We start from the raw sequence: 65,912 nt of genomic DNA on the forward strand, positions 1-65,912 counted from the left end.
CTAGTTTTTCATGTAAAAATCTGTCAGTTTTTGAGTCAAAAAAGTTTTTTCAGGCCAAACTACTTTGTAAGGACAGACAGTTCCAACCAGAAATGAGGATAAGTAGTACAATTTTAACATTATATGCGAAAACACCTAATTTGCATACGTGAGGTCAAAATTTGGTCAAATTTCAGTTTTTTTAGGTCAAAAAAGGTCAAAATTTAGATTTTTTAGGTCAAAATCTTCCGATTTTTAGGTCAAAAAAAAATTGCCCTAGTTATCACGTATCAATCATTCAGTTCAGTTCATTGTTCTATTTTTACTTTTCAAGACGCCAAAATATTTCGATACAATGAAACGATGGGAAGGTTGTGAGTCACAAAATATTTCATGGGACCGAAAACATTAATTTATGAATCGTTCTCTGCGTTCGTGATACGGTAGCTATGTTATCCAGTGAATACATCAATTTTCATAAAATATGCGCAGATATATCCGTCAATTCATTTCTATAGCGATAAAAGGTGAACTAAATTGCAAGTAAGTTACAGCCCTCTCAAACTATTGAAGCAAAAGTTATTGTGAACCTGAAACAGAACCATATCATATTTATAATCAATGTGCTACCATTGAAATCATCCCCCCTGTGAGTTTGTAGACATATACATGTATTTAAATTAATTGCATCATGCGCATGATTTGCGATGCTGGAGTTTATTCATAACCGTGTTGAGTTTATTGTTGATGATTTCATCCTTACAGAAACATCACAAGATTGCGATACCATGACAATATACCAAACTCGAGGTAACTAGGCTAATGGACCTTGTAAGCTCTTCCAAATGTAGACAAAGTCAAACAATATCTAATGACTAATCATATTTAGTACTATAGTGATGCCCCACTAAACAAAACGCATTTATATGTGTGACTGCACCTTATTAGGAGTGTGGACATTCCGGTTACGATGGTTTAACAACTCGACACCGGCCTATTATGAAACATCTTCACGAATTATAAATAGGAAACCTTTGCAACTGTACAAGTATGCATCTATGCATGTTTCAGATTTGTCACGCTCTCCTTTGGTGGGTCGTCTTGGATCTTCCAAAATTTGACAGACTTGACGTAGTCATCCCATTCCCAGCTTTTATCCACCAGGATCCCGACCTTCTCCAGGGAATCGTCGACCTTGTGGCGAATGAGTTGGTAGAGCCATACTATGGGGATCGGAACGCTTGGCAGGAGGATGAGGAGGTAAATCACGGCGAGCGCATAACCGGGATACTCCACGCCGGACACGGAAGTTCCCTGAAATATGCCGTGTTCAATATCGGTGCAACTGCACTACGTACTAGGGTTGGGACTATGCTCAAGACTTGATTCGAGTCAGACTCAAGCCACGTTTTCTGGATCCCTTGAATCGAGTCACCGCCCTGTTAAACGACATGACTTGATTTGACTCGGACTCGACGTAAGAAAAATATGGAATAGAGAGTATTTGTGTCAATTTCAAGTCATCACATAGTCTACTTCACAAAGCCGATCAATACCAGTAATGTATCTACTTGATTCCATTTATATTTAAGTTCCGTCAACAGCTATACACTTGGCCGCAATCATACTGGCCTGGCTGAGATTAGATAATAATAATTATTATTACAACCACCCGTTCATAGGCGCCGAGTAACGGGGTGGCGGGGTGGCGCAGCCACCCCATGACACATTTATGGGATGGCGGCCACCCCATACAAAATGCTTAAACGCCCGCCGTATGTCAATTACCGAGTCCGCGATGTCGCGTAAATGACAACTATTTACCATTTACCGATACGCGCGCGAATAATTGGATACGCAGCTTCGTCGGCGACGACGAACTAGTGCTTACAACGCCCCAATAAATTGTAATCCGTGATTAGTAATCAATTAATCATACAATCGAAGCGACCTCGTTTACGAATTCACGTTCTACTTGTTAAATTGTATTTGCACGCATATTCGTTGACAAAATAATTCAAGAGTTAGTTTCGTGATACTCTCTTTAATTGAAGCGCGAAATAGGACAGAGTGTTTGTGTATGCCTGCGAATTGAAAGTCATTCCTGCGCAAAGTGCGCATATTCATTACTCTAACAAGGCTTTGCTAACTTTTATCGGAAATGCAGCAATGCATCTCAAACGTCGTTGTAATGAGCAAACAATTGTCGCGATGTCGGACTCGGAACTCCATTGTGATGTACGCAAGTCGAGGAATCGCTGATTAGATGCAACCTTTCTCGTTTGATGTCATCTGTAGGCTACTAATTCTTGTCTGCTTTATACACTCGTGTACCCTCGATGTCACTTGTCAGTGTTTGATTTGTTATTAATACTGCGCATTGTGCAGTGCACGGCGTTAAATTACATTGTCAAATATTGATGCAACACGAGATTCTCGGTGGCGCAAATTCTGAATTTATTCAATTAGTTTGAGCAAGAACCTTCTATGTTCCAATAAACGTCATTGCTCGACAGACTCTGTGGGGCGCAACCATATCGCGGATCGAATTTCAAACCATCAGGATTTGTATTTTTAATGGGAAGGTCGCTGTATGCGCCCATATTGCTCTTGCTGCAATAACACCTGGATAATTAAAATCGCATCATTTCACGATCAAATTTGACTGGCTGATCGGGACCTACGTAGGCCCCGGGTTGATATTAACCAGCGCGTTTTCGGTATTATAACCGTATGTGCGTAGCCAGGGAGTTTCTCATGCAAAACTAGAAATCCCGTCCTTTTGAAATGCCAATTCGCTAATCCGTGTTATCGATGATGTGCTCTGCAAATTAGCGAGAATCATGTGTATGCGAAATGGGCCATTGACATCTGATGTGCGCTATCGTCGCTGGTTTGATTTAGCGCGTCCGCATGCAGGCCTGTGCGCTATAATCGGCGGCATGAACTATCACGTGCACCAGGCTAGGCCTGATATCGCTACCAGCCTGAACTATCGAGTCTACAGCAGGACAGCCGCAATCCGCACATGATAACTTCGTTGACCTAAATCAGGAGTTCTCAACTTTCCTCGCATAACAGGCCGCATCTTAACAGCAAAAACCGCTGCGGGCCGCACAACATTATTACGGTATATTTGTATACTACTATCACATTTAGGCTAATATAGCCTATTTACCAGTCGTATATGGGCATTTAGTACATTTGTCTGCATTCTACAGCATTAATGGACAGCGTTCGTAAGCTTTCAGTTGCTGTTTCTAGTGAGATTATGTCATCTTCCGACGGAACAAGTAAATCCCTTAATGAAGCGTGCATTGCATTTGTTCCCAAGTCGGTATGTGCAGTGTGCACCTTCAAACCCTTGCACCAGAGAACTGAACTCTCTGTTTCAATGCGTGAGCGAACAAGTATAAAATTAGGTTAACTTTTTCGTTAAAGAGGCCATTTGAGCCACTTTGAGCTCTCGGTGATATGAGAAGAAGTCTCATGTTCGGGGTAATTTCTGAGCAAACCAATCAACCCTGCACCAATAGTTACAGAAGTCAGCTTTGTCAAATTGATGTTGTTTGCTAGTCCCCTCTGTCCACGTTTGCCTGACCAGCGTTACGTCTACAAATATATCCACTCCGATAGAATACTCCAATACAATTAGCGTTGCAATGTCCGTGGATTTTGTCCAATGCTAGGTTAAAGTAGTCTACGCGGCAACGTGTTTAAAAACATGCGACAAAAGATTAACTGACATTGCCGTTACTCTTCTTGTCACGGTTGAATCAGACAACTGCAGCTTCGAAATTTGTTAGGTGAAGTTGTCATTGCTGCTAAATTCCGGAAACAGCGGAGATTCGCACAGTTTAGTAACGTTTTGTTGAAAACACACCTTTTCTAGCAGATTTCATGGGTTTAGCGATATACCAAGCAATTTTGAACCATGCGTCTTTAACGTCGTCGGCAATCTCAACAATGCCTCAAAATATGGATTGCTTGGCCTGAGACCTAGCTAGCAACGCTTTTTTCTAAGATCAGGTGATATGTATAACTCCAGATGGAACTGTCCGAAGACCTATTCAAAACAATAAGAATCTAAACTGGACCATATATCAAGAAACCAGAACACATTGAAGAATGAGAATAAATCAAACGAAACAGAGACGGTGCGATAAGAGAGCTAAAGTAGCTAAGTTATTATGTAACAATACTGTGCCGGTAGTAATTGCAATCATATTGAAAGATCTCGCGGGCTGCACAATAAGCGTCTGCAGGCCGCGGGTTGAGAACCCCTGGCCTAAATTATAGCGTCTGCTGCTACAGGCCTCGCATGATTTGCCTGTTATCTCTACTTGTGCTATTGTTATGTCATACTGGGAGTGACAGCGTGACATTGAATAACTTTGAATCTGCGCAATTGGCCACGAACAGATTCGAACAGACGTAATTGCTTACCGCTAATACTAAAACATCATAAGATGCGTGTTAAGGCCGAGTAATGAAAAGATACCACAGGCTTGAATCACGTGAAATCGGTGCCATTACATAACAGAATCCACAGCAGACATCTATCGTATTAATTTGTGAAATAGTTCATCGTCACCGACGTTGCGTACTCGATTGTTCGCGCCCGTGTTGGTGAATAGCTGATATTGAAGCGAGACTGCGGAATCGCTAACTGAGAATATTTGCTGTCTTGAAATTGACTCGAAATCGGAAATTTGGGGATGATTTGACCTGACTCGAGTCACTTTGAAAATTTGTCTTGACTCGTGACTTAACTGGAATTATGAAATGACTTGACTAGCCCTGTGTCAAAATTCGTCCTGAAATAAATTGTGCTTTGACTGCCGTGGTCGGATTCAGCCGGCTCACATCTTTTCTATTCAAACGTGACACGATATTGTATGAGATCAGCGAACCGTTTAGCATCACTAGTTACTATCAATGAATTTAGTAACAGTAACGGCTGACAGAAATTGAATCTGACCACCGCTCGAAGGTATTGACTGCACTGCTACAAACTACTTAATTAAGAGGTGACTACTTCATTACACACAATATATTCGTCAAGTTAGCAATATATATGCTTACATTCGTCAAGGTAAAAGTAAATTTAGATCAGAATAGTTTTTCATAGCTATGATTACTATTGCCAATGGGGGAGCTCCACTTCATTTTGGACACGCGGTGGCGATAAAGATAACTCGACCCAAATCTGTTTTGTTGCTGTATGCTTTACTATGGGACTGGATTAAACATGGACCTAATTTCGTCTCTTGACGTACAACGAGGATGGTGAAAGTATCCATATCAATATAAATAACCCATATGGATATCAAATAACTGTTGGCCGACGAAAATGATGCTATTTCTTGGCGTCTTGTCCTCGTGACGGAAGTGCTGAAATTATGATTCTATCCTTATCGCCCACTGCAATGGTTCTATCATTATTATTTTCTCCATTTAGCAGCCAATACTACACCAGGTTGGACTAAATTCAACAGAAACCCTTTCTAGATATATTCATGTCATTTCAATACCCGAGTCCTGTCCTTTAATCTAATCACTATCTGTTGCTGTTGGTATATTTAAATAATAAAATACTAATAATACCAACTAAATCTCATCCTCTCTGATGATTCACAATTAAACGATGCACCAGTAGTATTGTTGCAGTTATAATACTAATAATACCAAATCTCATCCTCTCTGATCATTGACAATTAAACGATGTACCAGTTGTATTGTTGCAGTTATCTTGTTGAATAAAATGGAACAGAAAAAATGTAGTCGCAAAGCGTATAATATAGTCTATAAAGCAGAGGTTCTCGAGTATTTTTGCCCGACCCTGAAAATGAATTGTATCGTAAGCACATAAACTTTATAATATAAAATTATAAGAAACGTATTACACATGCTCACTTATTACACTATTACATGATTCTGAGGAAGAAGGAATGTCAACCTGCTATTTGAGAAACCCATGTATGGGATTGCATTCAGACACGAAGCAAAATATTACGGTGTAAACCCAATTCATACAAATAGCATCACCATATCCAAGAACATTCAACGAGAATACTAATGCAAAATTGTAGATGGTAAAACACAAAAATGAGCTTGTGAGCCTTGGTCATTCTTGATCATCAAGTTTGAACTTGAAAATCTTGAAGCTTTTAGCAAAGTTCATTGCGCTGTCAACATAATATGTATCAGATAGGCTACATATAATAAGAGTCCAGATAGCAAGCAACCGACAATAGTCCTGTTTTGTTGAAGTCATTATGAGATCGTTTGCTTCACTGTCTTACAACTAAACCTATAATTTCCAAGTCTTTCTGTTGGAAGTACAAAAAATACGCCATCCTTTCAATATCCGACAGTGTTCATGGATATCTTGAACGCAACAGAGAGCTCATAATCCAGACCGGAAACAGTGGTTGTTTAGGTCAATAAGTTGCGCATGACAGAAGGTGTACTTGCATAGAATAATTAAGAATGAAGCAAAGTTGTGTGTAAACTTGCCACCAATTCCACTCACGCTCATAATCATCACTGGATTTACTCATCTTCACTGAAACTCCTCTGGGTTCAATGTCCAACTGCTGTAATTCAATCCATACGGTAGGCAAGGCACCAGAATGTCAAAGAAAAAGTTGAAGTGACTGTACTTGAAAAAAGTACCGATACCATATTTAATGGATTTATCACCGGAATGATGGTGGTTGCTTTTCACTATCAACTATCAAGTAGGCTATGCTTCTTTCGATAACGGATGAATCACTATAGATTCAGCTATCCCCTTTTCCAAATTGTTGAATTGTCAGAATAAGATGCCGTGACTGATGACTCTACAGTTTATTCTTTTGCAACAGCTTTTGACACTGACGTCTCTTCTGCAACCTCTTTCATTGAAAACAGATGAGGCTGCCTCAATTGAAGTTTCATCAGCTTCATGGTAATTCAAACGCATGATTTTTATATGTTGTAGGACCTCACAGCCTCATTTCATAATTTTCCATACCACACAACACTCATGGGTGAACTGATTTACTGCAGGGGAAGCAGGAAAAATTATGTTGGTGAACTGATATTCTGCAGACAACTTTTCCAGGACCAGGCATCCTCCATACCTCTTCTTCGTAAACGGAACCATCCTTTCGATAACTTTCTGTTTCTAATTGATGCATCTTTTGATATCAGATGACTATCATCCTTAGGCAATGAGGAATATAACAACAGCCATATCATACGACTCTAGAAAATTAACAGCAATGTAAGCTACCTGGATGTCAATGTCCATCACGAGGACAACACGCCAAGAAATAGCATCATTATCGTCGACTAACAGCTATTTGATATCCATATGGATAATTTATATAGATATGGATAGTTTCACTATCCTCGTCGCACCTCAATAGACGAAATTGGGTCCATGTTTAGCCCAATCCCATAGTAAAGCATATAGCAACAAAACAGATTTGGGTCGAGTTATCTTTATCGCCTCCGCGTGTCCAAAATGAAGTGGAACTCCCCCATTGTGGCTATATTGTGGCATTATCATTGTCAGTTGCCTAATGGATGTTGTTTGTAACTGTTTAGCGCAGGGGTGGCCAACCGCCGACGTACGGCTGCATGCGGTCGCAAAAGGAAATTGTGCGGTCGTGGACATGTAATTCAATTATTATATGTTGGCGGCCATCGACATGCAATTTGAATTTGCGAATTGAACCCCGATTTGCTGAGAGATTTTAATTAATCTTGAAATTTTCTTCGCGCTGGGCGCGAATCAATATGGCTTCATTTTCGATTTCAAAATAGTAGCGTATTTTGCAATCAAAGCCCTACAGCACAGATGCGAACAGCAGAGGTAAATGATGCGCCCCATATAGAAATGAAAACTCGGAATCGTGTGCTCCTCACTACATGGACAATCGTGATGGGAGGTCAAGAAATTACAGCATACAACAAAGTGACTAATAACAATTGGACAACCCGAAGATGCTTCATCATTTATAACATGACCTAAATTTTCGAAAACACCCCCTCCATCAACTCTACCGGCGAATCTGATCACATGGACTGAGATAGGATAAATGTTTGTTAGTAATATGTCAAACTACTACTATTAATGACGAAATTCTTTAGTGAATATGAAAAAAATTTCGCGCTTCGCGAAACTATTAATATACCCAACCCATAGCATGACCACTGACCAGTGACCACTCGCGATTTCGGTGCGTAATGATTAAATAGATTAGTCCGGAATTCACTGGGAATTGGTATAGAAACTTCAACATGGGTATTTGGCGTCCTGCTACTTCATTACAACTATATGCCCCGGAATGCGGCCGTAGGATAAATGAGTAGTCGAAATAAGGCCATGAATGGCAAAAAGGTTGGCCATCCCTGGATTGCGTCTCAAAATCCCATCTTATTTTACTTTTCAGGAAATTTAGGAGTCAAGTGGTCTGCTTAGGCGCGTAGGTAGATTCGTAAATATTTTTGTGAACAGGACACTTCTGGACATGGTTGGGGTAAGCAAGACTTGAGCCTAAGTCTAGATCCTCAAATCTTTTATGGCCAAGTATCGGGCTCCAGAGAACACTCTGTTGTTCTGGTAACGTTGTTCAGGTCACACATTTCCGTTTTATTTAAATAAAATCATAGCAAACATAGCTTCGTGACAACTGAGCTCCGATAGTTTGCCTCCATGGTCATTGGTTATCTTCAACCAAAATTCTAGCGCGGAACTGGCAATCGGTTCTAGCAAGCTTGAAAAATCCCAGGTCATACTTACATCACCAACCCATTGTGTGTACGTCGGCGGATTTGAGATCAGCGAAATGATGAACGCAATAGTCACGGCGAGCAAGGCAATGGGGGCGATAAACACCCAACAGATTCTGAAGTACCAGAACAGTATTTTGCCGGCTATACTTTTTGGACTTCCGATCATCCACCTGAGGTCTTCATTGAAACTGAAAAGTTCAATCCCCGATTATTTTAGCTTTTACCCTGATCAATCAAAGAGCTACGATGCTTCACCCTCTACTGAAGACTAAGGAATTGCTAAACAAGTCAAATATCCACGGATCATGTTAAAAATAGACAAAGGCAACTCTGAAAATTGATCAAAACTGGTGTGCGTGATTGCTTAAACCCAACAGTCACTGAGCCGTGACAAAATGATAACTGAAAACTAGCAAAGCAATCACAGCACGGTGACAGATTCCAGTGCCTTTGTAGACAATGGACATCTATTTACTTATCAAATGGCCTGACAGTTTAACGACAGGAGGAAAGTACGAATAATTCATCAAAGTAAATACTGAATTTCCTTTTGTATGGGGTATGCGAGACACTGGCAAAAGATTTACTTCGTTACGAAACTTAACGTACCTGAGAAGTGAACGCGCTGGAAGGGCCAAGTTAAAATAGACGAATCGAATAAAAAACATATCACATGAACCTCGACGTTCTGTAATGTTGTTTCGTAAGAGGAAATCAACGAAACACTCAACTTTACTCCAAATATATAGGATTATTAATATGTTTGGTTTAGTGAATAAGTAGGCCCGAAAATTTCGAAACAAATGAGGTCCACGAGCTAATCCACCCCTGATTATAAATTACACAAACCAGAAAGGCTAAATTCAAGGCCATGGTTTCTTCTCCACAAGATGAACTAGGCTGGGTGAAAGTAAAAGGAATGACGCATAAAGTATTTAACTATGCATTCGAATAAGACATTCCTTACATTAGATAAAACACGTTAGCTATTTGTGGAAACTGCAATTTTACTTGAAAAGAAATACAACTACTGCGTACTGCCTGGCGTGACTTAGTGTACCACAGGTTGTCAAGAGCCCCTGGAATACATATACACCACTCATACACTTGTATTCATTACTTTCATCGTTTTGACTCGTGTCAAGTCGAATCATTTTCAATTCACCAGTGAGTCAAGTCCGAGTCAAAGTCATTGCGTTGGCTACTCAGTTTCGAGTTACAGATTCGTTAAACTCACTTTTTATGACACTGTTTGGTGATATCGAATTGTTCGCATTCAATATACAATAACTTTCGTAAATTTTAACAGCGGCTGATCGCATTTTCAAGTACTAGTATCACTAAAGACGAAACACCAATAGTGTGGTTACTTTACTATTCTTCAAAGTGACAATGAAATGTCGGTCTTGGCCTTGAGTCTCGTGTCATATGACTTGGTCCGAGTCATGCGCAATGACTCGAGTCCAAGTAGAGTCAATACACCGATTGACTCGAGTCGAGTCGACTCATTTGCGCACCTAGAGAAAATGACTCGAGTCAAGTCGGGTCAACATAAAATCGTGACTCGACTCGAGTGATGACTCTTGTCATTACAACCTTGGCTACAACCGACTCACTTGTCTACGCCGTAAAACCACGAAATGGTGATGATTTCAAAGAATGCGATAACTAAAAGCGGCACAGTTCCGGCGTAATCGTTGAAAATCGTCAACCAGTAATTCCCGGAATTCGCGACGAACAGTAACCCGACCAGAAACGAAGCCAGACACACCAATCCTGTGACATCGATAAAATAAAATTAAGTTTACGGAATTGTTTTCGCAGTATATGCGTCTATCCGCAGTCGCACAATGGTCGGCGCCACGGGTTTTGAACCTTTTTGCAAACGAGGACCCCTAAATACTAACGGGTGGTTCCGTGGATACATAACTGTAATTTATTAAGCCGGGCACAATAGAGATATATACAAGGTGATGGCCTGACTACCAATTGGAGTGCAACTATTATTGTGCATTTCGCCTGTCTGGCTATTATGGACCTTTGATGAGCATTGGAAATAAGACAAAATAAGAAAGTAAGGTTTATAATTGTAGCTTTAACTTTGACCTTTTACGAACCCCTTAAAACTAGTGTACGCATCCCTAAGGTATCCATTGTCCATGAACCCAATGTGAAGAACCCCTGGCCATGGTGTCATTTGTTTTTACTGAGTCCCTATTGTTATTACTGGCTTTACATCATTATTTGAAAATTTCGCCTATACAAAATAAACAAATAAATTTGATAAGAATAAAAAATGAATGTATTTCCTCCCATTTCTTCCCATTCTGGTTACCAACATTCTTGTCGTATTTGAGTCTTGAGAATTCTGCCTTATTTCCAAATATGTGTCAGCTCATTAACCGCTCGTGCTTAACGCTTACGTTAATTCACACGCATATGCTTTTCCGCGCACAAGCTGCTGGCTATGTTATTTATTTTGGTATTCATGGCGTTTCGACTCTAACAGTGTTTCTTAAACTTTTTAGCGCTCGTACCCCTTGAGGTATCATGAAATGTTGCTCTATCCCCTATTCCGCATCAAAACAGCGCTTTTTAAGCCACTCTCAAAGGTTGGTCTTTGGTCACCATAGGGTTTTCAGCAAAACCAATGTGGATTTCAGGGACAGGAGACAATATCGGCGGTTTTGCCGTTGTGCTGTGATTTTAGGGTCCGAATATTAATCCCCGCCACCGGCGCACCAAAATGTTACGGGTATTGGCGTGCTCTGGGGTGGAAATTACGGTCTGCGCCGAAATGTCGGAAGCCAAAGCGCCCTAATGACCTCGGGGCACGATTCTCTCATAATTGCGAAAAAAGTCCGGACTCATTTCTGTAACTTATGTTGTATATTTTATTAGGCCTACTATTATTTTGTCTAGGGGAATAGCATACCCAAATTTAAAGCAAGTAAGCTCTTGAAATGGATTCGCTCGAGTTGACGAAATCCGACCAATAATATTCCACTTAATGGTAATTTGCAACGTAATGTAGAGGTAATTAAATAGCGTATATGCGTATAGCGTAATATGCACAGTACATCTCGTACCGGTGTTGGGATCAAGTCACTACCTTCGAGTAACGAGACATTTCGATTCATTGAACATTTTGACTCGAGTCAAGTCAAGCCACTCGATTTTTGGAGGTGACTTGAGTCAAGTCGAGTCAGGTCAAGTCAAGTCAAGTCACGAGTCAAGTCACTAGTCGAGTCAAGTTGAATTTTCAAAGTACGAGACCTGATTGATAAGTCATTGCATTATGCTGTTTTAAATACAGATGGAGTCCCAATTTATTCCGATTCGAAAAACGAATAAAGAGTTGAGTTATATACGCAATAAAGGCGCTATATCGATCACGCATACGTAGAACTGCTACGCAAGTAGCGGTAGCCCCAGTCTGGAATTATCCGCCAAAACACAGGATAAAATACGAAACCTCAGAATGTTGTAAAAAACAGGTGGTGGTGCAACAACCTATACCCACCTACTTATCCATGATATACAATTATAAACGTATAAACGATATTCGTTCGATTTAAATCATACAAGAGGGTTGCATGGTAAGGTGAGCACCAAGAACTGTGAGCCGTTTATAGAACAGAGATACATTGCTAGTAGGCTCTATTACTTTACTACTAGTTTACGACAACGTAAGCTGCAAGCTCCGACAACTGCGGTTGCGATAAATTTATTTGTGATATAACAATCGAGGGGCGGTACAACGCATAATCATTGAATGATTGATTGCTCTCACAGGTCACACCAGCGTAACGTTAACAATTCGAACGTATACAAGGCAGTGTTGGGATCAAGTCACTACCTTCGAGTCACGAGTCATTTCGAGTCATTGCACATTTTGACTCGAGTCAAGTCAAGTCACTCGATTTTCGAAAGTGACTTGTGTCAAGTCAAGTCACTCGATTTTTGGAGGTGACTCGAGTCAAGTCGGGTCAAGTCAAGTCAAGTCACGAGTCAAGTCACATTTCAAGTCAAGTTGCCTTTTCGAAGTATGAAGCATGATTACGTCATTGTATTTTGCTAGCTGTCTGAAATACAGATTGAGTGGTCATTGATTTTGAACCGATTAACGATTATAGAGTTAGATATACACGCAAGAAGACGCTGTGTCGCTCATATAAACGTATAGCTGCTGAACTACGTAAGTTTAGTTTATAGTTACCAGCCAAAAAAGAGAATAGAGAAACGAATCGGTTAGATGCAATCAGTGGTGCCACTCCTAGTGTTTTAACACTAGATCTAGTGTTTTTTCGGTCGTCCTAGTGTTCTAGTGTTTTTTTTCGCAATATTTTTCTAATTTAGTGTTTTTCCGCAACTGTGCGAACAATGAATATTCTAACGTTAGACTAGCCTACTAAATTATACGCTAAATTTATTGCTGATAAGGCGATCGAGTGTCTCTGACTGTGTTTGTTTACAATAATTCCATGTAGTGGTGTAGTAACAAGCAATTATTGCGTAACGGGGTACGCTGTGTAATCCGTACTTATGAGCGAGAGTCTCTGATAAAATGAAGAGCGACTTCGCTCTGATATTCGTGTCGTGTCAGTCTGCAGATTCGGGCATGATTTTCATTTGCCGTGGACAGCATATACTTTTGAATCCGTTAACAGCCTTATCAACACAAAGAATAGTAAAATTAATCATTCCACAAGCTGTGCAATTTCCCTCTATGATATTATTTGATGAAGTTGATGATTCGTCGGAAGAGTGGGCTGCTTTGGCAAGATCGCAAAATAAGCTACAGGTTATCAGTCAATGCCCTCGAACAGAATTTTTTGCAAAAATTGTAATCTGTGCAGAATGGATTTGGTGAATCAAAATTCCTTTTACTGGGGAAGCTGATGACGAATTTCCTGGCATTGCCACATTCCACTGCATTCGTGGAAATGAAGTATGCTTTACCGGGCTGTTCAAAAATCACTTTTTTTCCTGATTCTTGCTGGCCACGTGATTTAATCGTTAGGTTGCCTTAAAAAACGACGCATACCAAATTCGGATTCCTTCCAACCAATAATCGCGGATTTCGTTGAGGGAAAATTTTGAATTTGCTCAAAAATACCAAAAACAAATTTTTCAAATTTTTCTGCCAACCCCCTGAATTTGTCGCACTGTCTTCAAAATCGATACAAAACAAATTTGACTAAATTCCAAGCCGTAGAAGCGGAGTTATTTGAGTATTTCGATGATAATTCTTGGATTATCCACCGATCAAGGATAATCCCATAATTATCTAAGAAACACTCAAATAACTCCGCTTCTACTAGTTGGAATTGACTCAAATTTGTTTTGCATCGTCATTGAAGACAGCTCATCAATTTCACGGGGTTGACAAAAAAATTGAAAATGTTTCTTTTTTTCAATATTTCCTAATAAATTAATTTTTTAAATTAGATCTGGGGAGTCTTATACTTGTTGGAATTGAACCAAATTTGGTGTGCAGCGCTTCTTAGAGTAGCTTGACAATTTGATCAGTGAATGGATGGATTTCGGGAAAAAAGTTATTTTTGAACAGCCCCAAGTACAGTAGTGAGCAAGATGCCACACAAAAGATGCTCATGTTTGATGGATGGTGTACAATCGAAAGAGAAGTTTTATGATGCCGTACAAGTCGAAGGCGACAATATTTGATATTTTTCGTGCTTTTGAATTAGTGTCATTAATTTTCGTTGAATAATCATGCAGTGTATATCAGGCATATGTATCAAATTCATGTGTGGAACACTTCTTATCTATGGATTTGTACCTTGGTCATAATGATTACTTGGTAACGGCAAATTTTTCCTGCAATTTACGAATCTAGTGTTCTTCCGCCAATCTAGTGTTTTTTCAAGACATAATCTTGTGTTTTTCCGGCAACCTCGAGTGGCAACACTGGATGCAATACATTAGCCATTTACAAATTGATATGATACAACTCGAGCTTGTACCAATGTTGAGAACTATATATACTATATTCGAATTCAAATTCAATGAAACAAGAGGTTTGGTCAAGGTAAGAACAAAGAACAGAAATAGACATTTTGCTATATTACTTTACTATACTAGTTTACGATAACGTAAGCTGTAAGCTTAGAACACTTCGTTTGTGGTCAACTTATTTTTGAGAAAACAATTGAGGCTCAGTAAAACGCACGACCATTGAATGATTGATCGCTCTCACGGGTTACACCAGCATTTCGCGAACAATCCGAACATATGCAAGATACAGTGATTTTTATCGACACCGATTACTTGATGACTTGAAATTGACTCGTGAATTTTGCTCCGAGTCACGAGTCAATCCACATTTCTGATACGCCGAGTCAAGTCAAGTCAAGTCATTTTAGCAAAGTGACTCGAGTCAAGTCAAGTCATACGAAAAACGTGACTCGAGTCTGACTCGAGTCAAGTCATGACTCGAGTCATCCCAACACTGATACAAGGTACAGCGATTTAGTCGACATCGATTACTTGATGACTTGAAATTGACTCGTAAATTTTGCTTCGAGTCACGAGTCAATCCGCATTTCTGCAAAGCCGAGTCAAGTCAAGTCATACGAAAAAGGTGACTCGAGTCAAGTCATGACTCGAGTCATTCCAACACTGTCTCGTACCGTTATACTTTGATGCTTCGTACCCCCAAAAGCCCTGTTCCAGAACCGATTGACTATACATTACAATGGTCATATTACAGTGGACAGATAATCCTAATCATAATTACGTATCGGCCAACTTTTAGTACGGCCCACTTCTAGGCATAGGCGGATCAGATTGCAAGGAGGAGCCTAGAGAAACCACCAACACTTAGGTAGGAATTCTGGAGTCGACCGGCGCCGGATTCGTATATTCACGACCAATTGGTGTCGTAGCTATGGAACGGACCACTACTTTATCTCGACGCAGTATGGTCCGGTGTATCATACCTGTTAACGCCGGTTTCGGGAGCTTCAATCCAAGGTCAAACAGCGGGGTAACGACGCCTTCAATCGTCCCAAACATAGATCCTAATCCAAGCGACAGCAACATGAGAAAGAACATCACAGACCAGAAAGGACTCCCTGGCATGTTGATGATTCCCTCCGTGAACACAATGAAAGCGAGACCAGTTCCTTGTTGCGCCTGTTAATAAGAGAGACAAAGTGAGGAATGTATGGTGCAAAAGATTCGGATCATGCGAAGTGATGAAATGAAACTCACATCGCCAAGAATCTGATTGATGTCGCATTGGTCGATTGGTGGTCCAGCGGTTATATTATTCATTATGTTGTTGTACCACTCGTCGTAGTTGTCTATTGTGATTGCACCTTCCGCGGGCACGTCGTAATAGTCCAATAACTTGTCGATGTTCCTAAACACGGGTTAATGCAGAGGTTCAATTGCCTTTTGTACCTTGAGCTGACTAGAAAATGGAGACTGCACCGCGCCACTGTGTCTGACATGGCTATATTGATGAAGACATTTTGGATGGAATAGGGGCCTTTGTTATTTGCGAACAAGGCTGGACAAAATCGAGTGACGTAAAAATAGTTAGTATGATGTAGGAAGTTCCGATGTTTACAATTTCCGTTCTAGATCATATTAAGGATTTTATTATTTCTCTAACGCACCTATTTCATTGGACTTTGTAACAATGCTGTGGTTTGATCACATATATTCAGAGATATGTCGTTATCACTAACGTGCGTAGCTTCGTACTACATGTTTCGTATGCTGCAATATCACCAATTGAAGTTTTCAGCTTTCCACGCTGATAAACTATAATTCTCGTTAAAAAATAAATGTATATAGTCGCAAGGAGCGTATAATTTCATTACTCGAAAAATTTCTCTCGCATTACTCGACACAAATCATTAGAATTAATAAATCGATACAGATTCGAGTACTTGAAACATTGTGTCCCGCCCCACTTGCAACCAAATCCTTAGTTCGAGTACGCCTGTTGTTGAGTGCCCTGATAATCGGGATACTTTTGCGGGACAAATCAAATTTCTTATATGGTTAATGTTGGTTGGAAACTTTCAGCAGAAAGTGTGCAGATCCATCGTACAATGATACGCCTGATTGCGAACGAGCTGTTTACAAATGTTAGAGATACGTTTTCACCGTTTTCATACTCTGCTGGGCGGTGAAAACGTAACGTTTACAAAGAGACTCTCGTACGTACAGAACTTTAGTACTTCAGTATTACGATTGATTTCGGCTGCAGTCAGGGGCAATCGTCAGCTAGTGGTAGGGAATTGAAAAGAACATTTTATATCAACAATCTTAACACCAAATATGAAGCCGAAAGTCGACAATGTCGATGTTTATTTCGATATTTATTTTCAATCGCACACTAAATATTTATAGCATGCATTAGTAGGAATTCGGACTGTAGTACTAATTCCAGTAGTCACGTTATTCTTCCCATACTAGCTCGCAGGACACTCACTCCTCTTTGCACGCTGTGCTTTGTTGGTACGCGCGGAATCCCAAAATCGAAAATATCACCAGCGAAGCGTAGACGGACGTGAACGAATTGGTCAGTGCAATTATCAGCGAATCACGCTGACAGTCTTGCTTCGTAGGGTTGTAGCTTGCAAACGCAATGACACCTCCAAACGCGAGACCGAGGGAAAAGAAAATTTGCGTGGCAGCGTCGAGCCAGACCTTGGGATTCTTGAGGACCTCATACTGAACAGAGATGTCAATATACTGTTAAAAACAAGCGAGGCGAATTATTATGACCGATGGGCCAAATGTGAAGCAACAGAGATACTATATATATTCTGCGGCGTTCAGTTTTATTTCTACATTGAAAGCAGTGAATTACATTGTTAACACAGGTTGCGAAGTGGATGTGTTGATATAAGACGACATCCCTAGAATTGTGAGGGATTGGTTAAATAGCCTTGCTGTTTTTCTAGCTCCGCTTCGCTAGCAGATCTTCTGCCTCAACCGAGTATATGTATTTCACTGCATGTTCTTTCTCATATTGCCAACTATAATTGCATTCCTTAAACACGGAGAGCTGCTCGGTGATTATCGTAAACTAAAATGACGGGTTTACGGCTGATTTCAGGACTTAAGTCAATAAATATTTTATGCTCTCTTGAAGTGTCGGCCTTCAACTTCCACCTTTCATGGTTTGACATTTTCACGAGGAGGGATGACGGCTAATCATGTTCGCTGATTGCATCTTTGTTCGAACTACGATTTGGAAATGTATGACGTGGCAGTTTAAAACAGATACCTTGTAATTCCTAACGTAACGTTGGCAACGAACAAGATTTTACCTTCTATATAGAAACACTGATTTGTGACTTTAATTGCTGACATACTTTACTATATTTTTATATTTGTGGATTATTCGTAAAACATACGCAGGTCACGTAATCACGGTACATAAAGAAACTAGACTTCGAAGTAAACGCATTTCTGGTTCTTTTTATAAAGCCCATAGTTTTATCCCAAGTATTGACAATATTAAATAATTTTTTGGTTTAAATTCCAAGTATTATATCGCGAGCCACATTTGGCCAGCAGGCGTACAATGCCCAGTTCTGGTCAAAAACCATCGTATGGAAATGAGGCCTACTGCACACCCATGTATGAGCTTACACACTTCCACCAATGCCCGAGAGAAATCGTTTTTTCGTGTTTCTGCAACAAGTCGAAAGCGGAACTTACACGCTATAGTCAGTAGATTGACATGCATTCCACATAGAGTACATATTTATAACCACCATTAGGAATTGCCGTCAAGTAATCAACGGTCACAAAGATCAGCTGGGCAACCAAAAACTAATAACCCAAATCTAAAGTCAACGTGAGGGAACGTGTCTATGAGGGAATTTCGGCCGTCACGATTAACGAATTTTGCGACCGGAACCATTATCTTTAGCAAATATCGTAAACATTTGACTGAAATATATATTTGCATCACTAACATCGTAAAACCAATTGAGGTTCATGAACGCATATATTATAATTGAAAGACATCATAGCCTATATACATCATTTCATGTTATCGTGGTCAACTATATAGTCAGGCAATACCGGCAAATTAGTTGCAAGTTATCTCTTGCCATTAGACTGCGATATGCAGTGCATCTGTCACAATTGCAATCTACAGTCAAAAACAGCATTATAAATGGAGTGTTGTTGTTTATGTTCGATTAATGCGGTCATTTATACCAGTCCGATATTGTTTATTCTGATTCTCTATATTTGCCGACCTGTAGCACGCCTTATTTTCGTGCTAGACTTTTATACGACAGCGAATACTCGGTTTATATGGTGAGGAGGAGCCTCGATAATCCTCCAACACAACGGCAGGAATTCTGGGGTCGGACTAGTAGGCCACTCGAGACGCATTCGTCTTGTATAGGGTTTTTTAGTCAACCAATTACAGAGTCGGGAAAAATTTGCCGTTCTTTCCGGCGACGCATAAAGTTGGAAAAGGTTACGAGTGATGATCAGTCGAGGAGTCCCGAGTTTTTAATCAAGTTGCGTTATATGTTGCATCATAATGCGAAAACGCGTTATTGGCTCTCATCAGTTAACAATTTGTTGAATGAAATAGCAGCCTGCTGATAACGACACTGCCCCTGTAATAGGTAGAATTATCATAATCGCGAAATGAAAGTCGTGTCCAATTAGTACGGTACAACTAAGAAACGGAATATAGAATATTGATATCGCTCTGCAATGGTGGGTACATAATTCGTTCATTGTGTACTGAAGCCCTTACCTAGGAGACAATCGGCACGGTCATTATCGGAATTATTTGCGAGTAGGAATAGTACACAGTTTTTATAGATAACTAGTTAGTTTGTTCCAGTTTGTTAAATCATGAGATTAAAACTAACTTTATGCGCTGCGATCCACCGGTTACCTTATTCCTGTGTTGATAAATCCTGACGAACGCGATAATCGACTTTATTGCTAATCCAACTTTATTATCTCCGCCTTTATTCCAGTATTGTAAGTCTGGAAATTTGGAATAAGTGTCCTCTTTTCAGATTTCCAAAATATGGTAACCCTAGTGTTGCAGCTGTGGAACTTATCATTGCGCTATCTCGCCACAAACATGGACTGTATGAGCATATTAAAGTAACCGATTGGAGGTGACTGAAAATCTAGTCATGTTTCTCTCAAGAGATCTTTCCACGCGTCCACTAATTTCAAGTTATTTGCACGTTACAAAAATCATACATGGTCTCTGATAGAGCAATAGCCATCTCATTTCACAAAGCAGTCTATCTATAATTGTTGCTGGAAGACATTCTTTCGCTATTTCTTGCGCAAGTTGCCGCCAGTTGGCGATCAAGTCAAGGTGTTTCCATGAGATTCATGAGTAGCATAAAATGACCCTAGGTGGGAGGATTTGTCCTCCTATTTCAGAAAATCGAAAATGTCCTCCGAGGACGCCCAAATGTCCTTCTTTTGGGCAATTCGTCCTCCTCTGTAACTTTAACAATCCAGGCGAATGCACAACTAAAAGAACGCCGTTAATGACGCGAAATCTGGAATTCGGACGTTCTAGTAAACTAGTTTTAAAAATGACCTATTTTCTACCGATGCAACAGTATTGCTCGTCAAGATATTCACGTTGCCCCTTTTCTCGCCCGATATTATAAATTACATGACATGTATAAGTACCCTCTTTTCCGAATCTCAAAATATGGTAACCCCTTTTTTATGGGATACATGAAAGAGCGATACGTCTCTGAGAAAGTAGGCCTATATACCAAAACATATTATCATTTGAGAATGACGTCGTGAGTGGGAGTGCAACAACCTTGTCTAGTCATTAGTTATCTTATGTTAGGCATGGAATAACCTAAATAGAGTTCAAGGTGATGTGATGACCTTCCCATATCATCGGCTTCTGAAATGTTGGGGCTACGCGCAACCACGCTCAAAACATTAGTATATTACTCGGTAATATTTTTTGAGTGAAACATTAATATATTTTCGGGCGCTCCAAAGGAGTTATTTCAATATAGCTCCTAACGGCTATCCAACGTACGTCATAATACCGGTAAAACCACATAGTCATGAATAGAGCCCGACCGATATTGGATTTTTTAGCCGATACCGATAAAGCCGATATCTAGCACCTTCACCGATAACCTCGATATATTAAGCCGATATTCAAAAGATATGGAATCTAGCTCAAAGCGCATATCCAACAACTCACGGCGTGTATTTCAAATGCTTTACAGCCAACGCTATGCTTGAACATAAAATGAATGGTGCGGGGCAATAAAAATATATCAATAGTCCCAGTCTTAAAGTAGCAAATTGTAGTTCATGAAACATAATTTCTCGGCATTTTCTCCCAGGAGGGAGCTTCTGTGGTCTTCATAAATGAGGCCTATAGTACTGAAAAGTCTCTCACTCGGTACTGTAGTCGGTGGCACAGCAAGATATTTTTTCGCCAACGTAGCAAGAATTGGAAGTCTTTCTTTATTCTGGTTCCACCACTGCAGGGGATCTGTTTCTCTTCTCTCCTTCAATGGTTCCAGCAAATACTGATCTACCTCGGACATTTCGTTTGAATGAGCAGTGTCATTATTAGAGAGCAGAGTGTTGAATATATGGTCAAATGCAGTCGCTTTCTGTAAAAGTCCCATTGCTTCCTCTGGAGGTACGGGCGTATCAATTTGTGGCGACGCTTGAAGAACTTCCTTTCCTTCTTCCGCAATCCAATCCCTGCATCTGTTTTTTGCCAAACTATCGAATAGTCTATCCTTGTACCGTGGATCGAGAAAGCAGGCAAGTACAATAAATTTACAATCGGTAATGTGTGAAAACCTTGCAGTAAGCCTTGACAGCAGTGCGGCCCTGACAGAAGAAATTCCAGAATACAGAGTATTTACCTCAGGTGATTGCAGCAGCATTTTGAGAACATTCACACTTGGTATGACAACAGACAGACTCGCACTTGCGTGGCTGATGTCCTTGGTAATTTGATCAAATGGCTTCAGCAACCCAACCAACTGTTCAGCGATACCCCACTCGTCATTGGTGGGACATACTATACGTCCATGTTCGCTAGCATACAAGGCCAAAGCACGTCTCTGCTCAAGCATTCTTTCCAACATTAGCAAATCTGAATTCCATCTGGTTGGAACAAACTGTAGAATAGAATGCTCATCCATCCCTAGTAACTTCTGAATGCCTGATAGTCTCTGCTTGGCTAACACAGAATGACGGAAATGGGTTGCTATGCTTCTGAACTTTGCCAACAACTCCTTCAGTACACCTGGAGCCTTCAGCACATCGTTAACAACCAACTGAAGTGAATGAGCAAAACAACTCAAATTGTTCACGTCTGCTAGACCCATCCCCTTGACCATGTTAGCTCCACTGTCTCTCAAAACCAGGAAGACTCGCTCACTTTCAATCTCCCAGTATTGCAACATTGAGATAAAGCAGTTTGCAATGTACTGTCCTGTGTGTGAACCCTCCATCGCTCTCACATTGGGAATAACCTGTTTTCTTTCCCATTTTTCATCTATAAAATGAGCAGTTAAGCTGATAAGGGCTTCGGTGGAGTCTGACCAGCATTCGGTTGTGACGGACAGCTTGCTCGACTTGGTTGAACTGAGTAGCTCCCTTATCTTCTTTTCAACTCTGCTGTAAACATCTTGAAGACCTTGAGTTCTATAATATTTCTCTGATTTCATATTATAGCGTGGTTCAGCTGCTGCCATAACCCTGATAAATCCTGGCTTCTCAGTAGTTGAAAAAGGAAGGTTGTCAGTTGCCAGCTTTTCTACAATCAATTGATCCATCTTTTTCGCTCTTTTGTCCGAATTGGCCCATATTCTCATAGAATCAAAAATATCCCTACGAATTGTTGGCTCTGCTGGGCGTTTCTTTGGTTTGATTTTCTTACACTCTATGCCCTTGTATTCCTCACCATGGTGTCCCCTCAGGTGACTCCATAGATTACTGGTATTTTTACGCTTTGTTGCTCCAGAGCCTTGGCTTATAGGCTTCTTGCACAGATCGCATATAACACCACCAGCACTATCTGCAGTAAAATACTTCCACACCTCGCTTTTCTCCGTCATCACGATGGTCAGCTTAAAGAACGTTCTTAGGTTGAAATATTCTGCAAACAACTAAATTCATCGACTCGATGGTCTGCTCTGTGCTCTCCGGTATTCGGTCATCGCAGGGGATTCCCGGTGAAATCACCGGGGCGTATCGAAGAACTTATATTTTTCACATATTGACCTATAAATGCTGCTTGAACATTCATTTTTATAATTTACTGATATGTAGTGGATATGTCACGTCCTCCGTGACTCCCTACTACTACGCTGTGACGTCACGAAAATGGCCGATATTTTTTCACCTCCAATGGCCGATACCGATATTTCTTTCCAAGTGTGATATCGACTCGATATTATCGGCGAGCCGATAATCGGTCGGGCTCTAATCATGAATATTGCCACAATATGTCATGTCTCGGTCTGTAAATAATTGTTTGCATTTTCAATTAATAATTTCGGAATCATAATCTGCTTGTGTACCCGAAGTTCTTTTTAGTAGGAATGAATAACAACTAGAACTCGACCTATTTCATATTTCTGAATTCTGGACCAAAGCCGATGTCACCCGTAACTAATTTTAGCCGATAAACCGGGATTTCTGTCGGTATCAAATTGTGAGATATTTCAGAAAGAACTCCTAATTAGTGACAGTAATTGTAAAAATATTCCATAGCAACTTCATTTATTTCCAATAAAACTGCCGGGCAGTGACCAAATATCATTTTCATGCTAAAATGCGTTTAATATCGTTGAGGAAATTACAAATGATTTTCACCAATATAGAGACTACTATTCTTATGGTCTTCCTGGACCAGTCCTATCGAGCCGTATACAGCAGGGCGCCGTGACGTCAACAAGGTTATGTTTGGGCTCACCAGTAGTTACCCTTGTCAGTAAACTAGCCTCTAATCAGCCTCCAGAATAACTCGGGCGTGTACGGTTCTGACAATACCGTCTCACAATAGCTCATAGCAAAGGTGCGATGACACCCACATTTTAGAGTAGTAATAAGTTTAGATGTTTTTGCGATAACAGAGAATACTTAAACATCGTAATGATTAAGAAGGGGGTGGATGGACTGATGAGGTCATCGGACAGGCCGATTTTCCTGCAAAGGTAGATATCGTCGCCAATATATGTGGATTTCATTACTACCCTCCCATAGCTCCTATGCATTTTAAAAACCATGAGCTCAAATATTATTGGTACGCTCGTTTTTCTGTAACTTACTAGTTACGTCGCAAACCTTCATATGTGAGGATATCACAATGATTAAGATTTCAAAGTGCTGAATTCAGGGTCCGCGAAGCTTTATCGCGTACGAACGTAAGGTCATAGCCCCGACCTTTATCTTGTTTCAATTGCAATGTACACGCTACTGTTTCGTGTGCACTTTGTCTATGCAAGGAACTACGAATAAGCTACCATGTTAGTGCGATCGGTTGATCTGAACCGCGACTGTTTGCCCGAAGGCCGGAAAGACGAGTTCACGATTTGAACTCCCGCGAGAGAACTGCCGATGGCTTGTTGACCGTAGCCATTTAGAAGCCCACCGATATCTGCTGTATTAGCACAATGGTGAGGATGCTATGGCTTGATTCTTGGTGCAATTACGTTCCCGAATACTGAACTTCATTCATTGTCTACGATTGAATATTATTTAGAGCGAGTAGAGTAATGGCAATATTAGCACAAACGGATGCTATTTAACTTCAAACACCAGCTTCTAATTTAAGCCGACGAGCGCGAGACAACCAGTAATTTTCCATAGAAAGACGCCGTTAGATTGTGACCATTCATTTGATGGGATATAGCAATGAGATAAAAGCAATATGTATTTTTCCATGGAGTCCAATGCTATTACGAGACTCTGGTAAGACATTCCAACTTACGACAAGTCATATTTGAAGGGGTAATTCAAATGGCGACTTCTCAAGGCATTACTGCTGTATAACGCGCTGTAGTGACATATGCTCAACCGGACACGTAACGATTTTTCATAAACTTCGCAAAAACGATGTCACTCCGGAAAATACATACATACGATTAGTAGATAAACCACCATCTGCATGATGCCTATATGCTCGAAAAGTGCCATTATGTAGAACAGTTTTATATACACGCACAGTTGGATTACGCGTGGTCTGGAGAAATCCGGTCAGCCAATTCTATTCTCGATTGCTAAACGTAAAATAATGTATAGGCTTGTACTATGCTTGGAGAAATAAAACAAAAAATTTAAAACCGATTTCGATATGTATATTGTATAATGTTATTTACAGCGTTTTCTGGCGTCAACTAGAGGTCACAGTATACCTTCGACATATATTATGAGTCACATAGCTGTCTTGTACCAAACTTTTAAAAGTAGCCAACAGATCTTATAAGGACAGTAATATATGCCAGTCAAGACAAATATAATTTTTAGGAAATACCGCAGTGCAATTTAGCGGCATTTTATATTATAATAGGATCTAGCAAACCGTGAAGTAAGTAACCCTCCATCCAGCAGGAAACCAACAGTGGTGGTTTTAAAAGTACTTTGCCTTTCAGAGTCGTATATTCGCGCATAACTGATGTAAAACCAAAAGTACGCAAATTAAAGTTTCTAAAATTTAATGTTTCAATTGTTTGTTTTGAGTAGCGTATAGCCCACTCTTGATGTAATTACGTTCTGGGTTGATACATTGATTTTTGAAAGTTCACCGGAAAACAACATATGATTTTAAATTTGGCTGGTTCGAATGCTGAAAGGTGCTCTTCAACCGTTGTGCAGGCACCCTGCACCCTGCACTCTGGGGTGCGGTAAAATATCCATATGGTTCACTAGTACGGAAGGGTACATCAGGTTGCAGCCAGTCGCGTTAAAGCTGGGATTATTAAACTAAGTTCTTAATCTTGGTTTTGTGGAATCCGTGACAGCCCAAAAGATATTATAGGATATCCCCAAAAGTCCCATGGATTTATGACCAATCCGTGGGTTGATCAATACAACCATTAGGACGTATACGATCCTTCAGCCAGAAATAGGATTTTCTTTAGTAATCAACAAATTTTGCAATGTGTGAATCTCTGATCCGTAGATTTAGCACAATGTCGGGGCTTTTTGTTGTTGTCACCGACATAATTCTCCTATGAACGTTTCGTTGTCTATTTATTTACAAAGATATGGAATCGTGGTTAGCTGTTGATAGCTGTGAGCCAAAAACCTCACAAACCCTTCTGAATTGTAATAAGAAGTAAAATGGTGGTAGGTCTGTAATGTAATGTAATGTATAGGCAGTTAAATCTAAACTCCATATTGGGCTTTGGTATTGCAGCATCAGTCGGTCATTTTGGGTCGAGCAAATGCTCTCTCCAACATCGTTGTCTATTATCTACTGTACATATTTACATACATATGTTTTTCAGGTTACGCAATTTGAATATTGCAACGAAAAATATTTCTATATACGTACGTTCATGATCCGAGTAAAAAGGCTTCAGGAGTGCTTGATTTCAGAAAACCAAAATAGGTTGATGAGCACCCGTCTAGATTACGATATTTCCGAATCACTTGGATTGTAATGATGTAGAATGTATTACCGTCGTTAAAATTACATTGATTTGCTGAATTCAGTCATCATCTCATCGTTATCTATGAGATAAAAGTTCGGCATTTGAGGAGAACTTGTCATGTTAAGCTACGTTTCCGCATTAATGACAATACGTGAAAGCTCTTTTGCGCACCGTCAATCCGTCTATATCCTTGGTGTTTTGAAACAGCGTTCGCGTCACACTGTATCTCCCACGAATATTTACTTAGTCGGGTAAACGCAGTGTCGGGAGCTATAGGATAGATAGTGTCATTTACGATAATAATAATTAGTGTCACATGACGCTTCTGTTCAAGCGCTAAATCACTCCGGCTTTTCAGAAATCGAATGAGCGTCTAAAATGCTATTGGTTGACAAAGGAATGAATCATGCCTACCGGCAAGCAGATCACTAAATCATGTGCCTAGGTTCTGCTAGATTGACATAAACTCCTAATGAAGTAAACATACGATGACATGATTCACACGAAACATGATCCGCGACATGTTAACGAACCATTAAGGCGATGCCATACATTTTAACCGTGTTTATAATTTTATTTTGTAATGACAGTGGCACAACTTCCGACTGCTTCGTTTTGGTAGTATTTTACACAAACAATTTTTGAATGAATACCGTATTACCACTATTTGTCATAGGGTCGGTTAAATCAGTCCTTTCTACCAGTGGGTCGTGATGCATCATTAAATGTTTTAGTCAAACTTTTTAGTAAACCTTGCTGTCACTGCCGTCGAAATCCAGATTTCGCGTCATTTGTGGCGTGTTGTGCCTGTACAGTGTGCAATCGCCAGGCTATCAAAGCTATAAAGAAGGACGAATTGCCATAATAGGACACACAAAGCCTACTTACGTCCGGAGTAAAAAGATAATTGACTCCTTCTGAAGCACCCGGGAGCGTCAATCCTCTGATGAGAAATATCGTCAGGACGAGGTACGGAAACGTTGCGGTGAAATACATTACCTGTGAAACGGATTTTGTAATACATGACAATATGTAACAATGTTTAGTTTGGCACTATGCAACATGTCAGTGGCGTGAAGAACAAACAAGTTTCAGGGTAAGTGTTAGTGATGAAACATCGACATGATCATAGTGCGACAAAACGCCTCAAATGAAACGGATCAATTTTGATCAGTCATTGGCGAAAGGTTTGGCATATGAATAACAATTGATATAGACCATTGGTTCTCGACCGCCGGTCAGCCAAATATATGAGAAATTTATATCCCAATATCAAAATGCATGAAGTGGGACGCTTGTTCACTAATTCTAAAAATTAAACATATAATTTTATATTGATTCCGGAATTTGAAAAGTATCTGCCACACGTCATAATATAGAGTTCATGGACTATTTTAGACTGAGGGTATACTCCGCAATGCTGCAAGTGTTTTACGAAACTGTACCTAAATAGCCTAGACCTCTTATAGGTAGAAGTTATAAGAAGAAAACCTTTTAAACAAAATTCATTACATTTTGACAGAACAATTTGGCAATGAAGTAGATGCGAGGACACAGCAGAAATACCGGACAATCAAAATATCAATAATGCAATTAACAAGACTTCATCTTGCAGAAAATACACTAGAACCAACAATGCTAATATCTAAAGGCAGCATTAAATCAAGTTTCGATTTTGCAAGGCTCATCGGTCCGCAAAATTTCCTTTGAAATTTGACCAGTCCACGAGCTCAAAAATGTTAGGAGCCATTGACATGGACCAGTAGTTCTCAAGTTTTTTTAATCTTCGCGGACCCCTTTTGGACCGCCATGGACCCTCGCGGATCCCCCAAGTTTTAGTTCAAATTTAGGTCAAATATCGTGCAACCGCCATGTGTCTTTTGCGAATATTAACTGTCGGCTAGTGACAAACAGCAACAAAATTACTTATCTTGAAAGTAACATCATTCTATTTAAGTTGAAATTGGGTAGACTGCAGTGAATTTGTCAGTTGCATTTCTTGAAATACGAGATCGTGTAATGAAAACCCGCGCCTTCGATTTGATATGAACGAGTGGCGAAGAACAAGTTCCATAAAGATAGGTGTTGGCGAATGTAATAATAATGGGCAACGCTTCCGGCGCCCCTTTTGGGTATGATCGCAACATACATGTCACCACAAATGAGAAACTGTTTTTTTAATGAATATATAACATCCAGCCTAGTCATTGCCATCTAGCAGATCATCTTGAAGTTATTCATTTCCCTAATCTAAAAAATATGTTATTAATCAGTTTGCAAATTTATAGGTTTGGCGGATCCCTGAAAATGCAGAACAGTATATTCAATTGTACTGAACCTGAATATTCTCGATTGGCACTCATCAGGGTCAAACGTCATCAACTCGCAGAGAGTTGCTAGAAATGTCTACTATTTGCTGACGATTGCCCTGACGAGTGTCAGCAGAATGCTTATATTTGGGTTCATATCAATACGAATTTATATTATTCAATTGTGTACTGGAGTTCTGTATATCCAAGAGTCTCTTAAAATGTTCGTTTTATCTCTTGGTTGAAAAATCAACTTCGTTTCGTTGATGTCATGGAAATTATGATAAATTCCATATAAAATGCTCATGTAGCCTACGACAGTTTTTATTATTAATAATGATCGACATCAACGATATTGATATCATAAAGAATGCATCGATGTCTAATGTAATAAGGTGCAAGTATAAGCAAGGACTGTTTGAGTACTTTTTGAAAAATACTGTGGAGTTTTTATTAATATATTCATATTCATTCCCGAAGCTTTTGAGCTGACACTCATCAGGGGATACCGTCAGCAATAATCCGAGCATTCAAAACACTATGTTTAACAACAATAAGCATCGCTAGTTATGACGTCACACAAAGTAAAATACAAAATTCCAAAAACGCGAGAAATATAGCGCAGTTATAGTTTCAGAAATGCGACTGAAGCTGGATGCCATATCTTTTGAACATTGGCCGATTATATTGGGGTTATTGCCGATAACTTTTCGGTGAACGTGCTAGTTATGGGTCCGGCTCTAATGATCACACTTAAGTCATCTCTGGAAAAGGAACAGGATTTTCTGCTATCTGCAGAAAACATAAACTTCTGGTGTAAGTAAAGAGGATGATACCTTTCCCGATGACTCAATGCCGCGAATCATACTGAGCCACACAATAGTCCATGCCAAGATGAGACAGATCGCCATTTGCCACACCAACCCGTCGGAATCATCAATGGAGGGCGAAACCTCTAAGGTGGTTCGATACCAGAAATATTCGGTAAATGAACTCTCGCTGCATTCGGTGACGTAACTGCAAGAGGTAATCGTTCATTGAAAGTCGAATCGAATTGAATGAATATGCATTGAAAATCAGAGTGACGTCCACTCTACCCATTCGGATATATAATGCAGTTCATCAATGTGCGGCTTATAGGAAAATGCCGTCATATTGATCGATAAAAACGCAACAGCGTGATGCAAATTGAATAAATGCGAACTTATAGATATTAGAGGTAGAATTGGCAATTGACTCAGGGATCCCCTAGTGCAGTCGTTCCCAACCTTTTTCTTCTCGTGCCCCCCTTGACCGATATTTGAGCTAAAATTCCCCCCTATGAAAAAGTTGCCTCTGACTAAAAAAGGGTGCTTTTAACGCACAACCATTTGTGGACTGAGAAATTATTGGCCAAACATATTCAGATATGTCCGACGCATGTCAAATGCGGACCACACTACACTTTGGTAAAGTACGGTTAATTTTACCTGTTTTTTACCAGTCGGGTAGCAGGTGATGAAATAAATCACCAAGTCCGCTTGCTATGGCCTTGAGTTAAATCGGTGAATTTGGTATGTTTTTCACGTGAGCTCATATGTTTGCTTTAAAGGTTCAACAATTTTACCAGCGGCCTTGTGCCGAATTCGGTTGACGCTTTCCTGCTTAGTAGCAATTTGGTCGGAAGGCTGTCTCGGACCCAATGAAATCGTCTCGTGAGTCTCACTTTATCAGAGGGTGTAATACCTACTGAAGGCATTTAAACATACACCTAGCTTGAAATCCGGCAAAGAAACATACAACTGTAAAGAACTAATTTCTACGTAACAGTTCTATACCATACAAATCGAAAAACCTTGTAAACCCAGTGTATCTTCCGACACAATGCCAAAGCCAGATTCCCCCTAAAAATTTCAAAATTCCTTCCAAGGGGGTAATTCCCCCCCCCCCCCGGTTGGGAACCACTGCCCGAGTGTCTCGCGGAACACCTGTTTTTGTTTGTGGTATTCGTGGTGTTTGTCGACTAGTATGGTTATCTACACAAGGCCAATTTTCTTCATTTTTATTTCGTAGGTGCCGACTTGTAGTGCGGACCACTTCTAGGCTTTTTTTATAAGATACCGGTTTCACGGATGAGATGGCAAGGAGGAGCCTAGATAAGCCTCCAACACTTGGGTGGAAATTCTGGAGTCGATCTCGGTCGAAACACCGGTTAATAATCACTGTGTAAGTGCCATAGTAGTATAGTTCACGCCATTCCGATGTTCCATTCCATTCCGCACACCCGTGACCAATGTTCCCTCCAAGCTGCGCACTTGCGCAAATGCGCAGTGCTGAAACGGTCTCTGCGCACAGAAAATCTAGGCTGCGCACAAAAAATCCGAAGTGATGACTTTTTTTTAATCGGCGTCCACTCTTGTCCATCGTTGTGCACTATTGCACCGCGCAGGCGCTCAGACTCGAGCAAAATAAGAGGGAACATTGTCAGGGGTAAATAGTGCTATCGCTGAAGTCTGAAACCGAGGTAGGCCTACCAGTGAGGCCTGAAAAGGCAAATATTGCGCTTCGCGAAGCAATGAGAATTTGCAATCGTATGCGACTCACGAAAGAGATTTTTCTTTTAGCCTACTATGGTATCGTGCGCGTGAGCGATACTGATATCATATCAATCGCGCAATCCTTTGTGGGAATGGCGAAATAACATGGTTTAACAAGGTTATAAATAACAATGGGCTAGCTCAAAGTTAACTGCGAGAAACTAACGAATAGTCTTCTCCGCGTGGCATGAATATTGTGTAAGATTTATTGTACAATTACATGCCGCGAATTTTCGAAGTCATCACTTCCATCAGGCGAATCTGATCACGTATGGTGATATATAGGATAAGATGCAGAATATGCAAGTACAAGCACCAATATTGTTGAAAAAATACATCCCTTTGCAAACGTTGATCGGGAAATGCAGCAACTATATGCACTGTAGGGCGTTGCATTAGATCAGCTTCTCAGCAGCACAAATTTGTGATTTTATTCGATTCGTTTGAACGGGTATCTTCTGTCGATAAGGTGATACACTGATCTTGTTCTTGCTTCAATCAGACTTGAATATTCGTATCATTGTATCTGACTGTATGTCTTGATAGTCATGAGTGCATTACCGGTATTAAGACATCGCATCAGTGTTTTAACGCGATAGGACTACATCGATCGCATGTATTGATTTCAAGTGCGTTCTCGTGCGTGTACGTCTGTCCTCTAGTAATCCATAGTATGTCACCATATCGTCGCAGTGGAATCAAAGTAACTTATGTGCAGATTTCAACATCTTTTGTCAGTGGTTCCCAACCTTTTTCATCTCCTGCCTCCCTTGGCCGAAATTTGAGCCAAAATTCCCCCCTTAGGAGAAATCTGCCGATGATTAAAAAAGGTCATTTTTACCGCGCAAACACCTGTTGATCGAAGAATAAGATGGGCAGTACAGAGCGTTTGTTTCTAGCAGGGCTGTAACAACACTTTGTAGACCTCCAAAATCAATAGTCTTGGTCCCAATCAAACAAATTCTGGAAGGCTTGACTCAACAGACCCCCACACTTCCATTTGTGTGTTTCGGCTTACCATGCACCAATCGCTAATATAACTGCTGTGAAAAATCAGTATGCATAAATTTACTGGTCTCGCGATTTTTTTCTCAAGTTTGCGTATGCATTTGGACAATGATATTGGTGCTTTCATATATAGCAGGATTGACCAGACTCGAGTCACCATTTTCTGAAGACTCGACTTGACTCGAGTCATTTTTTCAAAATAGGGAAATGACTCGACTCGACTAGAGACAATCTTTGTATTGACTCGACTTTGACTCGAGTCATTGTGCATGACTCGAACCAAGCCATATGACTCGAGACTATAAGACGGCCAAGACCGACATTCCATTGTAATTCCGAAGAACAGTAAAGTGGCCTTCGTATTGGAATTTCGTATTGGTCCTGGTACTTGAAAAGGCGACAAGAAACTGCTCAGAGTGAGGAAAATTAGTATAGTATAAATCAAAATCATTCAATATCACCAAACAGAGTTATAAAAATTGGGTTTAACAAGACTTCAACTGGGAACTGAGCAGTCAACACAATGACTTGGACTCGGACTCAAGTCATAATACAATGACTCGGACTCGACCCTCTGCTCGGTGACTTGGACTCAGACTTGACTCAATGTTGAATTGAAAATGACTCGAGTTGAATCGAGTCAAAACAATGAAAGTGAGATTGACTTGTTACTCGGAGCCTCGTGACTTGGTTACAGCCCTGATCCATAACATACAAGTGATCAGATTTCCTGCTGGAGCTCATTGAAAGTTAGGACACCCATTCCGTTTCAGCAACATTTCACCAAGTTTAACATGTCTTTTTTCGGTCGGGTAGCTGTTTACTAAAAGTAAAGCAAGGCCAGCGATCTCTTTGACTTGAATCGATGACGTTGGAATATTCTGTCACTGTCTGAAAATGCTGACTTGAAAATATAAGATAAATAGTTTCATTAGAGGCTTTGTTGTGATAGATTCGGCAAGACATTTGCTCGCTTAAAAAATATTTGATTGAGAGGCCGTCGCTGTCCTACAAAATTGTCTTGCAAACTGCAGCACATCTGAACTAGTTTAAAAAAACAACAAGGGGGAATTCGTATGTGAAAAAGAGATTTCAAATAGCATTTGAACATACTTTAGCAAAAAACAGCTATGAGGAGTAGGGTTACCATACGTCCTCATTTTTGGCTTTTTTGAAAGTGTCCTTGGAGGACGCCCTTTTGTCCTCTTTTTTGAGATTTTGTCCTCTTTTTCAAAATTTAGGTCAGATTTAGAGCAAATTGCGAATGATATGCCGTAAATTAGCAGAGAAGTGACGCTCCGGCGGGTATTTCGGAGTGGAAAACGGTGATTTTAGCTCTGAGCGAAAAGATGACCCTTTTTTTTTTAGTCGACCCATCAGAAAGTGGAAAAAGTTTACCGGTTTTTGTAGCAAGTCTCGAATTTCTGAAAAATTGTCCTCTTTTTAGATTTCCAAAATATGGTAAGCCTAATAAGGAGCATATTTTCGGATATAACTGGTTGACTACATGACTGTTCGGACATGAACAATTTGAGAAATCCGTTACAATTATAAAGTGGAATTCCTCCCTAAAACTTGCAAAATTCCCCCCAAGGGGGGAATTCCTCCCCGGTTGGGAACCACTGGCATAGCAGATAGGAGGTCACGAAATAGCAAGATGTAAGGATGAATTCATTATATATAAACCAACGGGTACGCCCGAATATGTTTAATTATCTTTCGGGGTCCTATACCTTTTCCAACACGTACGTCTCACTCGATCAGATTTACCTGTAAATGTGATTCCGTGAGCAGAGACAGGATTAAAATTGATAGCAATATATGCAATTCCCGATGATATTGACCGATTTTATCATAAATTATAGAAAATTTTCGCGCTTCGCGCGTTTAGTCGGAACGCCCATCAAACGAAGCCCAGACATAGATGATTAGTAGCGGTGAAAAGCGTATCGCCTGATGGGGGGTCTGGGGTTCGGTTTATCACCCAATGGGGGGGGGGGGCTGGTTGCGCACTGTTGTCCAAGGGCCTGCGCAGTGAGTTGGCGTATTTGCGCAGACTGGTGAAAAATTAGAGGGAACATTGCCCGTGACATATGAATATTGATTTGTTGTGTCTCCCTATCCGGTACCGTGTGAATGTTGTCTAATACAAACTGCGGGATGGAAGGACACGACCGCTAAGCATTTTATCTATCTATATGATAATTAGGGCAATTTTTTTTTGACCTAAAAAACGGAAGATTTTGACCTTAAAAATCTAAATTTTGACCTTTTTTGACCTAAAAAAACTGAAATTTGACCAAATTTTGACCTCACGTATGCAAATTAGGTGTTTTCGCATATAATGTTAAAATTGTACTACTTATCTTCATTTCTGGTTGGAACTGTCTGTCCTTACAAAGTAGATTGGCCTGAAAAAACGTTTTTGGCTCAAAAACTGACAGATTTTTACATGAAAAACTAGTATTTTAACGAAATCTGGCCCTATGAAGAATTCCAGTAGTTACATTACGTATTCTGGTGGAAATAATTAAAATTTGTTGCAGTACAACGAAAGATCCTTTCCTGCATTCCCGGGTAGAAAGTGTCCGTCCTTACTACGTAGCTTGCCAAGAACGGAGAAAGAACGTTCAACAGCAGCATTTGTTGGCTGACAACACTCAAGTTGTGTGCACACTGCTGGTGACAAACCGTGTTGCTTCATTCTGACAATGTTGTCTATATCACAATTTTTCAGCTTGCGCTTCTTTATATAAGAACCATGCAATGTCCAAGCAGTCTTGCTTCAGCTAGGATATTGCGGTACGTTGACCATAAAACCATGTCACTATTTGTTTCATTTGACCATTTATGATTCACAATGAGCAGACGATGGTCCGTTTACAACGGTAGGCCTATAAAGTAGGCTACAAGCTGTAAAATATCAAATGATAAGTTCACCGACAGCGCAAAATCTACGATACAAACGAAATGCAGAGGTCAAAAAATGTTTGACTTTGTAAACAATTTTGACAAATTTTGACCTAACGCTACAATTTTGACCTAATTTTGACTTTTTTTGACATGTCAAAAAAAAATTGCCCTAATGATAATCCTTCAATATTGTGCAACGGCACTTACTCTGTTTGATTATTGTTCAGCGGACAGTACGAGTACGGTAATGGGTACTGGAACGAGTTGAAGAGATACCACAGGCACCACGCGATAATCATGTTGTAGTAGAAGCCGACAGTGGCCGATACGATCATGCTCCCGATTCCGATGCCACCCAAATATGGGTGGAATTTGGTCCACGCCCCGATCGCGCCTTGCCGCAATCTCTGGCCCACCGCGAGTTCAATCAAAAACAACGGCACCCCCTCAATCACCAACATAATGATGTAAGGAATTAGGAACGCACCTGAAATATGCCGCATTGGTTTTATTTCGCGTACCCAATTTTCGGTTGCTTTGTTAAATTACCTCCACCGTACGTTTGCGCCAAGTACGGGAATCTCCATACGTTGCCGAGACCGACCGCGTACGAAATGCACGCGAGAAGAAATTGGACTTGATTATCCCAAGCTGGTCTGGCTTGATCCGATTCGTCCACGTATTTCCCCATTAGCGTATGCTTGCCTCTTTGGACATAGTCTTGTGTTAAATCCACTCCGCGCTTGCGAAGCTCTGTCATCTCCATTGCTTCGCCCTCAAACCCCATATTGGTGATCCCGCCGCCCGAACCCTGGGAAGGTAAGGGTTTATGCTGTATCATTTTTAACAGGCATATGCAGAGAAGGCAAAACTACGGAACGATAAGGATTCGATACAAAAGAGTTTCTTATATGAGAGAGATATGGACAGAGTTTTTTGGGGTCTTCCAGCAGACTTGAACAACTAGATAATGCAAATTGACTAATTAGGCTAACTAGAACGAAATGCCGGTAATCTAATTCTAATCTAATGTGTGAACTGTTTTATGCTATAATTCTTATATTCAAATCTAATGTGTGAACTGTCTTATGCTATAATTCTTATATTCAAATCTAATGCTACAGGAGTACTGCATAGTGCGAAGCTTGGGGTACAGACATTTGGCCTTCTCGTGCTCATGAGGACGAACTCTGATATGATATGAACTGAAATTTATTTTTGTTGTATTTCCTGGTAATTTGTATTGAATTCAGTTACTCTAAATCCAATCTAATTGGTAAAAGCTGAAGGTTTCCATATTGTCCAACGCTGCTCCCGGGTATATCGACGCCACATCGCATTCGTGCACCATGATCCCCATCATCTAACCGATCATATTAAGCTGCATTCCCGTCCTGTCGCAACCCTGCCAAGTTTGTCCTTGCTTGGGACCAGTTCTGGTTTTACTAGTCAGTGGCTGGATTCTTGAAGACGACCAACATCGTTTTGTAATTTGACTGCATGTCAGTTGGAGTAAATGCGCAATGCATCGCATACGCGTGAACAAAATGATAGATTTGTCGGGGGACTTCGCAAATGGGCGAAATCTAAAGACTAGACAGACCTATATGTCTATGGCGATATAGTGAAAGCATATCAAGACGAAAAATCATACTGGCAAAGGCTACATTCGCGGTCGCTCCTCCTGGCTACGTTCGTGGTACATCGTATGGATTATAAGTGGTATAATATAATTCCTTAATCACCGCACAATGAATTTTACAGAGCCGTTTCCGCAATAGCGAAAATATCGATATGGAATAGAAGCCACACACCTGTTTCTCGTCTTCGCCCATTCTTGAGCAGAATCTTCTTCAATTCAGGCTTCTCTCTGTTGGTTATTATCCTGCGAAAAAATACGACCCAACTTTCAGATTACCCGCGTGATCATCGACGAAACGTCAGGACTAGAGTTGCTCTAAATGTGAGGAAATATACGAATATTTAGAGCGACCTATTTCTAAATTCTATATGAGATTTGCGACATCGCCATTTAACATAATTCAAACTCCATGTAAACGACATGGCCGCAACAACTCTCATCTAGTCCGTGTGCAAATGCGCCACTCCATAGCTAAACAATAGTTTGCTTAACTCAGCTAATATACTAATTGATATGAGGCATCAATGTTTACAGTATGAGGTATGAAATGGTGTCAAATATTTGCGGAGCATCCTCGATTGCGCCGAACAAGATTCGCTAATTTCGTATCGGGACATATTTCTGACGTCATGTTATACGGGTGGGACGGGACATTGCTCACCTTAATGGAATCGGATACACGCGATAGGTGACTAATCGATTAATGCGCTCTGAGATTATTCCTTTAATTACATAGGATTAACCTGGAGCCTTCAACATGGAATATTGATTGCGTGAGTAAACAGGACATGATTCGCCTTAATTACGGTGTTGTCCTACTAGTATAAATGCGAATATTTGGATATTTTAAACGCCGATTTTCTATATTTCGCACTAATTCCGCGATATTCACTGATATTCCATACGTATAGAGCGTTGACCCTACGGGTATCTGTTCATCAAACAATTACCGTATAGCTAACTACATAATAAATTAGGCGGTGGCGTTTTTTGTGTACGTTGTGTGGTGTGTGCAGTTCGGACAATACGTGAACATCTAGCAACGAACGTGTGTACTTGCTGGAGGTGCAGCCAACGGGTAGCCGTTTTCAATTTGATTTACGACATGGTGGACATATACTATTCTGACTATATATTTTATAATACTCAGACCAGGAACGGGCAAACTGCGGGTCGCCAGTCGTATGCGGTCCTTTTGCCTTTGATTGCGGTTCTTTAGTGATTGCACTTGCGTTACGCCATTTTGCTAGAACGGTTTAACCTGATTATATATTGATGCATTCTATTGCGTATTAACAACAGGGCATGGTATGGTATCGTATGGTATGGAAGTAGGGTATGGTATGGATCGATATTTTGGTATGGAATATGGAACAGTGCAAGTATGGTATGGAATGGAAGATTGTAATCTATGGTATGGAACGACATTTCCATACTTCCATACTTCGGTATTTTATACATTTTATCGTGATGTGTGCAAGCTTCATGAAGCGTTGTTCGCAGTTCACGGAATACGATTGCTTTTGTTATGAGTGAACTATTGAACGCTGTGTAGGCACAAATACACGATTGTGCAACGGTTTTAGGAGCACTTGGAATGACAAGATTTTGTGATGCAATAATGACAAAGTATAATGTTGATCCGATATTCTACTGAGTCTAGACACGACGTCGCCGAGTATAGTCTATCATGTGACGCAATAATTGGTAAGTAGGCTAGTCCAACTATAGAGTATGACTGGAGTGACGACTCGATTGTTCTCCCATTGTTAGCCGGCAGAATGGTCACGGTCAGATGGATCCACCCAAAACAGGATCGCTCAGTGCTTGTTTCAATGGCGTTCAAGGCGATTCTTCGTGTATTTCTTGAAGTTACGTCGGAATTAGTTAGACAGTTCAACATTTAGGTAGCGGTGGCGAGTCGTTATGACTAGTGAATAATACTGTGTAGCCTATGTTACATTTCTCACGAGATTGATGTGATATTGTGGCTTTGATCCTTTGTAGAATTTGCTACGTATATGAATATAATGACAGAAGGTATAGATTCTATATAGAATATCTGGTTCGTGTGCATTGGCTATTGTGAGATGAATTCATGGAGAGAAAGACTGAAGAATACTACAAAGTGAACAAGTGGAAAGATCTTGAACTATACCGATATGCAATTCACGATATCGTTGATTGAAAATATGTCCTATGGCTATATTAACTGCAGAAACTCGAGTATGAATATAACAAAGAATATTGCAACTGTTTTGTAGTCTTATATAATGCCTGTCCGACAACCGCAGAAACTGAGTATGACTAGCAGGACCGTAACTGCCGCACCCCAAACCCCCCAATTGGGGGGGGGCGCGAGCTCGAAGGGGGCCCAAAATTATTTCGCGAATTAGCATAAATTATTGAGTATTTTTCAAAAATTTATGCAACTTTTTCAAAAAATTTTCGCGCTGCGTGTGATTTCAAGTTGCCAACTTTCTTAGTTATTTGGTAGCCTACTCTTCCCCAAGACAAAATACGCAAGATTTATCCAAATGGACATATCGGCGAGACATTTAAAGTTTTAGAACATGTAACATGCGACTCCAAGAAGTGTGTCAGAACGATCGGCAGCGAGAAAACCTGGACCAAAAAGGACTGCCCGCTTACGCTGACCGAAAACTTCGTTATATATGCAAAATGCATATAGGTTTAATTTTCCATAGGCGCCTAACTGACTGGCGCCGAATGTTCCTGTCTTGGCAATCTGAACCTCAAGACAAATACCATAATCCGCAGGGAAAAATTGTATGCCCATTGCCCATAAAGAAATACCAATTTGAAATCACGTGCGTCGTTAGTCTAGTACATTTGGGCGATTCTGTATTTTTTGATATAACAGACAGGAGATCACGAAATGACATCATGAAACGAAGTCATACCAACGGGGCCGCCCGCCCGAATATGTTTAATTATTATTTACGGGCCCTACAGTTTCAAAGCCACCTCATTCAGCTCTACCGGTAAATCTGACAACGTGAACAAGAAATTGATAGCAATATATATATGCAATTCCCAATATTATTGACCGATTTTATCATGAATTATCGAATATTTTCGCGCTTCGCGCTGGCTCACTAAACTGTGGCCCTTATTTCGTGACAAAAGCGAACAACGTGATGGGGGGGGCGGTTTATCACCCTATGGGAGCCCAAGACCCAAGTCTTATTGGGGGGGGGCTGGCCAAGTACTGTTTCGTTCCTGCGAACGGGTATACGCCCGAAGATGTTCAATTATTATTGAGGGCTCCTACCATTTCAAACACACCTCACTCAGGTCTACTGTTAAATCTGATTACGTGGGCAGAGAGAGGATAAAAATTGATAACAATATATATTGAATTCCCGATCATATTGACCGGTTAAATCATGTATTTTGAAATATTTTGCGCTTTGCGCGTGTGGACGACCAAAGCTGCCCCACTAAACGGACGGTGAACACAGATGATGAGTATCGGTACACAGCGTATAGCCAATGGGGGGTCTGGGGGCCTCGCGAGGCCCCCAGAAGTTCGGTTTATCACCCTATGAGGGGCCCATGACCAACGTTTTTTTTTGGGGGGGGGGCTGACGAAGTGCAGTTACGGCCCTGATGACTAGAACAAGAGCCTTGTGTATGTTAATGTTCTGCTTGAGCTCGACTCACAATAGCCAGAGCTTACTTCTTGAAAGTGTGCAAAATCGCACCTGAAGGGAACTCGTTGTCATCGCCAAGAACACAGGAAGACGTCTGCCGGTCGACATTAGTAGTAAGCCAATGCACCACGTCAAGGTTTCGACCAACGCATTGGTTTCCTTTTTTAGGTAGGGAACCTCAATGTGGATAGGCAGCATTTGCCACAGAGAGAAAAAACTACCATACTAAAAGAGCATATTGTTTATTTTTTTTTCAAGCCATCTCGCAAACTTTTGGAAAATTTGGAGGACTTTTTTTTGCTTCTCATGCAATGCAAACTTTGCAAAATTGTGAGACAAGATGTTATTCAAGTGTCTCATTGCCTTGTCCATGACATCCTCAACCTCATTTAGGTCTGAGCCAGATTGAAGTGACACAGTCTGAATTAATTTGTTAAAGAGTGGATCACAGTGAATTGCGTCAAGTACCCTGAAAAAATCTTTTTCAGGGGTTTTGCCATTTCTTTACTGTGGATCAGAGTTGGATCAATTACATTATTTCAGTTCAATTACAATTACAATTACTTTCATGCATGTTTCAATTACAATTACTCCATGCTAAAAATATCAAATTTAAATTACAATTACAATTACTCCTTGCATGCTTCAATTACAATACAATTACAATTACAATTGCTGCTGTTGAACGGTTGCCCGACATATGAGCATGCGACACAATGCAAAACGACAGTTGAGCATGCGACGCTACAGCATGAGGTCACATTAGCATGGTAGCACATGAGCATAGGGACACGTGAGCATGGGGACACATGCGCATGGGGACATATGAGCATGTTGAAATATGAGCAAGGGGACACATGAGCATGGGGACAGTTTAGCGTGCGACACTTGAGCATGGTTACACATTAGCATGGGGACTAATGAACATGGTTACATTTGGGCATGGTAACACGTGAGCATGGGGGCACATAACGATTGGGACACTTCAGCATGTTAACACTTGCGCATGGTGACATATTAGCATGGTGACATATTAGCATGGTGACAAATGAGCACGCGGACACTTGCGCATGCGACACTTGAGCATGCGACACTTGGGCATGCGACACTTGGGCATGCGACACTTGGGCATGCGACACTTGGGCATGCGACACTTGGGCATGCGACACTTGAGCATGCGACACTTGGGCTTGCGACACTTGGGCATGCGACACTTGAGCATGCGTCACTTGGAAATGCCACAATTGAACATGCCACAATTGAGCATGCGACACTTGAGCATATGCGACACTTGAGCGTGCCACATTTTAGCATGTGCCACATTTTAGCATGCGTCACTTGAGCATGTGACAAAGGAGCAAGTTAGCTTGTGTTTGTGATGGAATTTGTTGTCACGTGGTGCAAAAAACCACGCTGTTATAAGCACCACAACATGCTTTTATTAATAAATAAAATAACTCGATTTCACGGCTAGCTTCGACTGCGGTTAGTGAAACATGACATCAGTGGAAATTGCAGTCTGTATATTTCAATCCTGCACATCACAAGACTGTGCAGTGTGCATGTGCATACCCATGTAGAATGAAGTTTGTTGTCGATGCGGGGACGCCACGATACTGTATATAGCGTTTGTTCTGAAATTAGATTCTAAACCAGTGATTCCTAACCCGGCTAACCTTCTTGCGGCTCTGATAGACCCCTGAATATGCCACTAAAATATTATAAACAGTTGCTGATGTTTGGCAAAGGCCTCTTCTGAAAACGGAGAAAGAGAATTTTTGCAGAATAGCGTCGAAACCATGGATTTATTATACCCGTCAGAAAATGATATATCCTGAGTTCTGGGTCATAGACCTTTACAGATTGTCTCTGTGAAGAGTAACTTTCGACACAATTTTACTGGCATCAAAGTATCGGCTGATAGTCAAGTATAAATTGCAATATTACCAATATTACTCGGCGTATAATCCCAATCAAACTTGTGCATTAACTGCTGGAATGTATGAAGAGCTATTACATAACGTTATATATAGTATACTGTAGTAATGATATGCATTTTTAGTATATTTCAATGTATAGCACTCGCCAGTCTTTATCTAGCAATGCTAAAAAACCGATATAGCATCTATAGAAGTCTATATGTTCATCGTACATGCCTTTGAATTAGCTGGACGGTGAGATCCAGAGGTAGGCTATAGCTATACCATTAAATTTTCTTTATAAGCAGGGTTGCCATCGACATGGACCCAAAAATAAGGACAGTCGAAAAATTAGATTAGCATGAAAAAGCGCTTTTGTACATTGGTTGGTCTTGGGCTTCCCATAGGGTGATAAACCAAACTTCTTCACGTCGTTGTGATTAGAAGTGTCAACCAAGTTGGTAGGATTTCGAGTGTTGTTCGGTTTCGAGTCTTTACTCGATAGATTATACAGCTTGATGACTGCTTGCAGACGTCTGCGGTTTCGTTAATTTCTCGCGATCTGGCAATCCGCGGGCGTGGGTGTGATGTTGGTTGCCTAATATTGCCTTCAATTACGTCAACACATTATAGTAGGATTATACGCTGGATGTATAGACGAAATAACACCGCTCAATAACATGACTATTTGACATACCGTAGTAGCCAAAGCAAATATTTTCAAATAATGAAACACCAGACTTCATCCTGAAGTTTTCAGGCATAAGCACAAGCTATTTATTGGATTACTGATGATGGGTATTGGTACCGCGTTGTTGCTATTTCCGCCATACACAGGCACGGACGGTTTTATCAACTGTATTGCGATGATCTAACATTGCGTACATTCATAAAGCGCCAGGTCATCTACCATCGTGTATTGCATTTGTCCGCATCGCCGAAGATTCGGTTCTTGTTAGGATTGGAGGATCGCTATTGTAGACAACAGCTTGTGTGTGGTTTTTCAGTAACAGTCATCGTCCATTCGTTTGTACATATCCTGATGCTACATTTTATATTAAGTGATAAAACAGAGCGTTATGAGGAATTAACCGATTTTGCGAATCCATCGGAAACCTTTCTGGTGAAAAATGTCCGCCGATTTGGGAATAGCCTACGCAGCCTACGCGCTAGAACAAGATTTCCTTCTTATAACGGTGCTATATATTACAGTTGAAATTGTGAGTGCAGGCACCAAACATGCTCACAGCGCAATTTCCGCAATATATTCAGGGCCAAACCGTAAAAAAGGGAATGAGTAAGGCCTTTAGTCTGCCCACGGTTTGACTCGGAAAACGCTTGCTCAAACGCCGTATTTCAAGATCGACTGGCATTTCGGCGTTTATCATTTTCACACCACGAGACCCACGTTTCGGGCAACACGCGACTCCCTGTAGGTACTGACGGCGATAAAACCTTGAAATAAAATAACCACCACATGTTGACCAAAATGTTCAACATTGATATGACCACTGTCCAGGCGCCGAAAAGACCAGCGCTCGCAGCTTGAACCTCACGTATAAATTGAGACCCACAAAATAAAATAATAAGTCCCGTGTCGAATTGCAAATTTGGAATTGCTTTCGTCTCACGAAAGGATATATCCTTTTAGTTCGTCTGGTGTAAACGATTCCAATATATGTGGAGCAATGACAACCTTTATCGCTTTACCCCGATCTTCAAAGCTTTTCAGACAAATCCATATAGTCACAGACCATGCACCCATCCACACAATCAATTTGCCACTTTCCTCGCGCGGCATCAAATTGGTTACTCGCTAATATATAGTCACATGCCCAAGTGTCGCATGCCCAAATGTCGCATGCCCAAGTGTCGCATGCCCAAGTGTCGCATGCCCAAGTGTCGCATGCTCAAGTGTCGCATGCCCAAGTGTCGCATGCTCAAGTGTCGCATGCCCAAGTGTAGCATTACCACATGCCCAACTGTCGCATGCTCAAGTGTCGCATGCTCAAGTGTCGCATGCCCAAGTGTCGCATGCCCAAGTGTCGCCAAGTTTCGCATGCTCAAGTGTCGCATGCTCAAGTGTCTGCATATCCACGTGTCCCATGCTCAAGTGTCGCATGCTCAACTGTCGCATGCTCAACTGTCGCATGCTCAACTGTCGCATGCTCAACTGTCCCATGCTCAAGGGCCGCATGCTCAAGTGTCGCATGCTCAAGTGTCGCATGCTCAAGTGTCTGCATATCCACGCGTCGCATGCTCAAGTGTTGCATGTAGACGTGTCGCATGCTCAAGTGTCGCATGCGTACATGACCCCATGCTTATGTGCACCTTTGCTCTTATGTCCCCATGCCCATGTGTCCATATGCGCATGTGTGCCCATGCTCTTGTGTACTCATGCTCATGTGTCGTCAAGGCTCATGTATCGCATGCTCATGTGTCACCATGCTCAAGTGGCACTTATTAAATTGTCACCATGTTGATGTGTCCCTATGCTCACGTGTATCCATGCTCGTGTGTCCCTATACTTATGTGTCGCCATGCTAATATGTCCTCATGTTGATATGTCCCTGTGCTGATATGTCTGCAATGTTTACAGTTGTCACATGGCATCAATTTCTAAAACTAAGTGACCCTCAACCAAATCTACTTCATGTAACGAATTTCTTGACTGCTTTTCAGAAATTCATTTCTAATTCCACTTGAAGTACTTTGGACATGTCCTGGAAGTAATTAGTGCTACTTGTACTGGAGTATAAATTAAGGCATTACTTCTACTCGGTTCCCAACAATGACCACGTTGACCACCTCTCGGTATAGGATGACCGATCTTGTCACTGCGTTTGAGCTGCTCCAAGAGTTATATGATAGTTACTTCCCTTAGTTCGCTAAATATCGCCCATATGTGACATAAACTATTTATCAAAATCGAGTGTGATTTGCCAAATCCACTTCAATCGCAGTTGCGAAGTAGTGGTAATAAAATTGGCATTGTATAAGGCAACAATAAAGTGCACTGATTTGCTTAGTCTTGACGGCAGGTTCTCCCAAAAGATACTTCCGATGTGTTCAGCGACATTTGTTTTATAGCAGCACGCCAGCACCCAAACCAGCAGACAGTATATCCTGATCCTTGCGGGTCCCGGTTGCTTCAGCCATATCTTCCATCCAAAATCAGGCGCCACAACAGACAAATAGTACTGCTTGAACTAACAAATACTCTTACTAGAATATAAGCCAATCGCTTTACTTCAAATGCATAAATTTAAGTACATATGATCGGAGTTGAGTACCGTAATACGACTACGTTACCGATGGATTTCTGCGTAATTCTGACGATATCATTCTAAATGCTTCGTACAGGATTGACATCTAACATAGGTGAATCTCTGATGACTTCTACAACAAATTTCCGAAACGTTTACAACCAGAAATCAACAGTACACTATGCGATATTTAGCACTGAAGCAGGTGCGCGAGAAAGTAGCTTGCTAACCAATTTGTTGTTGCTATGCGTATCTAGTCACGTGATCGAAGTCCTGCAAAAGGCCTATTATGCCTCACGTAATTGGAAATGTAAAATGTTATTTACCTAATTTCCTATGGGTTAGGATTAAGGATAGGGTGCAGTATGTCGTTGAAAAAGTATTTAAATATATGCACGTGTTGGATTTGCGTATATAGTATATAATTAAAGAAATATTATTATTTTTATCGAGGGACGTAGGAATTAGGATGAGGAGTAAAAACAAAACCGTGCTTTTGTCAGATAAGACGTTATATAATATCCAGTGGTCTGGTTAGTTAGCCAGACGAAGTAACGATGCAGCATCGTGATCTGAAATCGTATTGTAGATTGCCAACCCACGGATAGATGCGCAAGATGTGAGTCACGGATGAATGCACCGACAAACGTACTGCAGAGCCGGCTAAAAGCAGCAAACTTTGTAGTCCTAGAGCTGGCGATCCATGCGTCCAAATTTGATGCATCTGGTCTTTATCGTAAGCTATTGATGTACTAATTCCGAAAATACAAAATAAATTCTCGTCAGGGCAATGTAACTGGTCCAAAATAGCCGTTTAAGGCCGACTGTTCTGAAAAGTGAGAGCCTGGAAATATACTTTTATTGCGGAATCAGTGCGACACTAGCTTCCGATTAGGACCATACAAATCAAATTTCGACGATTGGATCGCCAGCTATGGGACTATCAATTCTGCTGCTTTTAGCCGGCTCAGCAGTTCGCTTCTCGGCGTATTCAATCGTGAGTCACGTGTTGCGAATCCGTTGGTTAGTAATCTAAAAATTGTATACAATGGCAGCCGAGGCCAGCATAGCGGTAAAAATAAAAAAAACTTCGCCCGCAAGGGCGCAGTCAAGGGCTTCCGCTAATGGATCCACCAAATTCTTTGTCGACATTTAAAGAGAATGCATTATAAGTCAAATATTTTAAGTTGTGCTTGTCAGGTCTCAATAGCAATTTAATGTAATTGAAATTGTAATTGAGCAAAATTTTTGTCAAATTACAATTACAATTACACAAAATAAAAATGCTTCAATTACAATTACATTACAATTACATTGAAAAATGTAATTAATTACATTTAATTACGATTACAAATTACAATTGATCCAACTCTGCTGTGGATAACATAAAAGCGGAGAACCATGAAACTGTTCAGACGGGCTCTTCCATCCACCGACTTTCTTCTGCATCACTTTAATGAGGTTTCCCGATGGCGCTGCAGATGTTAGGCATGTGGCAATTGCTTCGTTAGCTTGCTTAGAAATGGCTCCCAAAAGCACTCCACCAATATATTCAAGTATGTCTAAAAACATGTCAAAGTTTTTCCATGGAAAGGCAAAGTATCAAAGGCTATTTACTTACCAGATTCCTTGCTGTTGACTCCTCCAATCTCTGTGATTGGATCCTGTTCTTTACCGCACACGAGAGAATCAAACATCTTCAAAAGTAATGCTGAAGCTGGCAATTGCGGCAAACCCAGCAACTTGTTAGCTTGGTGACAGATATTAGAATAATGTTGATAAAATCCGTCAACACCATGTTTTCAATATTCAGAATGGAGTTGTTTCACCAATGGAACAGCTTTGATCACGTCTAGTTCCTCGAATGATGGGGCGCATTCAAAGTATTTTTTGGTATTTACACAAGCCCTCTTCAAAACAGCATCATCAGATATATCCCAAGTACTGGTGGGAACTTTATGATTTTTGTAATGTTTTTTCAGAGCTTTCACAGTCGGAAAGGATGCTTCGCATTCCTCACAAATCACACCTTTCCAGTTATCGAGTCCTTCGAAACATTCTTCAATTTCCATTTCAGTCAGTCCCTCCCAGTCATCCCAAAGTGATGCAGCTAAATCAGTCATGATACCGATTTCTATCCGTGACGAAATATGATCTAAATCTGGCGAAAAATATAACAGAGGCTACACGGTATTATTCACTAGTCATAACGACTCGTCACCGCTGCCTAAATGTTGAACTGTCTAACTAATTCCGACGCAACTTCAAGAAATACACGAAGAATCGCCTTGAACGCCATTGAAACAAGCACTGAGCGATCCTGTTTTGGGTGGATCCATCTGACCGTGACCATTCTGCCGGCTAACAATGGGAGAACAATCGAGTCGTCACTCCAGTCATACTCTATAGTCCAACTACCTCACTCGCAAGCGATCAACAGTAGACTGGCATATACGTTGTTCATGAAATATTTGCTCGTGGGTTTGAAATGCCATATAACAGTAAAGTCAATATAAGGCAATTTTGGAACATTGATCCATTTTCAACCGTTGGTACTTGTAAGCTATGCTTAAGCAAGAAAAAGAAATCGGTAACGAAACCGGAAAGACGAACACTCGTTTCGGGCAAGACAACTGTATATCCTCATTGGAATAATATGCGAAAGCATATATTCAATTGTCACCAGGCTAATTACTCGGAAGCGTTGAGATCGCTAGAGTCATCTACTGAGTCTGCTGGCACCATGGAGTCATTTTTCAAGAAACAGAAACTGGATGATAATGGAGGGGAAAACATGACGATGATTGGTGTTGTCTTGGAGTTGAATGTTCAGAAATTGAAGGAATACGTTCGTCAAATATGTACCGTCGATGGACTTCCATTCAATACGTTTGAAAAATCCGGCATGTCGCAAATCTTTAATCCTATTGTGCAACAGCTGAGGGAATCAGGTCAGCCTATTTCGCTAACGTCTCATCAAGTCCGCGACATCGTTTTAGAGGGAGCTGTCAAATTAAAGCAAAGAATCAAACAGGAGATTAGTGGTAGAATGTTGTGTTTAAAATTTGATATGGCCACAAGATTAGGAAGAAGTTTCTTAGGGTTGAACGTACAATATGGAGACTCTACGGGCATACAGATCAGGACCTTAGCTGTGAGGGAGGTACTGACTGCCAGCACAGGCGCGGAATTATCAAAGTTGATAGTGAACATACTGCAGGACGACTTCGACATTACCTTGACCCAAATTTATACAATAACCACTGACAATGGTTCAAATGCACTGTTAGCCGGAAGACTCATTAGTACAGCATGTGTAGAATCAAGGGTTGAAGTACAGGAAGAAAATAGAGACGATCAAGATGACGAGAAGATTGAGGGACTTCTCCAATCGAGCACCGCGGAGTTTCTGATGTCGACATACGGAGTACATCAGGTTCGCTGTGCTGCACATACGTTGGCTCTCGCAGTCAATGATTGTATCGGCCAGAAGGCACCCGAGTCTACCAAATGTCTTCTACAACGTGCACGATCTGTGGTGTGCACTCTTCGCACAAACAACATACGGAAGGAGTTGAAGCGACAGAATTTGCCTATGGCCATACTAGATGTTGAAACTCGTTGGGGATCAACCTACGACATGCTTGAGCGTCTCATGCAACTCTCCACATTTTGCAAGGATAATGAGATGCTTATCGAACGACTGAAATTACTGGAAGATGAATGGGGAAGTTTCGAGGAATTGGTCGAGTCATTAGCGCCTGCACGCGAACTTACAATAAAACTTCAAAACAGTTCCTTGACACCTGGTCAAACTATCGGCCACTGGCAGTTGACGATGTTATCATTGGGCAAACGTTCTACACCATTAGCAGCTACGTTAGCAGAGCGTATGTCAGCAAGAGGACGATTCCTATTAACTCCGCCTATACTGGCTGCAACCTATTTAGATCCAGAGTACCGGGTACTTCTGAATGAAGACCAAAGAAAGTTGGCAAAAACTGAGCTTGAAGCTATGTATAGAAAGATTCAGTTACTAAATGGCCAGGATTTCGATTTAGATGGAGGGATCAGCTCCGAAAGTGCTGTGACAGACTTCGAAAGCGACATCGACACGCATTCACTGTCTCCTATGCAGTTAATGTTGTTATCAAAGGAAAAAGAGATGTCGACTCAGGCTGCTAGCTCTGGGTCGAAACGTATCAGTGATAATACCACAATTATCGACTCTGTTGATGGGAAATCGTACAAGCATGTCGAATGTCCGTTCAAATATTGGTCCCAACAAGACAGCAAAATATTGTCGCAGCTTGCTTGGACTGCTCTCGCAGTCCCGACTACGCAGGTTTCCGTTGAAAGACTTTTTAGTGGCGTTAAATTCATTTTGAATGATTTGCGCAACTCCTTGAGTGACGACAGCTTACAAGCAATCATGCTGCAACGTACTAATAGCTTGATGTGATTGATAATTGCATTTATTCTGAAACATTGCCCGCCACATTTACATTTCAAGATATCTTATTGGTGAATGTCTTTTTGACAGTGAAATCTGTTACCGTACTCCGAAATTAGAATGACCGCATTGTAAATAGTGTATTGGACTGTAGTAGTCACGTTGATCCACCTATCTATACGGTACTGAAGAATGACATTCATCGTCATAATCGATTTCTGTAACAACGTGATCAAATGATCGGTGTTCCCTTGATGCCTGTTCGGTGGTAATATTCTTGCGGTGATGGTGTGATTTCAAGTGCTTCATTTTTGATTTTGGGAACGAATTATACAAATGAATCATCAAAAAAGTCATTTTCAAACGCTCTCGCATTAGGATTATAGATCAGGAAGTGGGGTAGATATAGTTTGAACTTCTAGCCACGCTAACCCCTAACAAATACTAATAATCACGCAGATCGCAGTATTGATCGCCTGCAGCTGGAATATTATGTGGGTGAGCCTATATTATAAACTATTGTGCAAATATTTACTTCAAACTGGCATGTGCCTCTTGCAAATGTATCGGAAATGCGATGATATTCTTGTGGAGGTCCTAGATAACAATCCGATAACTATTTGATTTTGCTCGTGGAAGCTGTAGATCAGGGCCGGCCAACCCATGGCCCGCGAGGTAATTTCCGAAATTAGTAATATTATGAAAAATGGATTGCACAGATTGTGAACTTGCAAGGCCAACCAAAAATTTGATTAGTCTGGCCGCAACAGTTGAGATGTGATGACTAAAATATCAGTTCCGATGACGCATTGGCAGATCCATGAGCCAGTCACATTTTGGTAAATCTTCGTACACTACAATAAAGCAGAATAATTTTGCGATAGATTTATCAAAAGTAAAAATTTTCTACACGCTTCGCGCAACATGTTGTCACTCGATTTCTTGCTTTTAATATTGTTACCCCTTTCTGAAAATGAAAGAACGCCTAATGTATCAGATTGAGTCTAACTATATTCGCGATTACGAGACAAAGTGTCGTTCAGCATATGCGACCTTGCGTTTGCGCTCGCAGAAAGGCCGTCGACTATGAAACCCAGGCTAAAAATGATTGGCGCATGTTGGTCGAAGCTTTCGACATCGATATGTCCAGGCGCCGAATAGTCCATTCCTTGCAAACTGAGCCCAGTGATATACAGCAGGCCCGCAATATAGTCAAGTGACAATATTATTGACCTATGAATTTTCGCGCTTGGCGCGGCTAGTGGCCCGCGCAATAGTTCGTCAATCAAATGTGGCCCTTCGGCTGAAAAGGTTGGCCACCCCTGCTGTAGATGTACACGACACGTCGACACCTCACCACCGTGAGCTAAACCTCACAAAACAGACTCTGTAAAACTATTACTGGGAATTAGATTCGCATCATGGCTGGTTAGCAATAATTACACCCGAAATATCAATAATGCATGTGCTAGAAAAGGCACCATACTTGTGATATTGAAGTATTTGAAAGTATGGAATATGTATCAAGTATAGTATGGAATATGTATCAAGTATGGTATGGAACAATGTTGGTATGGTATGGAAAATTGCAAGTATGGTATGGAGGGAGTAAGGCAAGTATGGAGTATGGAAAATCCTTGTTCCATACCATACCATACCATGCCCTGATTAACAACATGTGCATTGTCTTCATGTTGTTTCCTTCCTTGTGGTTTACGCAAGACTTGTAAAATTTAACAGAGCCGAGCACTACAGGGTCAGAACTTGTCAATTTTGAACTTCACATAAACATTTCACCCGCAACAATGGTGCCTGACCCTCAATCAATGGTAAATCATTGTGTTCAATAAAGAACTTGATCACCCCAGCGCCTGTCGAAACTATTTCCGGGTTAGCAATGGTGAATACGCCTCTTCCATTTGTGTTGTAAAGGGTACCAATAACTGCAGATTGTGGCCAAGAAAATGTCGTCTAGATATAATTGTAAGAAAAAAAGAATGAACAGTACAATATAACAGTAACTTGAAACTTAATTACGAAACCAAAAACCAAAGCGTTGCGACGAGTTACCCAACGACGACAAATTTACGGACAAAATTATCGAGCTAAAAGATTCCCCAAATTTTCATGAGCACTTAAAGGAACTGATCCGTATACTGCTTTGACGTCATATCAGTCTGATTTGAAACACATTGCAGCCCAGGTGGAGACGCACCCTATCACCGCAAAATAATAAACTTCCTACATTTCATTGTGACGTGATATATTTGTATTTTTGTGTTGTGGCTCTTTTAAAACTAAGATTTTTTTTATATTCGGCTCGCGCATGAAGCAGGTCTTCTCACCCGTGATATATACCATGGGATTACTTCTTCTTCTTTATCTGTGTCCAAATGGATTGCCATGCTGGTTTATTCTCTATCATGAGCTCTTTGCCGCATTGCTCAGCTACTTCCACCTCGGCGATATTTTGTTTTACGACATTCAAATATAACTTTTGCCCGATCTTCCTCATTTTCTTACAAGTGTTGCCGCTGCTGTGCGCTTACAGCGCAATACCATACCGATACACGGAAGTGACCATAGAGCACTCGCCAAAGAAAGACTAAACGGCCTCTCTCTCTCTCTCTCTCTCTCTCTCTCTCTCTCTGTCTCTCTCTCTCTCTCTCTCTCTCTCTCTCTCTCTCTCTCGACCTTGTTATCGGATGCTTTTATGAAAATTGTGAACAGTGAAGCAGTATAATTCGGCTGAGGCTGCAACGGAGAGTGATTTCGATAAGTCAATAGTTGAAAGAAATAAACATAAAGGGGTTTATGAGTAGGGCTGGGCACAATGATTCGAGTACTCGAATCTGAATCGAGTATTAATTTTAATGATTCGAGTCGAGTAGTAAAAGACGATTTATTCGAGTACTGAAATTATACGCTTCTCACCACTGACAGTTAATTTATCAACGTGAATTATAGTTTCGATACTATTTTTCACTGTTGAAGCCTTGAAACCTTGATTGGTGATTTCGTAGCATACGAAACATTATTATAAAGCCACGAAGGTTACTGAACGTAGCACATTTCCGAAGTCATGATTATCCCACAACATTATCAGCAAGTGGAATGAAATCGGTATGGTCGAAAAATATCGAAGTATCTCATATGAGATATATAACAGGCATTATATTCTTTGTTTCATAAACTGTACATATTTTAGGGTTGCCATACGTCCGGAATTTCCCGGACATGTCCGGAATTTCACCGAAAAATCTGCGTCCGGGAGGAATTTCTAAAATATGCCTAAATGTCCGGAATTTTGAAGGATTGAAGCAGGCTCCAAAGTTTTTCGTAAATCAACATAAACAATGTTATTTTCAAGCAGATTTATGCTATTCAAAATTGTTCTTCGCGCCGCGCGCGAGTTAATGCAACGTATAATGATACTAGTATGGGCTCCAGGCACCACCCTCGCCAAAAATGCAATCAAAATAAATATAAATAACCACCATTTACTGAAATAAGTCTGATTGTAATCGCAATTATAAGCTAACGGTATATTCCTAGAGTTGGTTAAACCGATTGGATGCTTCAATCACAGACAGTGGTTCCAAGTCTAGGGCTCGTCCGCCTTTATCTGGAGATCGCGATGATGTTGGACGTAATCAGCTTACTAGGCCGTGAGTAAGTTTGGGCAAGCTGAATTTTTTCAGTAATCAGCTTTACAAGTTTTGAGCTTTGCCACGGAACATTTTCAAGTGGGAAACGAGGTCGCGAGCATAAAAGGTTGGAAATCACTGGATGTGCAACCTGCTGGTGCATTTTATAATAGCCTAATATATCGAAGAATCAATATTATTGACAGAATTCATACATAAAATTCAACAGCCAAATGCTAAATGCATATAGTAAGTGCCCAACAAGTTACATCGACTACCCTATAGTGGCCCAAGATCAGTGCTTTTTGGGCCCTGACAGGCCAGACACGACCCGCCAGATGATTTCATCCGGCCGTGGAGGAATCTATTGCAAACCCTAGCAAGTAGCAATTACCAGAGCTCACATTACAGATGGCTCAATTCATGACATATGTTCCACTTCATTCCTGTATAGTGTATTTGTATATAGTCGATGGGCAATGCTTTGCTAGTGTGACGTCATATTGACGGTCAATGTGATACAACTCATTTTAAATTCCGCTAGTGGGCGCTAAACAGTGTCCGGAATTTGCTTCACAAAAATATGGCAACCCTAACATATTTGATCTTTGACGTATTACATTCTGGTATGACGTCACAGTGAGTGATACTCGATTACTCGACTCGACTCGAAGCATATTACGTGATTCAGAATCGAATCACTCAGGTACTCGATTTTTTCAGCCCTATTTATGAGTAGCAACAATATTATCCCTTTCGGTATTATTTTCGGCAACCGATTCCATGTGCACATGTGAAATTTCTTTCATCCTTCGAAGAGCTACGATTTCGTCGTTTTTCCACCCACCATCTTGCCAATCAATAATATGATTCGTCCTCGTCTAACCTATAATAAATTTTGACAGTTGATTCGTTCCATAGACATGTGAATAAATCAATATTAGTACTATTTCCGCGTGCTATCCATTTCATCAGATATCACCATATCAACTTTCGTGACGTTATGACCTTACGGTCGTCTCGTTGGCCATCGTTTCACCGTGAACCAGTGCGATTCTTAACCTTCACCAACCTAGGGACACTTATGCTAATCTTCAAGCCTTGGGGAACCCCAAATTGTTGCAGAATCATACGAACGAAATTCTACCACAATACATATATCTAACTACACAAAACACGTCACAGTAACATGTGCACAAAATGAACTGCGGATCAACGGAGTAGGGCGGAGCATGGACTGGAGCCGGATTGAGTATCTGGCAGGATTTCGTCATTTTTGTCGGAGCCAATTCGGATCCGGATCAGTACTTTTTGATGAGAATATTACAGCCTTACCCTCCTCCACCCTCGAATCAATAGTTAAAGTGAAGCTTTCGGGGAAATAAACCACAACATGCTATGTCCAAGATGGCATAATTACTTTGGATAAGGGTTGGTCTATTATTTGAGTGTTTAATTTCCTGTTTGAATTGTTTCAATCAATATTCGATACCATTCTGTGAGTGGATAATTATTATCGGAATTTATCGGATCAGATCACGGACATTTGTAGAATCCGGCCTACGAGTCGAGCCAGAGTCGTACCAGAGCTTTAAAAAACAGGATCTGAGCAGGACCAGAAAATTTGTCGATCCGTTCCGCTCTACAACAGAGGCGTAAAAGAACAAAGCTATCAAAATATGAGTGAATATTTATCTAATGAATCTTTATTTTAAATCCGTGTGAATTATGCTGTTCACTTTCATATAGGCTACCAGTTCAGAAATGCAAGGTTTCACCTTCGGATAATATCATGGTATTGTTGGGGAGAAGCACAATTGCGTGATATTAATTGCTTAATTGCAAAACAGTTTAATACTTTTCAGAAGGTCGGGGTCTTAATAGCAAAACCAAACCTCCCACGCGTACGCTACTGTTCACGACTTACCGACACAGCAGTCATAAAAGGATGCCGAGATAGCGCAGTGGTAAAACCCACAGCTGCAACACCAATGGGTGGGGGGCTCGAGTCCGACCGATGTCGACTCCAGAATTCCTACCTAAGTGTTGGAGGATTATCTAGGCCCCTCCTCGCCATACCATCCGCGTAAGCGGTGTCTTATAAAATGCCAGCTTGGCCGTGCTACAAGTCGGCGGTTACGGAATAAAAATGAAGAATATTGGCCTGGTGTAAATGACCATAGTAGTCGACAAACACCATGAATACCACAAACAAACACCAGTCGCAACTTGACTACGAATAGCGCCTAATTGCTTGCAACGGATGATTGTCAAGACGAGGGTGTTATCAAAAATCATCAGTGTTTTTCTTGACCTTCGGGAGGCCATGAGACTACCTCGGTAACCCTAAGTGCTCCCAGGGACGCCGCTTGAGAACCACTGCCCTAAAGTGATTATTTTCAAACTCGGAAATAGGTGCCTCTCTTCTGTCCGCAAACACAGTTGAATCTATTTTATAGCGGTGTCGGTCTCCGGATTTTGCCAACAAATATAAAAGCAGATTAATCAAGATTCTGAACATGCGCGGCAACTCCATTCGAGCCACTAGCTTCCTCCTCATATTCAAATAAACAGGAAACATCGCGTCTAATATCAAAAGGAAATCAGAAGTATATATTATATATCCAAGCCTATGCTGTAGCAAGTGTGACACGATTCATGTTTGTGCTCGTCCAAAAATACGTATGGTGTTTCAAGTTCAAAGCGCAACTACCTATGGACCAGAGCAGAGCTTGCCAACCTTTATCAGTTCTCGACCCGCTTTTGGTGCAAATTTTATTGTGCGACTCAAAATGAGATATGAGCAAACGAATAAAAACATATTAACGAGAAATCTAAAAATGGTGTCATGGTGCTTATAATGACGAAAGTCTTTTGCACCACAATCTAGTTAATTTCAATACCAACACAAATTAATTGATCTATTTTTAACGGGCTGTTAGAGATTCCCAATATCAAGGTAAATGTCGATAATAAATATGTACGTCGTCTCGATGAGACTACAAAATTGACTACATGTTTTAAAGTATTGGTGTCAATAAATAAGCTGTCCAAGTAAAATCGAATATTCTTTCGCTGTGCAATGGATCTCAGAATCCAGCGTCTGTTTCCAAGTACCGAGCATCAGGAAATCAACATTATCAAGACATCAGGTTGGCGTCTTCATTCGTTACCTGGTGGTTACAAAAAGGCGTCCCAGAAACACCTATTAGGTTGAGATGTTCATTCAATGCAGTGTCCCGTTCCTAACCATAATTGGAACTGCATCGAAATTGCCGACACGGTGGTATTGTATCGAGAAAAGTAACAATGTATATGCACATGAAATTTACTATTAATGTGAAAGTTGAACTTGTACATTAAAAAATATCAGATCAAGTCTAGGCTTGATTTTCCTCTCGGAAAATATTCAGAATGACCTAAAATTGAAGTACACCTATTTAATATATCAAAGATAGTCGGTATTCCAAAATATATTATTATACCTAAAACATAGTAATTTTATAGGTGTAAAATTACTCTCATGTCAACTATACTGGAGCAGTGGTTCTCTACCCCCGGTTCGTGGCAAGCTTCCTGCCGGTTCACCAAATGCATCAGGATTCTATATCTCAATTACAAAATGCAAGAAATTGGACGCTTGTCTAATATTTGAAAAATAAAAGATTAAATTTTAAGTTGATTAAGAAGTTTACAACATATTTTTGCATGGTGTCGTAATACAGAGACTTCTTTCGGCGGGCGTCCATAGGTTAGTTATCTATCTTACGTCACAGTGGCGCAGGTCTTGTACGAGACTGTTCAAAAGTCGCCTGCAACTGAAAGCTTCCTACTTAAATTCCAATCATTGACGGTATAGCTGTGGCAACAGTGTAACTATCGCGAACAGTGAAGTGGCATTTCCAATACCGAACAATCACGATCAGGTTAGCGGTCTTTTACAGGACTAAGCGAGCTTCGCTTTGCAGAAACTACAACAGCACCACGAATAAAAATCGACAAGACAGCATTAAATGAAGTTTGCAATACTACATTTTTGAGACGCATACATTTGTCGTAATCATAAATCTAGGGTAAACTTTGATTTTCGATGGTTCACCCGTCCGCGACATTTGTTTTGAAGTTTTTTTCCGGTCAGCGAGGTCAAAAAGGATGAGAACCACTGAAATAGAGGATTGCAGGCACTCCATAATAACCGAAAGCTGCGTTAGATCAGATATTGAATAGAAAACTTTAAATTTTCGAATGATTCGCGACCCACCAGCACTAAACTATATAGAGGGGCTTGATATATCTGAATATACATGATTGACCATAGGAAATCTTCCCCATTCGAGGATGCATTATACTGTTATTTTGACCATCTCGTATAGTTCACTTATGAGATCGTCAATGGTGATTCACATGCACCACGCAATTTAGCAATAATAATGCAACTCGAGCGTTGCAAGCCTAGAATTAGGCTCTCTGTTCGAAAAGCGTCACCGCGATTCCCAGACAATGCAAGGAATTAGTCGATCTCTCCAATCGGAGAAAGCAAACACTACGCTCAAAAGAATTGCAAAGATATTCACGTCCGACACCGTCATTGGTGTGTCATCAACTTCAAACACCATGCTAGCCAACGGCAGACATATGCAGTTCAGTATCACGGCGAATGCTGCCGAAATGCACGTACGTTTTATCAACGTTAACACTTGCTGATCGGCGGTATCATTCAGTAAGCTACCAGAAGCCTGCCGGTGTTTTACCAATGGATATATGAACATTCCGGTAAGTATCACTTGCATAAGTACGGTAGTCCAGGCGAGAACAACTAATTGTATAATACTGGAAGAATCGGAACAGCCGAACGGCTGCCTCGCCCTGTAATCCATTTCTTTAAAGATGTAATAGCACGTGATGCCCAAGAACACAATTATAAAGATTGGCAGCAATGCAATGCTTATAAATCTTGTGCAGTTGTTAGAAAGAGATGACAGCAACAAGTTTTCGTAGAGCATCCGTTGCCTGATCCAATACACCACCGTGACGCACATCATCACCAACATTCCCAGGACTACTTTCAGCTTTTTCAAAACAGTACACGCGTACGGGCTGTATCGGCCCCAGATAGTGTCCAGACCGAAGAAGTACCTTATCACAGCCAGAACCATGCTCAGAAACAAAGTCGCGTCCATGAGGATGACTATTTTGCGAGGTGGCGGGCCTTCGGATCGCTTACAACGCCTCAAATAGTATATGATCATACAGGAGACGCAGTAAAGTGCGAGAATGAATAGGCTGTAAGTAACCCCTTCGCATATTCTCCAATTCGCTGTAATCCTCTGTTCTTTCGTCCATAATGTAGAATTCCGTGAGCTATCCATTCTATTCATCAAACGTGTGTTTGGTCACTCCTATATTGCTCAACTAATGTTTATCACATACATGACTCAAGACATATCTGGATCGCATGAGGCAGAAAATTCTCATAATTGACTCAAAAATAGGCCCACTCACCAACGGGATGAATAAAATCTGCTGAAGGCAAGGGTATTTATGGTCTCTGCTCATTATATAGCGCTTTGCTATATCGTGGGTGTCCGTAAAACAAATCATCACAATCCGTTGCTATAGCGGTGCATTATAACTCAGCTTGCTTTGCGATTAAATGTGCGCAAGATTGAGCCTACTGCATTGCATACGACAACATAGAACACCGATTCACAATGTACATCCGGACCGTTATCACACCCACACTAAACGAGTAAGGTTGAGACCTGTGTAAGTAATTACGTATAGGTCAGATAGCATTTTCATTCATTCGTACTGTTGTCAAGGAAAGTGAGCTTGGCCGTTGGCGCAAAACAACACGCAAACGCTTGACGTACCTTCACATCGAGAACTACAGCATTGTCGACTGGCAATGACATCATAATGAACGGAAGTTACCGTATTCGCGTCTGTTTTCATCTGTGGGGTATGAGAAAGTTCAACATGAAACTGTAGACTTGAAAAATCTGCTACACGTACTCGATCATTTATCCTTTGTCTTCTGGTAGATGTTGCTGATAGCTTGTTTTATTAATGGCGGTAATATAATAATTGTCATTGGTGGGGAGTTTAAATTTATTCAGTTCCAAAGTCTGAATGGTTCTGGACGTATTGTATATTGTAAGTTCATGGTGGGAACTTCAGCCGTTAACTGCGTTTTCGATGTAAACCGTTTTACGCACGGGATATGTTGAGGACTCGTCATCATCTAGCGTACAGGCTAAATTCAATGTGTGTTTATATTTATATATGACAGGAATCCTCAACTTTGAGGGGTTACCAAGAAGGCCAAAAACATGTAGGTATAAGAAGCTTCAATTAGACATGTGCTGGACAATACAAGAAAATTTCCATTTAGTCAAAATTTCTTCGTGGGTCGGATGAAATCGCACATCACGTTCCGGATCATGGTACATATATAAACGGGCTACAAAGTAAATTCATTCCCTGTTCAGCATATACATACAGCCTAGCCCACACATTTACGCTCATAATAGATTTGACGTTCTAAATTCCATGCAACTGTACGAGGGCCGATCAAAATTGCGTCGGGGGCCGTAAAATGCCCAGCACGGAGCTTAACAGCACTCCGAGAGGCAGACTTGGACAACTTGAAAATTTTCAGCTTTTCCAAATTAGATTAGAATTAGAATTATAGCTACACAATGTTTTCCAAATTAGATTAGAATTAGAATTATGACTACACAATTTTTCCAAATTAGATTAGAATTAGAATTACTGAATTCGCAAAAACTTGCAAATTGAATGAAATTGTTATTGAGGAATTAATACGGCAAAAATCAAGTTCAGTTCATATCAAATCACAGTGCGTTCCCATTACCACGAGATTGGCTCGTTTTGCCATCACCAGGGGTCACCAACACGCGGGCCACATGCGGCCCGCGATCTGATTTGTGATTTTGGAAGAACGCAAAGTAAAGCATTTTGAAATGCTTAAATTGATTTCAGTTTTGAATTATTATTGTTGTTATTTCAAAATAAGCTATTCGCCTGTACTCAACAACACTCTTCCGCACTAGCTGAAACGGCTTCGGCGTACTAACGCATGACTATCATTCGGCACAATTACTACTATGATTGTACGGTGTAACTAACGTAAAGTTTTATAAACTAGGACAGCGGCGGGCAACATACGGCCCGCGGACTGTTTCCCGTCTTACATGATAATGTGGCCCGCGGCCCCAGTCTGCCGAGATTCCCTATAACTTGCTTAAACGTCAAATTTTAGTGACTGTATATTGTTATATACGTGTGTGCGCACTGCGCAGTGTGCGAGAATGGGGCGAACGCGTATGTTCGTCGAAGCGTGAAGCCTTGCATTATCGGCATTTACGATGTACTCAACCCTAATGAATTGATATCTTGGTAAATTTGGGGTACAGGGCTTATCGAACGCCTTGATATCTTAATTAGGGATTGCACTGTGTGTGAATTGATCAGAGAGGAGCGTACACGGCGACGCGGGTATGACAATGCTGTTCTCAAATCCCCATTGTCTTCGTCGTTATCGCCGAGAAATGACTTTGAAGTGGCATTGCTGTCGTTCAAATACATTCAATAAATATGATTTATTCCTTGTATATGTGGATAGATGGGCGAATAATGTATCGATTCAGCGATCCGGTCCGCCAAGTGCTTAATTTTTCGATATCCGGCCCGCCGACTGGAAAAGTTGCCCGCCCCTGAACTAGGATGTTGTTCGCAGTCTACAAGCTACTATGCTAGCAGGCTAGTCTATTATTCGTCACAATATCTACTATGACTGTACGGCGTATGTCAGGGATATCTAGTTTTAGATATCTCTGGGTGTATGTAAGGCGATGGCGGCTTGGCACTAGATTTCCCTGAGAGGGATACTCTTGTTAACTCCCTGTAAAATGCCGCGGACAACGAGGTATTTTCAGGAAAGCAATAAATTAGATTAGAATTAGAATTAAAACATAAGACCATTTCACAAATTAGATTAGAATTAGAATTAGAACATCGAAACATTTCACAAATTAGATTAGAATTAGAATTAGAGCATCGAAACATTACACAAATTAGATTAGAACTAGATTACTGGCATTTCGCTCTAATTTAGTGAAATTAGACAACTAGAATTATATAGTTGTCCAAGTCTGCACCTAGGAAGTCTGTTATTGGAAGTGTTTTTCGTGAATTTTTTAAATTCATTATTATTCAAGAGTTTCAACTTAAAATGACCCTGTCGCCGTTTCCGGCGTTGTGCTTCACGAACAATAATGTTTTCTATAGGGTTGACTTATTATGCTATAGGGCAGTGATTAAATTGCAACCTATATATGCATGTCACATGAAATAATAAATTTGGCGACCGGCGTAATAAATCGCGACAGAGTCAGTCGGTTAGTCAAATTAAGCGTTATGTTGAGCGTGGTGCATATGTAGGCAAGGAATGTCCGGTGAAAGTAATATTTTTTACAATGCGACAGTATATGGCTGACTGTTTCGGGGACATTAGGCTACACCAGTGGTTGGGAACCTATGGCTCGCGAGCCATATATGGCACTTTTGGGTGTAACATCTGGCTCTTTGACAAATTTATCAATGTTGCAGCAACTTTATAGTACATTTTCATTACGGTCAGAATAATTATTCTCGTGGCAGCATAAGCATGTCTTTGAGATGTCAAGACAGTGGGGTATCCAGGGTTGGGGGCTCGTTACCCCCTTTTCATAATCCCCAAATTATAGCTGCTGTCGCGTCGGCGACTAACACCACTCACGAATTCGATCCATCCGTCATGTCAGGCCTCGAAATCTTGGATTGCGCGATATCTTGATTGATCAAAGAGAATAGCAGACATGGCGACGCTTGTGGGACAAATCGGTTTTCAAACACACCTAGTCTTCCTGATCCACGGCGTGAAATAGACTCCATTGGAAGTGAAATTCACCATTACAAAGTCAAATTAAAAACATCGCCATAGCTATGCATGTTCTTGATAGGCAAGTAGCTTTCTAGCACCGCCGTAAAAATGTAGGTGTATAGCGCAACGTTACGTTATGTTACGCCGAATACCTTAAAAGTCGATTATTATTTAGATTTTTGAAATCAGAGCGACAAGTACATTTGATTATTATCAGTGATTAGAAATTCTAAGCTATTTACGATGATTTGTGCTATCAGAAGTAACGCTTGGTACGCATTGAAATTGACAATATTGGGCCAATATGGCTCTTTGGTCGAAAAAGGTTTCCGAACCCGGGGCTACTCAGTTCGCAGTGTGGGGAATCAGCGCAGTCAATATTGAAAAGGTGTACCGCCAGTTTGCAGTGTCCGATTTGGATGCGAAACAAGATGCGTTCAAAGAGGCAATTTGAATAGGCTTCTGGCGCTGCTGTCGTTATCTTGTTTAGTTGAGTAAATTATGTTCAACGGAAAATCTGTCGCGAAATTTATTCTTAATCAGCTATAATTCCATACGTTATGAAAATAGACAGCCATCGAAGAAGTACTCATGCCGATCAGGAAGCTATACCATTTTACATTGTGAATATAGCTCACAATATAGTTAGTTGGACAACTGTACAACATTTTCAGCTTTTCCAGGTTAAGTCGAAATTATAATTATGGCGACACATTTCTGAATTAGATTAGCAGTCCAATTATAGCTACACAGTTATTTCCAAATTAGATTAGAATTTTGAACTACTGAGTTAGCGAAAACTTCAAAAATGTATTAAGTTCAGTTCACATCAATTAAGGGTTAATTTCCATAAGCACGAGAATTGCCAATGTCTGTACACCAAGTTTGCCTCGCTTCGTACTGTACAGTTCTCCTTTAGACTTTTCAGGAAAACAAGAAATTAGATATAATAACTAAAATTAAACCATAAAAACATTGCACAACTAGAATTATCTTAGTCCAAGTCTGCTTTGGACTAGGGCTGGGCAAACTCGAGTACCTCAGTGATTCGATTCTGAATCACGTAATATGCTTCGAGTCGATTCGAGTAATCGAGTATCACTCATTATTACGTCATAATAGAATGTATTATGTCAAAGTTCGAATATGTACCTTTTATGCGACCACAAAGAATATAATGCCTGTTGTCCATTCAGGATACGTTGGTATTTTTTTCGACCATACCTATTTCATTGCACTTGGTGACAATATTGTGAGATGAACATGACTCCGGACTCCCAGTAACGTTCGTAGCTTTGTACTATATGTTTCGTATGCTACAATAAGGGCAATCAAGGTTTCATGACTCTGACAGTGAAATTAGTTTGGAAACTATAATTCTCGTTGATATAAGTAACTTTCAGTGGCGAGGAGCGTATAATTTCAGTACTCGAAAGAATCGTATTTTACTGCTCGACTCGAATCATTAAAATTAATACTCGATTCAGATTCGAGTACTCGAATCATTGTGCCCAGCACTACTTTGGACCCTTTTAATTTCTGCATCAGTTTAGGTTGAAATTATTAGACGCGAGTGATGTCATTCAGACATTATCTATGTGATTTCATGGCAATGCCACGTAATCATAACATGCTATGTTTGGTAAAATCCAATCACGACTTCGCGCGAAATTTGCAAGTCGCGACAGCTCCAACGTGACACCAAATCCCACCAGATTTCTGAGTATAAGGAACGATACAATTGGTTAAGAAATTTGGCGATGTAGTTTGGTTACGAAATTCAAGAAAACATAATGCAGTGAGGCAGGTTGATGTTACTATTCTTACATTATGAACGTCCAAATCCACCGTGTTCAGATCGACTTTAAGGCTTTAAGGCTTCTAGACAGGTTGACGTTACTATTCGTACATTATGAACATCCAAATCGTCCATGTTCAAATCCATATGAATTTTGGAAGAGCTACTTATCAACACGAATAGTTATCATGTCACATCGAAGTGGAACTTTATAGGAGTGCTGTATAAAGTCTTAGCTAGGACCACGTGCATGATATTCACTAGATTTTACGGTTATACATATCGGAATACCGAGGTATATACCTTAAAATTAAACACTGAACAGTCATAATAAGTTATAATAATAATTATTGTAGAACGTGATGCACAAAGACGAAAATTGGTGATACGCACCAATAAAAGTAAGACAAATAAAAATATTAAAAATAATAATAATTCATGTTTTCTTTTAATAATCAGTGGGTGAAAACATTAACAAAAACGACTTAGTCACTATCGCAGAGTTTTAAATAACCTCGTAGCCTATGCAGCAATGGCGATAGAAACGTCATCAACAAAACGAAAAATGGCAGAAGAGACTTAACCAAGAACTTTACCTGTTGTGATTGAAGACACAAGTTCATATGGACAGTGTGACACTTTCCTTTCTATAATAATCGAATGAAATCGAACTGGCATCTGCTGACTTCACGTTCGCGTTTTGTAGTTAGGCTTCATGCCCGGTTATTGACTTATGTTTTTAAATATATTAATGGTAATTGGCCAGTATACTTCTGAATCCGTGTTCCCCATTGTTGGCTGTCATGTGGCACGTGCTCTTAGTCACATAATAAGCCACGCAGTGCAATTGCATTGCGACTACTTGTAGCAGGGACGCCCATGAAAGAATAAAGCGTTTGACTTCGTCAGAAATATATGTTCACTTCCTGAGACCCGTCATACAGTCTGCGTCGAGTATGTAGCTTATATTGCAACTGTTTTCTCGTCGGTCCGAAGGCTCATTTTACAGACGACAATTTTTTCTACGCTATATCCAGGTACCACAATAGGAAAATAGTATGTAAGCAGTTAAGCTGCAGGAGAGAGGAAGTTCGTGTCTGGTAAAGAAAATGAATGACTCGAGGAATTCTACTTCATGGCGGGAAGAACAGAAGATAACATTAATTTGGAGAATATGTGAACGGGTTACCTATAGTCTACTAATACTTGAACTTTACTGCGTCTTATGCATGATCATATACTACTCGAGGCGTTGGAGGCCATTCGACAATGGACGAACCTATAGATCACCACCTCGAAAAATAGTCATCTTCATGAATGTGACCTTGCTCTTGAGCATGCTT

At 40.6% G+C, this 65,912-nt stretch overlaps 3 protein-coding genes and 1 long non-coding RNA gene across 4 annotated transcripts in view; 2 read left to right on the plus strand and 2 right to left on the minus strand.

Moving 5' to 3' along the window:
* Positions 1-298: 298 nt before the first annotated feature.
* LOC145442803 (sodium- and chloride-dependent transporter XTRP3-like) lies at positions 299-37,295 on the minus strand. Its single transcript, XM_080320815.1, has 11 exons — positions 37,035-37,295; positions 35,770-36,031; positions 35,428-35,707; positions 29,560-29,740; positions 27,303-27,413; positions 17,237-17,478; positions 16,003-16,153; positions 15,729-15,924; positions 10,383-10,542; positions 8,774-8,954; positions 299-1,293 (listed from the first exon to the last, which is right to left on the minus strand). The coding sequence occupies exons 1-11, from the start codon at positions 37,053-37,055 to the stop codon at positions 1,036-1,038; spliced, it is 2,043 nt and encodes a 680-aa protein (XP_080176941.1). The 5' UTR covers positions 37,056-37,295; the 3' UTR covers positions 299-1,035.
* A 9,278-nt stretch (positions 37,296-46,573) lies between these two features.
* On the minus strand, positions 46,574-48,128 carry LOC145443606 (uncharacterized). The gene is made up of 2 exons (XR_013916486.1): positions 47,346-48,128; positions 46,574-47,286 (listed from the first exon to the last, which is right to left on the minus strand). It is a non-coding gene; the product is annotated as an uncharacterized LOC145443606 (long non-coding RNA).
* Positions 48,129-48,380: 252 nt separating this feature from the next.
* Positions 48,381-50,186, plus strand: LOC145443511 (uncharacterized). Its single transcript, XM_080321468.1, has one exon. It carries the CDS (start codon positions 48,381-48,383, stop codon positions 50,184-50,186), a length of 1,806 nt encoding a protein of 601 aa, XP_080177594.1.
* A 15,186-nt stretch (positions 50,187-65,372) lies between these two features.
* Positions 65,373-65,912, plus strand: part of LOC145443826 (uncharacterized) — a 1,556-nt gene continuing 1,016 nt past the window's right edge. Inside the window, exon 1 of the mRNA XM_080321788.1 lies at positions 65,373-65,912. This exon is cut by the window's right edge and continues 1,016 nt beyond it. Within this exon, the coding sequence (XP_080177914.1) occupies positions 65,679-65,912 (234 nt within the window). The 5' untranslated portion in view covers positions 65,373-65,678.

The sequence above is a fragment of the Botryllus schlosseri genome, chromosome 7 (assembly GCF_051294905.1).
Source record: "Botryllus schlosseri isolate E-star chromosome 7, Bs_hap1, whole genome shotgun sequence".
NCBI classification, from domain to species: Eukaryota; Metazoa; Chordata; class Ascidiacea; order Stolidobranchia; family Styelidae; genus Botryllus; species Botryllus schlosseri.

Bases quoted from the DNA above. Each gene is read 5' to 3' on its own strand.
- LOC145442803 (XM_080320815.1), bottom strand. From the start codon at position 37,055: ATGGGCGAAGACGAGAAACAG. The intron at 36,032-37,034 runs GTGTGTGGCTTC...TTACCTTCCCAG, and splicing joins TGGGCGAAGACGAGAAACAG to GGTTCGGGCGGCGGGATCAC. The intron at 8,955-10,382 runs GTGAGTCGGTTG...TGAACTTTTCAG, and splicing joins TGGTTTTACGGCGTAGACAA to TTTCAATGAAGACCTCAGGT.
- LOC145443511 (XM_080321468.1), top strand. From the start codon at position 48,381: ATGCGAAAGCATATATTCAATTGTCACCAGGCTAATTACTCGGAAGCG.